Source organism: Mirounga leonina, unplaced genomic scaffold, assembly GCF_011800145.1.
Source record: "Mirounga leonina isolate KUSES-001 unplaced genomic scaffold, KU_Mleo_1.0 Mir_129, whole genome shotgun sequence".
Taxonomy (NCBI): Eukaryota; Metazoa; Chordata; class Mammalia; order Carnivora; family Phocidae; genus Mirounga; species Mirounga leonina.
The window spans coordinates 21391630-21463718 of record NW_023270323.1 but is presented as its reverse complement, the minus strand read 5'-3'; the positions used below and the strand labels follow the sequence as shown (position 1 = coordinate 21463718).

Here is a 72089-nt window from a genome sequence, read left to right as displayed (position 1 = left end):
AAACAACACATTTTCTTTAACAAATAAATTACAAAGGAATAAAATGAGGCAACTCTTTCTGCCCACGGATCCTGTCCCCATGCTTTAATAAAATCACCTTTTTGCATACACACACACATACACACACACACACACAAAACACAAAGGAGTAAAATGAATAGGGAGGTAGGGGGAAGGCTCTTATAGATTAAAAGTAACATAAGAGACATATCAACCAATCACAGTAAATAGATCTCCACTGTCCAATTTGATAGTCACTAGCCATTTGTGGCTAGTCCAAATTGAGGTAACTCCCTGATTTCAGACTACATTACAAAGCTATAGTAATCAAAGCAGTATGGTACTGGCAAAAAAAAACAGAAACATAGATCAATGGAATAGAAAACTCAGAAATAAGCCCATGTATGCAGGCGTGGTCAATATTCACGAATCAATCAACATGATACACCACATTAATAAAAGAAAGGATAAGAGCCATATGATCCTGTCAATAGATGTAGAAAAAGCATTTAATACAGAATCTATTCCTTTTTTAAAAAAGATTTATTTATTTATTTTAGAGAGAAAGAAAGAGAGGGGGAGAGGGGCAGAGAGAGAGGGAGAGAATCTCAAGCAGACTCTCACTGAGCACAGAATACAGCATCCATTCTTTTTTTTTTTAAAGATTTTATTTTATTTATTTGACAGAGAGATAGAGAGCACAAGTAGGCAGAGTGGCAGGCAGAGGGAGAGGGAGAAGCAGACTCCTCACTGAGCAGGGAGCACGACACGGGGCTCGATCCCAGGACCCTGGAATCATGACTGGAGCTGAAGGCAGACGCTCAACCGACTGAGCCACTCAGGCGCCCCTACAGCATCCATTCTTGACCAAAAAAAAACTCAACAAAGTAGGGGTAGATGGAACATACTTCAATATCATAATGGCCATATACGAAAACCCACAACTAATATCATCCTCACTGGGGAAAAATTGAAAGCCTTTCTCCTACAGTCAGGAACAAGACAAGGATGTCCACTCTCACTATTACTATTTAACATAGTTCTAGAAGTCCTAGCCTCAGCAATCAGACAACAAAAAGAAATAAAAGGCATCCAAATCGGCAAGGAAAAAGTCAAATTTTCACTATATGCAGACATGATACTCTATGTAGAAAACCCAAAAGACTCTACCAAAAAATCACTAGAACTCATATATGAATTCAGCAAAGTTGCAGGATATAAAATCAATGTGCAGAAATCTGTTGCATTTTTAAAAAGATTTATTTATTTGTTTGTTTTAGAAAGAAAGAGCACACATGGGGAGAGGGGTAGAGGGAGAGAGAGAGAGAGAGTTTCAAGCAGACTCCATGCTCAGTGTGAAGCCCAACACAGGGCTCAATCTCACAACCCTGAGATCATGACCTGAGCTGAACCAAGAGTTGGACACTTAACCAACTACACCACCCAGGTACCAGTCAGTTACATTTCTATACACCAATAACGAAGCAGCAGAAAAAGAAATCAAGGAATCAATCCCATTTGCAATTGCACCAAAAACAATAAGATACCTAGTAATAAGCCTAACCAAAGATGTAAAAGATCTGTACTCTGAAAACTATAGAACACTTATGAAAGAAATTGGAAAGGACACAAAGAAATGGAAAAGCATTCCATGCTCATGGATTGGAAGAACAAACATCATTAACATATCTAAACTACACAAAGCAATCTATACATTTAATGCAATCCCTATCAAAATACCAGCAGCATTTTTCACAGAACTAGAACAAACAATCCTAAAATTTGTATGGAACTACAAAAGACCCTGAATGGCCAAAGCAATCCTGAAGAAGCAAAACAAAACTAGAGGCATCACAATTCCGGATTTCAAGCTATATTACAAAGCTGTAGTCATCAAGAGAGTATGGTACTAGCACAAAAATAGACACATAGATCAATGGAACAGAATAGAAACCCCAGAAATGGACCCACAACTATATGGTCAACTAATCTTTGACAAAGCAGAAAAGAATATCCAGTGGAAAAAAAGACAGTCTCTTCAACAAATGGTGTTGGGAAAACTGGACAGCAACATGCAGAATGAAACTGGACCACCTTCTTACATCACACACAAAAATAAATTCAAAATGGATGAAAGACCTAAATCTGAGACAGGAAATCATTAAAATCCTTGAGGAGAACACAGGCAGCAACCTCTTTGACCTCGGCCGCAGCAACTTCTTCCTAGACACATCGCTGGAGGCAAGGGAAACAAAAACAGAAATGAACTATTGGGACTTCATCAAGATAAAAAGCATCTGCACAGCAAAGGAAACAATCAACAAATCTAAAAAGCAGCCTAGAGAATGTGAGTAGATATTTGCAAATGACATATCTGATAAAGGGTTAGTGTCCAAAATCTTTAAAGAACTTATCAAACTCAACACCCAAAAAACAAATAATGCAGTTAAACAAATGGGCAGAAGACATGAATATACATTTTTCCAAAGAAGACATCCAGATGGCTAACAGACACATGAAAAGATGCTCAACATCACTCATCATCAGGGAAATACAATCAAAACCACAATGAGGTATCACCTCACACCTGTCAGAATGGCTAATATTAACAACACAAGAAACAACAGGTGTTGGTGAAGATGTGGAACTTCCCACAAAAGGGGACTTTTCTTGCACTGTTGGTGGGAATGCAAACTGGTACAGCTACTCTGGAGAACAGAATGGAGGAGGTTCCTCAAAAAGTTAAAAGTAGAACTACCCTACAATCCAGCAATTGCACTACTGGGTATTTACCCAAAGGATACAAAAATAGAGATTTGAAGGAATACACACACCTGATGTTTATAGCAGCATTACCAATAGCCAAACTATGGAGAGAGCCCAAATGTCCATCGACTGATGAATGGATAAATATGTGGTGTACACACACACACACACACACACACACACACACACACACAGGAATATTACTTAGCCGTTAAAAAGAATGAAATCTTGGGGCGCCTGGGTGCCTCAGTTGGTTAAGCATCTGCCTTAGGCTCAGATCGTGATCCCAGGGTCCTGGTATTGAGTCCTGAGTCAGGCTCCCTGCTCAGCGGGGTGTCTGCTTCTCCCTCTCTCTCTGCCCCTCCCCCTTGCTCGTGCTCTCTCTCTCTCAAAATAAATAAATAAAATTTTAAAAAATGAAATCTTGGGGCGCCTGGGTGGCTCAGTCGTTAAGCATCTGCCTTCAGCTCATGTCATGATCCCGGGGTCCTGGGATTGAGCCCCGCGTTGGGCTCCCTGCTCTGCGGGAAGCCTGCTTCTCCCTCTCCCACTCCCCCTGCTTGTATTCCCTCTCTCACTGTGTCTCTCTCTGTCAAATACATAAATAAAATCTTTTTAAAATAAATTAATTAATTAATTAATTAAATAAAATAAATGAAATCTTGCCATTTGCAACGACATGGATAGAGCTAGAGTATATTATGCTAAGTGAAATAAGTCAGTCACAGAAAGACAAATACCATATGCGCTCACTCATATGTGGAATTTAAGAAACAAAACAAATGAACATATGGGGAGGGTGGGGAGAGAGAGAAACAAACCATAAGAGACTCTTAAAGATAGAGAACAAACTGAGGATTGATGGAGGGAGGTGGGTGGGGTATGGGCTAGAAGGGTGATGGGTATTAAGGTGGGCACTTGTGATGAGCACTGGGTGTTGAATGTAAGTAATGAATCACTGAATTCTACTCCAGAAACCAATATTGCACTGTATGTTAACTAAGTAAAATTTAAATTAAAAAATAAAATAATAAAAAAAAGAAAAGAAAAGAAATAAGCCCATATTTTTGGTCAGTTAATCTATGACAAAGGAGGCAAGTATATGCAATGGGGAAAAGACAGTCTCTTCAATACATGATATTGGGATAACTAGATTGTTACATGTAAAAAAATGAAACTGGACCGCTATTTTCCATCATATACAAAAACGAATTCATAATGGATTAAAGACATGAATGTAAGATCGGAAACCATAAAACATCTAGAAGAAAACATGAGCAGTAAGCACTTTAACATCAGTCTTAACAATATTTTTTTGGACAGATCTCCTCAAGTAAAAGCAACAAAAACTAAAATAAATAAATGAGATTACATCAAACTAAAAAGACCTTGCACAGCCATCAACAAGAACAAAGGAAGCCATCAACAAAACAAAAGGGCAACCTACTGAATGGAAGAAGATATTTGAAAACCATATATCCAGTAAGAGATTAACATCTAAAATATTAACTTACACAATTAATATTTTTTAAGCCCAATTAAAAAATGGGCAGAGTACTTGAATAGACATTTTTCCAAAGAAGACATGCAGATTGGCAATAGACACATGAAAAGATGTTCAACATCAGGAAATGCAAATCAAAACCCCAATGCAATACCACCTCACACTGGTCAGATTGGCTATTATCAAAAAGACCAAAAATCCCGTATGATTTCATTTATATGTGGAATCTAAAAAACAAAACGAACAAACAAAACAGACTCAGATACAGGAAACCAACTGTTAGTTACCAGAGAGGAGAGGGCTTAGGGGAATGAGCAAAATAGGTGAAAGGGCATTATGAAGTACAAACTTCCAGTTATAAAATAAATAAGTCATGAGGATATAATTTAGAGCATATGGAATATAGTCAATAATATTGTAATTACTGTATGGTGACACATAGTCACTATGGGGATCACCATATATCATAATAATATAAAAATATCAAATCACTATGTACACCTGAAACTAATAGGATATTGTATGTCAATTACACTTCAACAACAAAAAATTGAAGTGTGTAAAATATATGCCAGATTTCAAATACTTAATATGAAAAGAATGTATATCTGATTAAAATAGTTTATACTGATAAATATGAAATAATAATGGTAATATTTTTGATAGATTAAATAAAATATTTAATTTCTTTTGCTTTTTAAATTATCATTAGAAATTCGTATATAGATTGCATTATATTTCTATGGTGGTCTGGCTTTTTTTTTTTTTTTAAGATTTTATTTATTTATTTGACAGAGAGAGACACAGTGAGAGAGGGAACACAAGCAGGGGGAGAGGCAGAGGGAGAAGCAGGCTTCCCGCCAAGCAGGGAGCCCGACGTGGGGCTCGATCCCAGAACCCTGGGATCACAACCTGAGCCGAAGGCAGACGCTTAACGACTGAGCCACCCAGGTTCCCCGGCATTATTGATATTATTCAGATTCTGATTTAAACATAAAAGTTGTTACATAAATATATAATTGTTCATTTGGTCATTGCTTTAGGTATGATAATAATATTGTGGTTATGGGTGGGTTTTTTTTAATAGTCCTTATCTGTTAGAGCTGTTTCTGAAATATGTAGGGACAGTATGATATTATGACTGGGATTTGCTTTAAAGTAATGTGAAGGGGGAAAGTGAGTAAGGGTATAGATATATAAGGCTGGCCATGAGTTGATCATGTTGAAACTGGGCAGTGAATTTGGAGTTCAGTGCATTAGACTCACCACTTTTGCATATATTTGACATTGTCCATGATACAAAAAGTTAGAAGGGGCCAGCGTCGGGGTGGAGCTACGACTGTGTGCTTACTTTTAAGAAGAGCAAGATAAGGTGGTGGGGGCATGGGGTAACTGGGTGGTGGACATTAAGGAGGGCACGTGCTGTGATGAGCACTGGGTGTTATACACAACTGATGATGAATCATTGTACACTACATCTAAAAGTAATGATGTACTATTATGTTGGCTAATTGAATTTTAAATAGATAGATAAAAAGAAGAGCAAGATAGTAAATAGTGTGCCATGTCACAGAACCCCGACCAGTCATGCTTCGTTAGAGACTCCCTTCATGGCTACCCCATGCTTGATCTCGAGTCCTCCTTCTGTACTCAAACTCCTTTCTGCTCTTAGCTCTTACTTTGGAAATGCATCCTTGACTTAACTCTCTTATCCCAGATCCTCATGCTGATGGACCTTAATTTTGTATTTCAGTTGCTATTGCTGGGTACAAATCACCCCAAAACTTGGTGGATTAAAACAACAACAACAATCATTTTCTCATTATCTCTCATGGATTGAGCGGGTTGAGCCAGGAAGTTCTCAGCCTATCGTGTGGTTACAGTTAGGAGGTGATGGAGGCTAAAGCCATCTGAAGGCTTCCTCACTCTTGAGTCTGGCAGTCAATGCTGGCCGAGGCTGTCAGCCAGCACACCCACATGCGGGCTCTCCATGTGACCTCGTTTCCTAATAGCATGGTGGCTCCAGCATCCCAGTAGTATCCCAGGTAGGAAGTCTATATGCTTTATGACCAAGTGTAGGAAACGACTTCAACCATAGTCACCAGCCACCCACATTCAAGGGGAGAAAAAGTAGGTCCCACCTCTTGCTGGTAAAAGTGTCAATGTCACATGTAAAATGGACATCTTGTTGCAGCCATCTTAGAAAATTCAGTCAGCCATATTTCGGATTTCCCTTGGTATATACATTTTTTTTTCCTCTGGCGTGACCAGCTTCCAATTATCAGCAAGCCAAAGAGCACTTCTCCGCTTAGAACTATCATCCATCTTGTCCTGCTCAGCTTGCAGAGTCCCCATAGCAAATCATTCCAGCACCAGTGCTGCCTGCTCCCGGACTTCTGGCTCTACCCTTTACCCCTCACCATGCCTCCCTGGTCTTTAGCCCATTCCAAAATGCATAAGGACATAACACTGGCATTTAATACTGCTCACATGGAACACAGCTCACATACTCTGGAAAATACTCCACCTTTACAAACCTGATCCAAGAAATACAAACAGGCAGATATGAAATATGGTGGTGACAGGCACGTTTAATTAAGTTTTAAAACTATTCAATGACATGTTTGTGTCATCATTATATAATGGACAATAAGAGCCCTCAATGTCAGTAATCCCACAAAAGCTCTTACTTTTAAGTACCAGGTTGGAAAAAAAAAATCATTCTGCACAGAAGAATCCTATTACCAGCAACATTGTGGCGCCCTCTGCTGTCAGGAAACAAAGTTTAAAGGTACCAGCATCCTTTAACTATAGACTGTCAATCATCTTATCCAGATGTAAAAGCAGAAATCAGAGGCGGTGGGAAATTATGGGGCTTAATTCAGGCAACAAAGTAAAGAATGAAAATCCAATCAGTGTAAGTAGCTTAATGGTAATAAGTAGGAAAGGAGCTAGGTAGAGAATCTCGAGAGGTAGCAGATATCAGAGACATCACAATATAGCTCTCTTTGTCTAAACCTTTTACATAAGTTAATCTTGACAAATTACCTATGAAACACAGAAAGGTTAAATAAGTTGCCCAAGGTCACAGCAAGTGAATGGCAGAGCCAAGATACAAACCCCAGCAAGCTGTCTCCAGAGCCTGTGACTTTAACCACTCTTCTCTACTGCCTAATAAACAATGATGATTATTAATGGGGAGGGACTTCTTCAAATGTATCAAGAATTATTATTAGGTATTATTGCTCTTACCTAAAAGAAAACGGACTACCAGGAAAATTACTTGCTCCATACTAAGCAGAGAAATTAGGCAGTAATCCAAGTCTCCCATTCACAATTAAGCCATTCTGAAGTTTGGAAGGTTCTTTTCCCTTCTAAATTTAGGAACATATTTGTTCTTTTGTGAAATCAAAATGTATTACCATGACCCCCAAGGTAATGTCCCTCATCCCAAACTCACGGAAGTCTGTCAGCTGATTTACAAAGAGAATGGATTCCTCCTACAACAAGCTCAAGTCTTACACAACTGGACTGATTCATCCACCACCCAACCAGTCAGCTGAGCAGATAGTCACTCAGATCCAAAGACTGGTTCACTTGCCAAGTGAAACCTGTATGGAGGAAGGAGAGAAAAAGCCTTTCTTCATAAAGGACAGAACAATGGGTTCCTATCCTCCTTCAGGAAAAAGTGAGTCAAACAGATCTGGGCCAGGATGAAAAGTATGTCCAGGGGGTTGGAGAGCTCTGGGCTGCAGGTTAAATAGGACGGGACCAAATTCCTGGTATGGTGCTGGAAGAACCTCACAATCCAAGGCCCTCTAGGCAGAGCAAGGAGCAAGGCCTAATCTGCTTGAGGCCATGTGTCCCTGGGCGGACTCCCAAGCCCCCTTCAGTCAGCACCAAGGTGATAATGGTAGAACCTAGACCCTGTTCCAGTCTTGGAGACTTGGGGACACTGGTACCATTCGCTGGGAGCACATGCTGCATATCACCTAAATGCTGCAAACAGGAAGATTATGAGCCTAATGTCCACTGAGCACTCAGTGTTTATCTTATTTAAACTTCACAACACAAACCCTATGCGATTATCACTATCCTTATTTTACAGAGTAAAATGTCTGGGTAGTGAAGAACTGACCCAAGGTCACATGCCAGTATGTGTTAGACTGAAAGAATCTGAACTTCCATCTCTGCTTCCAAAGTCCCAAGCTATTTCTATTGTATCAAGCAGTTCATGCGACAAACAATTCATAACATTGAGTAACTCTGAGTGGCCCTTCCCTGACATTTTAGACTAGACTAGAAGCCCAAATATTTGGATCTACAAATACACCTAGATTGCAATGCCCAACTATGACACTGGGAAGTACAGTTTGGAGGAGATGCCTCTATAATTCCATTATTTTAAACAAATCCATTAATCTTCACAATGAAATGGCCCTAAAGAAATACATCAACTTACAAAGAAAAAGGTCAAAAGAAAGGGATAGATTAATTCTAACAAATATTGCACTTTGCCTAGGACAACATGATTTGATTAAAAAAAAAAAAAATACACAGACTTACACCAGCCAGCACTGCTTCCCTCTTAAAATGACAGATGGGAAGGGGGTCTTGCTGGTGCCACAGTTCACACCATCCCTGAAGGTCAGGCCAATTTTACAGTCTGTACCAGAAAGAGGTTATTCATCTCATCCTCTGCAAATTACATTCAGCCCACAGGGGTTCACCGGATCCAGATTATCTTCCATCCAAAGAATGCCAGGAACTAGGGCTGCCTCAGGGTCTCTGAAGGAGGATTTCTCTGTATTCTTGCCTCAGCTACACAATTCTGCCCCCTTTGGAAATATTAGGAAGAAAGCCTCCATCCCTCCCTCCACGGCTTCCCCATTCACCCCACCCCACCAGAGGAGAGTCACCTGATAATGTTAAGATCTGAGAAAAAGCCATTGCACCTGCGTGGTCTAAGCCCTTTCTAGGGCTCTAGCCTTGCCCCAGGCAGCTGCAATATTTAGAACTCACTGCTCCTCTCCCTAGGACAGAGCCTCCTCTGGAGAGGGACGCCTGTAGCCTGTGACCTTATGGGTAAACTCAACTGAGAACAAGGAAGAGCAAGCTCAGTTCGGCCTGGTTCCAAGCCACAATCCCCTTTCCAGCTTTAGCAGCAATATCTGACTCCCATATTTACTTCTCAATTGATTTAAAACTTGATTCAGAACTCTGGAGGAATATAACCCTTTAAAACTTTAAGAGAAAGCACAGATCATATGAAGTTCAATGTCAGACACTGTACGAGACGCTCTAAAGGAAACGAATTCGACAAGGGACATTAACATGTAAATAATCTAAGCAAGGCAGACTGGAACAAATGCCAACCAGAGATTTCAAGCAAATGTTGTTGTGATGCCAAGTGGGAGGTGCGGAGAAGGGGGTAGGGACAGCAGCCCAGGGCATTCAGGGCTGGGTTTCTAAAAGTCCTTTGATGGATGTTGTAACCAGGCCCTGGAAGAAGACCCAGAACCATCCCTGCCTTTCAAGGTTCTTCACGTGCCAGCAGGCAGGCTTAATTCCTCAAGGTCCCCACACACTTGAGGATGAGGAGCCAATGGCCAAGCCCCACCTAAACCCACTCTACCAGCAATGGTTGCAGTTCCAGGAGCCTCTAGACAGGCTAAAGAGCAGTTTACCATACTTAGCTCTTTCTGAATTCTGACTCCAGAAAAACAGAACATGTGCACATGAGACGAGGAAAAGGACAAAGGGTGAAAATAGGACAGAAGTTGGAAGCAGTTTGCTGATTAAGTTTTGACTCCAATTTGAATATATGTTGTGTCTAGGGGGAAAAAGTGCAACCAGCCTGAAGCTTTGATCTTGATCAGAGGTTTACAAGAGTAGATGGTTGGCATGCCTAAGCAACATCATCTGGGCAGGGGCAATCCTTAATGAACTGAGGAGTGACAGGCGTCCCACCAGGGACCCACCATACCACGTACCACAGACTGAGCCTCTGTTAATTGACATCCATAGGAATCAAAGTTTAAATGCCTATTCTTAAAATAGAAGGCATACAAGTCACAAGTTTATGCGCACCTCCCAAAGATCCTATTTTTGTGGTCCCTGTGTGGCAGAACCAAGCCAAAAAGTTGTCCTGAAAAGGTTGGTTCTCAGGACTCCCTCCTTATTAAGCCACTGAACAGTCAGGTTAGAATTCAGCCAAGGCACTCCTGAAGCGCGTTCTGTCGGTCACACATTGGCCTCCCCCAGGCGAGGAACAATTCAAGGTCATTTACTGTCTTGCTCATTCTTTTTATAATCCAGCTCTACATACTGTGTCTGGCACAAAACCAGTGCAAAATAATTTTTGTTAAATGAGATAAATGAACAGATGGACCTAACAACCAGATTCCAACATGACTTGATTTCTGTCTTCTAGTTTGAGAAAGGTATACCAGCACACTTCAATCAGTATGTTCCAGTGTTAAATACTTGGGGGATAGGGAAGTCTCAACCAATTTTTGTATATTTGTGTACACACACTTCTATCAGATTCTTATGTATGATGAAAACTTAGGAAAAAGATTTTAACCTCACTAGAAATTCAACAAATTCTTCTGAGCAAGATATGAGATGAAAACCCTATCACTGTCCTCAGAATGTAATACTCTTTCTCTCACCCTGACCCTGATCAGTTCATTGCTTCCTGTTTTGTCTTGCACGAATCAACTGCTAGAAAGCTTTCAGTAGCTTTAGTTGTACCCCCACCCAACTTTATAAACTGTTTTATAAACTGAAGCTTTATAAACTGTTTCATAAACAATGTTGAAATGAGGGGAAAAGAAAAAACTGAACTATAATAAAGGAAATGCTAAGTACTTTAAAACTGGTAAAAAGTGCTTATTGTTTAGAAGAGAGAGAGATTACAAAAGAATTTTGGACATTAATTAGCATTCATGGAAAAAGTAAACTTTGAGCTGGACTATGAAGCAGCAACAGGCCTTTGACAACTACATTTTTCGAAGAATGATTGTTCCGTGAAGGAACCATATGCACAAAGGAGCAAAAATTCAGAGGCTGTGTATTTTAAAAATATATGTAAATGAATAATGAAAAATAAAACTGAAAAGATAAAATTGGAACAATATTGTAAAGATTTCAAAGTAAAGAATCTGGGCTTAATCAAATGAACATTAGGAAACTTGTACATTACTTTGGCCTAGACTGTAACGAGTCTAAGTTTAGGAAAAGTAATCTGGCAGGATGGATAAATAAGGGGAGACAAAGTGAAATTCGGATGTAAGATAACCAGGTAGGTGTAAGACTATTAAGGGACTGAAAAGGGTGTGTGAGAACAAATGAAAAAAGTAGACCTGCCCAAAGGTGGCATATAATCTAAAGGATTAATTGGACAAACAGAAGGAAAAAAATACACATGAAAATGACAGTAAGAAACAAGTCCACTTAGTAAGACATAGATTCAGTGACTATAAGGCAAACAGCAAAAAGTTTTAAGAGAATTTAAGCAGAGATGATTAAAGAAATGGAATAAAGAATGAACATCATTTCAAATTAATTGATTTCAAATTAATTTATTCACTACTGACCACCTATTAAGTGCCAGGCACTTATAAAATAGGATCTTGGCTCCACAGTACTCACATTCATTTTGATTCATGACCGAAACTTGAAAAAAATTAAATGAAAATTAAACATGCATACATTATAAAAATGTTTTAGTGGAAAAAAGCTTGGTTTTAAAATCTATGATGCCATAAGCATTCTTCAAACACGAGCACAAGTTAGTATCATACAGAGCTCCCTGTACTAGTTAAGATTCTAAAAGCTACAAGAGATAAAAACAACTTCATACATATTCTTGAGTGATAAAAGGAACCAAATGAGTTTCTGTGCACCAAGAAATTCATAAACGTATTGAATTATGGGCTTTTAAAATAAGTACACACTATATATAAATTCTGTGGCAGGGCAACCTTATTTCAGGGATGAGTCTGCTATACCTTATTTCATGGACAATTCTAACATACTTAAAATCAGACTAAGGGTTTAACATTTCTCTAAGCTTTTCTAGTTTCTAAACAGAAAAAGAAAAAACAATGAAGTTATCTGTTAAAATGTTAACATGGAAAATGTTAACCTCTGGAAGATGAGATTTTGAGTTTTTCACCTTTTCTTACATATTTCCTACAATAGGTATTTTTGAAATCAGAAAAAGCCAAAAAAAATTGATTACCCATTTTAAGTATTACATACTGAATGCTAAGGAGCTTCGAATTGTGAATGAAAACTGTAGGATTTTAAACATGAATTAACATGCCATGGACAAATCTTTGAAGAAATCCTGAGTACTACAGCCTAGAGACTTCATGGGCATCTGAAAACTGCTTCACGCACATGACTGGATGTAAACAAGCGGTTACATATAAATCCTGCATTATTTTGGACAAATATGGATCCTGAGTTGAAGATTCATGTAATCAGATTTTGAATTAAAGTATCTAAAAATGGACAGTCTATCAAATCATGAGCTCCTCCATGTAGAGGACTTAGCTATTACACAAGTAGTTGAACAAAATGGAAGTCTGAGTGAAAGGCAGGGTGCTACAGGGTGTTTGGGGTCACAGACCTAATCTGATTCCCAGCTCCCAACATTTAATAACGATCATTTACTCAAGCAGGTCATTTAACCTCTGAACCTCAGCTTTCTCATCTATAAATTGAAGACAACACTTACCCTACAGAATTATGATGATCAATACTAATGCATAAGCCTGGCACATAGCAGATGCTCAAAACATGAAGCTTGGTTACTTTTATACACTCACTCCTACTCAAGATCCAATGATTCTGTGATTAAAAGCAACAGGATTTAAATTAGTTTAACATGGTGAGATAACAGAATTAAAAAGTAGTACGTCTGGAAAATTAGTCTTTCCTTATCTGTATACTGACCGCTAACACCTGGCACGAGAACACATCAGCATTGCTGCTCTGCCTGGGCCAAGGAAACCGACACAGGGAGAGAACACAAGAAGAGCAGAAGACAGAAGACAGGAAGGCAGAAGAGAATAAAGATCTGGGCCCAAAACTGGAAATCAATACTACTGCCTTTATCCAGGTAAACAGATTTCAACAGAAGAAATAAATGTACCAGAAATGTTAGGATTTCTAGTTTTAAGACAAACTTTATTTGCAGGGGACTCAACTAGCTCAAAATTACAAAACTGGTGTTCAATAAATACCCATCAACTGATATGTACACATTTTACTTCCTAACCTAAAGCTCTTTATAAAACAGGCTAAGTTGGAGACTGGAATACTACTGTAAAAGCTGTACGATCATCAAAGCATTTTTGTGTATTTTGTTCCTGAATTAAGAGGTATATTTAATTCCATTACATGAGCCCAAAAAAGTATTATAAAATCAGAGATCTTACCAGGAATATTCCATGCCCCTTTCACTCATCCATACCTACTCTCAAGCACTTCGGAAAGAAAGAATCCACCCATTTACACCAAAGACAACCACTTCATGCATAAAAAAGGCAAGGAAAAGGCTAGTCATGAGGCAAATGAGGAATGAGGCAACACCATGAGGGCAGGGACTTTTGTCTATATTGTTCACTGTTGTCTCCATAGCCATCTAGAACCTTACCCAGCACATAGTAGTTGCTCACTAAATACTTGCTGACCGAATGAATGAATTATTCCTTGAAGAAATAACTTTGGGAAACCAAACCAAAATTATTTTCAGTGTTGTTTTTCTTAAGGCTTGGAAGAGTTCTATTTTTTTTTTTCCCCAACTACACTAACGGAAGAATACTTCAAAAGAAAAAAAAAAAGAGGTTTTCTATAGAAATATATATGCACACATATACATGCATGCTTATTCGTATTTATAGAGAAATACATATGACTATATTGCCCAAGTTGAGCCAAAAATAGATAACCCTGAAAAAAACTTCCCATAAAACACTGTTTCAATATAATTTTATTAACAGTTATTACATCAAAATTCACATTTACAGGATCCAAAGGACTGTCTTAGAAAATTCTAAAGTATGCGCAGTAAGATTTCAACAGTAAGACAGAACATATTCTCATTATAGCACAGCCCTTAAAAAGTCAAGAATAATACTGAGAAATAAGTGCAGTTCTATCAAGAACTTTAGAAATGAACTCTTCGTGCATAGTGTCACTTAAAGCAAAGTCCCAAGGAAGTATAATATACTTCTATGGATGTGAATTTCAGTGGCAAACATCATTGGCTTCCAAACAACTGACACTAAAGGAATTTCCAATCAAAACACAAGCACAGTGGCTTTCGTCCAATATAAAGCTATGATAATTCTATAAAGAGACCCTGAATCCTTAAGTACATGTAATATGATTTTATGTTGTGACACTAGTACAAAACACATCAACTCTAATGCATAGTTTCGGACACATTATGACAACAGAATACTAAAGATAGCCTTTTTCTAGATCAGAAAATGCTGTTTTCCAGTGTAGTATACACTGGTCATTGCTGATCTAGTGAAATTCTACATCCTCCAGCTTGAGCAGTATTGTAGGATTCACAAATATTACATTTCATGCCTAATATATGGAACTGGACTGTAGATCGCCCATTGCAATCATTGCAGAGAATCTGAAAAGTGAAGAGATGAATTCAAATTAAGTATATTAAACCTTATAGATGGAAAATGGCATTGTCTGCTCAAAACAATTCCTCAAAAATCATACCGAAGAACTGAAACACATATAGCTAAGTCTAAACATTTCCCTAAATAGAAATGCCTTTTATTTGTTTTCTGAAAACTCTCAGAGACTATTAAGGTAACTTTGAATTTAGAAGATGAAAGTGTAGATTTGAGTCAAGAAGTCTTATTTTAAGACTGTTCCCAAATAGTATAAATAGTACTGAGCACAAAATCTAACATAGGCATAATCTGATTGACACCTATACTTAGAATTCAAAATAACATACATGATTTATTTTTCCTTGACACCTGCAAATTATCTTAGTTAATAAAACAAATCTTTACATAATTTTAATATTTTTGCTCATTCTTTAAGTTTAATATACTAAGTTCTTAATGCCTCAGGAATGAATCAAAGTCCAAAAAAGTATTTCCTAATTTAATAAAAAGAACCTTTTGGCATATCCCCAAAATGACAATTAGATGTCACTTGGGAATTAATCTCTTCTAGTACTGAGATCCCGAAAAATAAAAAAGGGGTTAACCTGAAAATAAATCAATGCATTACTATGTGAGAAAAGCATTAGCTTTAGAAGTCATACCCATAATAAATAGAAAACTTCCAAATTTGCTCAAAATTATAATCTGGAAAATTAAAAATACAATCTGAATGTAGAAAGATTAGTGATTGCCTAGAGCTAGGGGATTGGGGAATGGCTGCTAATGCGTATGGGATTTCTTTTGGGGCCAATAAAAATATCCTAAAACTGATGGTGGTGATGTCTGCACAACTCCAAGAATATACTAAATAGCACTAAACTGTACACTTTAAATAGACAAGTTACATGGCATATAAATTTTATCTCAATAAAGCTGTTATTTGAAAAAATTATCTACACGGAACATAGCACACTGAAGCCTATAGTAAAACATCACATAATTATCAATTAGTATTCTAAAAGTGATCCTTCATTGACCTTACTAGCAATTCAATTATCCACATGAATAAAAAGGGTAATGAACATTAAAAAAACAAATGTTTTTTTAATCATCAAATCAACAAATATGTATGCCTGAAATAAAATTTAAAATAATTACAAATAAAACATAATTAAAATAAAACATCAGACCAGTAATTCACCTCCACTCAGTTCCATTACTGACTGGCTCTGACGAGAAAGGTGTAAATAATTCAGAATAAAGTTTTTGCCTGCCATCTAGTGTTGGGAAGAATTGCATAAAGGTATTCTTAGTATTTTTTTGGTCTGGTCCTGAATTCAAAGTAACTAAAATCAATTTTTGGTCCTTTCCATTAATCATCACATTGGTGTCTATGCCAAAGCAGTATTTTTTAGACAGATTTGAGCAAAAAGGCAAAAATAAACAAGAACATCAACCAGGAACCTAAAAAGTTCTAAGCACGAATTATACTCACATCCACAGTCATGTTCTGATACTCTGATGGCATAGGAGTCTGTGCTACCTCATCATCCAGCTGTCTCCAGTACCGAGTCATATCTAAAGCAGAGTGCATACATAATGGACACCTGTAGCCTCTAGAAGAGATAGAAAGGTTATTTTCCAAACATTAAACAAGGAGTGGATCAACTCAGGTATACAAGATGATGCATGCTAACTGGTACATAAACCATCCAAAACAGAGCATTATTCTGTATTTCAAGATGACCTGTTACAAACCTGGGAACTTTTACACTATAGTTTCTAATTAAATCCTGTAACCTATGGTATTTTTTACACCTTCTTCTTTTTCCTCAGTTCTCTAAAGTGGGAAGGAATTCGCATTCTTCGTAGAATTTATTTAATATATTTTTTATATGAAGTTTTTTTTTAAAGATTTTATTTATTTATTTGACAGAGAGAGATAGCAAGAGCAGGAACACAAGCAGGGGAAGTGGGAGAAGGAGAAGCAGGCTTTCCGGCAAGCCAGGAGCCCAATGTGGGACTTGATCCCAGGACCCTGGGATCATGACCTGAGCTGAAGGCAGATGCTTAACGACTGAGCCACCCAGGCACCCCTTATATGAAGTTTTTTATTTTAAGTAATCTCACACCCAACATGCGGCTCAAACTCACAACCCAAGGCCAAGAGTCATATGTTCTTCCAACTGAGTGAGCCAGGCACCCCTATATTTAATATATTTTAAAAACCTGTTCATCATGGAACACTACATCAAAAACTAATGACGTAATATATGGTGACTAACATAATAAAATAAAATTAATTAAAAAAAAAACACCTGTTCAGCTCCTTTTTTTAGCTAAATAACCTCAATTTCTTAATATATTCAGGCAATTCAGATTGTATCATTTTCTTTCTAAAAATTCTGAAGAATTCCCTTCTATCTGGCTCTTAAATTAAAAGTTCTACTTACGAATTTGCAGGACCAAAATACATTTACACAGTCTCTTATCTCCTATTTTCATTTCATTTTAACATCCTTCCCCCACAATAAAGTCTCTGCTTTAGATAATCTTGTTACCAGCTTTCTTTGCAGATGATTATCCGGGCCAATATAATGCTTTAACAGAATTTTGAGCAACATGCCTCAGCATTTTTACAGTGCTATGGATTGCCTTTGGCAGAGCCTGCACCCCTGGTAAGCACAGCCAGAAAAGAAGAGGTAGCTCTTGTGAGTTGTGGGATGAAATTAGGCATAATATAAGCATGGGGACAAAGATGCAGTCCTATATCCACAAGACGCTCTGCCCAATTTAACACTATTCATTCACCCTACCCATCTCAAGATAAATATCTGCCATGCCAGTAAGATGTATCAGCAATGTTAGCCCACTTCCACACCCCACACCAAAAAAAAAAAAAAAAAAAAAAATCAGACATCTTACAATTATAACTTCTAAAAATCCCATCAAACACTCACTCTTTCAACATTTCTTCATAACACGTTCTGAAAAAAATATATGACACTATTTTAGTAAAGCAAAAAGCATCTCCACTATTTTCAAACACTTCTGAGGAAAAAAGAATTACTTTACCTATGTAAAAGATGTCCACATGGCAAGACATGAGCAACAACACGGGATGTGTGAATGTCCTATAAAGGAAATAAATGTTAGTGTTTGCATGAAGACAATATAAATATCCAAGTACTTTAAATTCAAGAGGGAATATTTCCAAAAAAATGAAATCTTGCCATTTGCAACGATGTGGATGGAACTAGAGGGTATTATGCTAAGTGAAATAATCAATCAGAGAAAGACAATTATCATATGATCTCACAGATATGTGGAATTTGAGAAACAAGGCAGAGGATCATAGGGGAAGAGAAGAAAAAATGAAACAAGACGAAACCAGAGAGGGAGACAAACCATAAGAGACTCTTCAATCACAGGAAACAAACTGGAGGGGAGAAGGGTGGAGGGACGGGGTAACTGGGTGATGGACATTGGAGAGGGTATGTGATGTAATGAGCACTGGGTATTATATAAGATGAATCACAGACCTGTACCCCTGAAACAAATAATACATTATATGTTAATTAATTGAATTTAAATTTTTAAAAAATTTAATCTCAAAAGATGGAATGTTTTAAAGTTAGTAACGCCTCACAAATTTGCTACTCCCGAATTTATTTTAATATTTTAAGTAGCCTCCACGCCCAACATGGGGCTTAAACTCACGACCCTGATATCAAGACTTGCATCTCCACAGACTGAGCCAGCCAGGCACCCCTTTATTGCAATTTCAACATGACTTTTGCTAAGAAAATATTAGTTCTCTCTCTTTAGATGTCCTCAGGTTTTCTGGAGAATAAATGGATTGTAACTAAAAAAAAAAAAAAGAGAGAGAGAGGGAATATTTCCAAAGCAAATAACATTTTAAGCTTACCTCCAAACATATTGGACAATTCTGCCGGGAAACATTTTCAATACACTGTTTAAAAGAGAAACTCAAGTTACTAAAAGCTTAACTAGATGGAAATGACAGTACATATTAATAAAAACCAGTGATAACGAAAACAATGATGCTAACTTACGAAAGATAATAATTAACATTAACACATGTCTCTTATATGTCAGATAGGAACTGAACAGTTAACTCACACAACTATTTCAGGCTTTGCACATTACTTGAAACAATGAAATTACTCAAGAAATTATCTGCATTTTACAAGTAAGGAAAATCAGTGAATCGAGATTTACCAAAGATGCAGAGGTAATAACGTTTGGAATCTTTTCAGCTTGTATGTGTTTTGTTCCAAAGCTACTTAAGGATATCGACAATGATAACGGTTCATGTTACTGAAGTTTACTACATGCCATATATTAAGTACATTACCTGCATTAGCTCAATCAGGTCCCACAACTATAAATGCAGGTACAATTATTACCCCATTTTACAGATGAGGTATTTGAGGCCTAGAAAAGCTCAGTAACTTCAAATGCAGTGGAACTGCATTTGAGCTCCAATAGGCTGCCTCCAGTGCCAGAGCTCTTAACTTGGTAAGACAGGGTGATTAAATGCGGGAAGGTAAGGGGAAGCACCAAGCCATAAATGATGCCCAGGTTTTTTAAGTGAGCACCTGAGTATATGATAGGACCATTTACTAAAATACAGACAATAAAAAAATAACTGACAAAGATACCGTAAGAGAAAATGTGCATATAGTTTTTGAAAGACCACACAGCTATCACCCTCCAAACTCAAGCCTATAAAACCAAACTCAATCTTTTAATTCCAGCAAATTCACTGTCCATTAATCAATTACTTAAAGCAAGGGCTAAAAACCTTAAGAGTCATCTTTACTCAGCCCCATTCTTTTTCCCTTCTACCTTGTCACCATATCCCAAATGCTCATTATTCAATTTCTCTTAACACTTGACTATTTTAGGCCAGCATCTATTTAAAAATCCTCATTAATGTTACCTGTATCAAATTAAAATAAAAAATTTAACTGAAAAAAATCCTCATTACTCTCTCTAATCTCTGATGTTTTTTAGATTTTTTCTAAATAATGAAAAATAATTTTAAAGGGCCTGGTATCATGTTATAATTAATAGATCCAAAATTTAAAATATTTCTAACTATGAAAGGAAATATAAAAATATTTTCTGAATTTTCTTGAAGTGCTGTTACATTGCTATTGCTTCTTTATTATGCTATTTTAGTTATTCTTTTTTTTTATGACTTCTTATTTATTTATTTGACAGAGAGCGAGAAAGCACAAGCAGGGGGAGTGGCAGGAGAGGGAGAAGCAGGCTCCCCAATGAGCAAGGAGCCCCATGCGGGGCTCGATCCCAGGATCCTGGGATCATGACCTGAGCCAAAGGCAGATGCTTAACTGACTGAGCCACCCAGGCACCCCTCATTTTTAGTTATTCTTAAAACCAGTACCAATGAGATGAATCCATAAACCTACTTAGAAGTTGTCAACATTATGCTAATAACTGATATAAGGATTCTTAGACCCTATGGGGCACCTGGGTGGCTCAGTCAGTTAAGCAGCCAACTCGTGATTTCGGCTCAGGTCATGATCTCAGGGTCCTGGCATCAAGCCCCACATCGAGCCCCATGTCAAGCCCTGTGCTCAGCATAGAGTCTACTTGAAATTCTCCGCCTCCTTTTACCCCTCCCCCTGCTTGTGTGCTCTTTAAATCTTAAAAAAAAAAAAAAAAGTGTTCATATACACTATACAGAAGAAAAAGAATTGTAGATCAGATATTCTGAGGCATAGGTCTTAGAACACCTACTTAATAATGCTCAAAAATAAAAAGCAACATAGTTGTACTTGGTAATATCTGAAAATTAGCATGCTTCCAAACATATTAGGATTTAAGCTGGTTTTCAAACACAGTATTAATACTTCTTAAATTATGCAAAATTAATTATATACCTTGTGCTTTCCTTGGAGATTCATAGCTAGGCATAAGTTACATTTCAAACAATGGAAAAAGTCTTCCTTTGGACCAATCCTAAAAATATATGTGAAAGCCAAAAAATTAGGTTCATTTTTACTACAATGGCAATTTACTCATTTTTATGTTAAGTTTAGTTTCACTGTAAAGTTAGTTCAAATCACAATGACTAACATGGGGTAAACCCCCACCTCCCCAATATCCACTCCCCAAATGTAAGCACTATGAACAGAATGGTATCTATCCACGTTTTTTCTATAAAAGTATATACACAACACATATACACACACACACACCCTTTGGGTTTTATTTTTTACATAAATGGATTCTTTCTATATATCCTGTTCTGTGACTTTTTTTCACTGAACAACATATCCTGAAGATTATTCTGTCTATATAGAACCACTTCATTCTTCTTCATAATTACATAATATTACATGGTATGGACAGATCATAATTTTTAAAAGTATTCCCATATATAATTTACTACCTTGAGTTAATACAATGATATAAAAAAATATGCTTATACAGGGATGCCTGGGTGGTTCAGTCAGTTAAGCGTCTGCCTTCAGCTCAGGTCATGATCCCAGGGTCCTGGGACTGAGTCCTGCATCAGGCTCCCTGCTCAGTGGGGAGCCTGCTTCTCCCTCTCCCTCTGCCCCTGCTTGTGCGCACTCTCTCTCTCTGACAAATAAAAATAAAATCAATCAGTCAATATGCTTATACAGACATCACTTAGCCCATCTGTTGATAATTTTTATAAGATGCCTAAAACTGAAACTATGGGATCAGAGGGTATTACACATCACTGGTTTTGATACTGACAAACTGACCTCCAAAAAGACAATACTAAATTATGCTCCCGCTAACAATGTGTGACAACACCTATGTTCCCCACACCGTAGTGAACACTGGTTACCTAGATGATAGACAAATAAAAGGCGTCATTTTAATTTGCATTTCTCAGGTTATGAGACAGGAAATATATTTTAATGTTTATGAACTATATGGATTTCTACTGTGGATTGTTCATGTATGCTCTGTTCATTCTAGGGTATCTTTTACCATTTTAAAACAACTGTTTATATATCCTGAATATTAATCTTTTTCATTTGTATATTTACCATATCCTGGTATGTCACATCTTTCTTGATTTATATATTTTGTCATACAGCCATTTTAATTCCTATGTACTAAAAGCCACTGATATTTTCTTTTATGGCTTATGCTTCTGCCTCTTGTTTAGGAAAGACTTTTGAAACCTATAGGTTATAAATATATGTATACCTCTAATACTTATGATTTTTAATTTTTATATTTTTCTTTCATCCATTTCAAATGTATTATGCATAATAAAGACAAGATAGCTAGTTGTTCCCAAATTTTTATTATTCCTTTCTTTCACCACAACAAAACACTTAGCTAGGCACAAGGGTGTCCTGAATAAAGACTATTTGCAACTTCTCTGGAAGTTGTGAACAAAAAAGATAGTGAAAATTTTGTGTCATGCCCTTAAAAAGGAAAGCTCAACAAACCCTAAACACAAGCAATATGAAAAAAACCCTATCATGGAACATCATAATCAAACTGCTCAAAACCAAAGATAAAATCTTAAAAGCAGCCAGAAAAAAAAAAAAGGCCTGTACAGAGGAACAAAGATAAGGATGACACCAGACTCCTTACTGCAAACAATGCATAATATATTGTACAGAATACAGTAGAGGAACATCTTTAAAGTATTGAAAGAAAAAACTGTCAGCTTAGAATTCTGTATCCAACAAAATATCTTTCAAAAATGAAAGCAAAATAAAGATGTTTCTAACATACAAAAGCTAGAACAATTCATTACCAGGAGATGCTGTTTAAACAAATCAGTCAATTTGGCATCAGTACTTGGAAGTCACAGTTAGAGGTGATCTGGCAGGCTCTGCAGCTCTCAAACTTCACCCCAACGCACAGTAAATCCTTTTACATCCTAACCCAGTTCTCCCTTCCCCTCTCACACATATATACACATACTCAAAATGCTAATAAAAGTTCCACATAACAATACTTATCCTTACCATGTATTTATCTATTTTTTAGTATTTTTTTAATGGTGGCAGGACTCACTAGATTCGCTTCAATTTAAAATTCACTACTCTATATAATACATCCTCTTTACTTCCATCCTCAATTCCAGTCTCTACCTCCACCTCCACTGTCCCTCACTCCGTTCTTTTACTGCCTTCTCTCAGGCTTGGTTATTTATTTACACCCGGGACCATTCTGATCTATTCAGCCTTGGCCTATCTCTGTTAAAACTTTACTCAAACTTTCCTAAAATTAAGACCACTCTAATCCGTATAATCTGACAAACACTATAGTAATGACTGCTTTTTAAGCCTATTCTTTCACAAACAGAATATAAATTTAAGAACCAGAATCATGCCTTCTATCCAGTCGTGCTCAATACATAACAAAGATTTGTCTGATGCTTATTTAATAACCTGCAGAAATGTGAAAACACACACTTCCTTAAAGTATCATTTTATCAGATGTTTTATTTCCCCACTGTAGTTACAAATTTATATAACTTTTTCAATTTTAAAAGTAATACTCATTCATTATTTAAAATGTGTAAAACCAGGGCACCAGGGTGACTCAGTTAAGTGTCTGCCTTCAGCTCAGGCGATGATCCCAGAATCCTGGGATCAAGCCCCACATGGGGCTCCCTGCTCAGAGAAGCGTCTGCTTCTCCCTTCCCACCACTCGTGCGGCATGCCTGCTCTCTCTCTCTCTCTCTCAAATAAGACCTTAAAAAAAAAAAAAAAGTGTAAAACCCAGAAGAACATGAACCAACAAATATACCAACAAATACCAAATTTAATCATGATCCCACCACTCATTGGTAACTACTGCTACTATTTTGGTATGTATGATATCCTGACAGACATTTTGTACCAATCATTCTCTCAATCCCTAAATATTATTTAAGAACTTACTTTTAATATGGGTTTGTAAATTTAACAATTTTCCAAGATACAGGCTGGTTCTCATTTTTCATTATTATATTTTTGTTATATCGGTACAAGACATAACACGATATATTCTACACATAATTCTTGGTACATATCTCAACTTCCTTGGGATAATCTAAAAATGGAATTATACAAAGGGCTGAAACATTTCTTAAGATCAGAAATCAGAACACCAAAACCACATCTGCCATATCATACTCTCATAAGTATCCTGGTGCTTATTTTATAACAATAAGAAATTATATTTCCCCATTTAAAAAAAAAAGAAAAAAGCTCATTCCAGTACATTTCAGGAAGGATGTATGCACCCACTGCCAAAAAATTCAGTGTCTGCCTGAACACTGTCTGCCTCTAATTAAAGAAAAACTGAAACCCTATCTTTAGGGCACATCACACTTGGAGAGACTTACTATCATAGTCAAAAGATTATCTAACTATCATGGAGCTATTTTAAAATATAAAATCAGGAATAACATATTACTAAACTCTGTTAAGAAGCACTGACTTCCTTATAGTGATTATTGCCTAAAGATAACAATTTTCAAGCCCAGAGACCAGAGTCAAGCTTAGAGGTGTTTTAAGTACCAAGCACCAGTAGGAGAAATCTGATCACCTTTACCTTGCAGATGTTTAATGGACTAAAAGCAATAACTAGCAATAACTAACTATATTTCATAATATAGTTAAGACAAAAAACCTGTCTTTAATATCCAAAAAAGGACTCACTGTAAAAGAGTATCAAAGAAGATTCAACTACAAAATAAGAAGACTGATATTTTAGCAAAAATATAATAATTCATGCATTCAAATGATTTTTTTAAATGTCATCATGACAGGGTAGTTTCCAACAACACTGCTATTGCAAAAACATTTTTTAACTTTAACTCTTTTGATATTTTTATTGTTTAAAAAAATTGTCATTATCTGATGGCCATGTCATTTCTTTTTTTTTTTTTTTTAAGATTTTATTTGACAGAGAGAGAGAACACAAGTAGGCAGAGTGGCAGGCAGAGGGAAAGGGAGAAGCAGGCTCTCTGCTGAGCAGGAAGCCGGATGTGGGGCTCGATCCCAAGACCCCAGGATCATGCCCTGAGCCAAAGGCAGCGGCTTAACCGACTGAGCCACCCAGGTGCCCCTGGCCATGTCACTTCTGACTAAACACAGTATTTGCCAATCTTATTTAATGAAAGATTTTGCTCCCAATGTCTTTTTCTTTTTTGGAGTGGGAGGGGGAACTGGAGAGTGGCAGAGGGAGAAAGAGAATCTTAAGACAGCTCCACACCCAGCATGGAGACTGACTCAAGGCTTGATCTCACAGCCCTGAGCTGAAATCAAGAGGTGGATGCCTGGGGTGCCTGGGTGGCTCAGATGGTTGAGCGTCTGCCTTCGGCTCAGGTCATGATCCCAGGGTCCTGAAATCGAGCCCCACATCGGGCTCCCTGCTTGGCAGGGAGCCTGCTTCTCCCTCTCCCTCTACTGCTCCCCCTGCTTGTGCTCCCTCGCTGTCAAATAAATAAAATCTTAAAAAAAAAAAAAAAAAAAAGAGGTGGATGCTTAACCAAATGAGCCACCCAGGCACCCCTACTCCCAACATCTCTTAGCAAGTTTTAAAAAAATAAAAATGAATACCTCTGAAAATCCCCAAGGGGAGTGAATTTTCAGTGTGCCATAGACACTCTGAAGAACTGTAAAAAGACATTCCAAAGATTTTTGAACAATGACAATAGACATAATGCTACCTAAAATACCTACCTGAAGTGATCATAATCATGTCTATAACACATACCCTAGATGAATGGCCCCACAAGAAAATGAATGAACAATGTATTTTTTTTAAGATTTACTTATTTTTATTTGAGAGAGAGCGAGAGAGCAAGCGAGTGTGGGGGGAGGTGCAGAGGAAGAGGGAGAGAGAGAATAACCAGCAGACTCCCGCTAAGCATGGAGCCTGACGCAGGACTCGATCTCCTGACCCTGAGATCATGACCTGAGCCAAAATCAAGAGTTGGATGTTCAACCAACTGAGCCACCCAGGTGCCCCTGAACAATGTATTTCTAAGGAAAAAAAAAAATGGATTCCTCACCTAGTTATTTAATAGGAGGGACTTCAATTCACAGTATTTTATTACATGAAACCAGACCATCCCATTTTGCTCAAAGGATCTAACAGCATTCTTCCATCTTCTATGATGTTTACACACCAAAATTTACTTGGTATGGCTCCTAAATGGAGAAATGTTGAAAGGGAAGTATGTGTATAAACTATGTGGAAGAGGGGCATGTGGGTGGCTCAGTCCATTAAGCGCCTGCCTTCAGCTCAGGTCATGGTACCGGGGTCCTGCGATCAAGCCCCTCATCAGGCTCCCAGCTCAGCAAGGAATCTGCTTCTCCCTCTCCCTTTGCCCCTCCTCCCACTTGTGCTCTCTCTCTTGCTCACTCTCTCAAATAAATAAAAATCTTAAAAAAAAAAAAAAAGTATCTTGAAGAAAACAGATGATGTAAAAATTGAAAAAATTTACAGGATTGACCATCCTAAATAAGGTGTTTATAAATCTAAAAATAAAAAATATTTTGTTATATTGAAACTAAAAAGTCACCTTTAAATACAATTACGAGCTCTCAAAGGTTTCAAAAACATTGAATTTGACAATGCATAGACAGAAGTAATGATAAGCCAGAATCTATTAGTGATGTATTTGAGATCTGGAATCAATATTATATTTTGATGGTATGAGTGCAGGAACTGAATAAATTTACAGGACTGTAAATTAATTACAAGCTAGAACCTACTAGAATTGTATCTAAAACCTGGAATCAGTTATTAACAAGATGGACATGTGCCAGACATTCAAAGGATATTGTCAAATGTCGTACATATCCCTTTAGAACTAGAAAAATGTGGAATCAAAATTTAGATTTGCAACATTTAAATTCTTATTAAAATTTCTAATGAAGTTGTTTTTCACTGCCTTTATTCTTCTGTCATTCACAATAAATATATAAATTATATAAATAAAAAATATTGTTATTTGTAAAAGGATTTAAAAATAGATGTTAAATGTTGATGACAAATTTTCTTCATATACAGACAGAAATCATAACACCAAAAACATTGTGCTAAAGATACACAACCTACACATTACTAAGTACCTACTGTATACATGGCACTCCCAGGTATACAAATTTAAAGTCTGAAAATACCTTGATCTCACGAAGCTTAATATTTACCAGGTAGAGGAATTTAAAAATTTGAAAACATCTTAATTTCATGAAGCTTAATATATACAGGGTAAGATGAAATGTCTATTCTGCAGTCTCAACAACTTGAAAGTCAATAAATTAAACATAAAATGTATTGATTCCTTTGTTATAATAGTGGTAATTAAAAACTGTGTGCAGATCTGACATAAAAAATAACTCAGTACAAAGTGAAAATGAATTGGAGCTCATGAATCAAATAGGATGAACCCTAGAAACGAAGTTCTGTTAAAAAAAAATAGACAAATATATAGAACATGAGTTTAAAAATAAGCAAACCTAAACATGTATTGTAAACTTCCACTCCACAAAGATAAAGTAGCTTGTATAGGATCAAAGCTCCCACTGACAACTACAGAGGCTAGATTCAAAAAAAAACAAACAAGCTACTTAATAGCAGTAAAGAACAACTAAGGGCTTAAAGGGTCAATACCCTAGAGAGAAGGGAAATACCCTGAGGCAAAGCCAACATTCCCTGCTTCTTCCTCCTTAGGGAACTTGCAGTCCCTACACTATTCTATAAGAAGCTAAGCAGTAAGCAGTAGGTAAGAGGATAGGAAACCAAGTAAACCCTCTGGCAATTTCTCTGCTAGGAAGGCAAAAAACTGAAGGCCAGGTCCCACCACAAGAGATGCCCTGGTAAACACCCCTGGCTTTAAGTCAAGCCCCCTGAGGAACCATGTACTAGGAGCCTGAGTGTTAGGGAAAACAAAATAGAAGAGGACTTAATAAATGAAACTTGGCCTCTAATCATCTCAATCTTTAATTGGATCAATGGGATCTGTCTCTAATTAACTGCCTGCCAAAAGAAAATCTCTTTGGAAAAAATTAGCATCCAGAGCTTATACAATTTTGTCCAACAACCAACTAAAAAAAAATACGAAGCATGCCAAAAGGCAAGACTAAAGAACCAAACACCAAAGGAAAAAATATATAGAAATCAGAACTGACCCACAGATAATGAAGATAGTGGATTTCTCAGACACTGCCTTTAAATTACCAGTGATTAATATGTTGAAGGAAAAAAAAAAAAAGGTGAAGAATTTCACCTAAAAAATGGAAGGTACAGAGAGTGGGGGAGGATTAAATGTAAACTCTATAATTTTAAGAAGAAAAAAAAAAAAAAACCTAAAATGAAAAACTCAATAGATTAAATAGAAGATTCAACACAGTACGAGAGACCTGGAAGATAAATCAGTAGGAACTATGCAATTTAAGCATGAAGGGGTGGGGGGGAAGATAAATACAGAAAAAAAAAAACTTAAGAGACATATGGGACACAGTGAAAAGGTCTATACCTAAAGTCTCAGAAGAGGCAAAAGCCAGGGGCAGAAATACTGTCTGAAGAGATATTGGCCAAGAATATTTCAAAACTGACAGAAAACATCAAGCCACGGATTCAAGAAATTCTACAAACTGCAAGCTGGATAAGTATTTCACAAACCTGTACACATCATGGAAAAACTGCTAAAAACCAATGACTTGAAAACATCGAGAGAGGGATAAAAGACAGAATATCTTCAAAGAAGCAGTAATAATCCTGTTAGGTGACTCTAAAACAGAAACCATGGCACCAGAGTATCTTTAAAATGCTAAAAGTATTTCTATACCTAAAAAAAGATAAAAATCTTAAAAATGAAGGCAAATAAAGACATTTTCAAAAGAGACCAAAAAACTGACAGAATTTGTCACCAGCAGAGCCTCACTAAAATAATGAAAATAATTCTTTAATTATGTTATGTTAATCACCATACATCATTAGTTTTTGATGTAGTGTTCCATGATTCATTGTTTGTGCATAACATCTAGTGCTCCATGCAGAACATGCCCTCTTTAATACCCATCACCAGGCTAACCCAACCCCCCACTCTCCTCCCCTCTAGAACCCTCAGTTTGTTTTTCAGAGTCCATCGTCTCTCATGGTTCATCTCCCCCTCCGATTTCCCCCCCTTCATTCTTCCCCTCCTGCCATCTTCTTAATGGAAAGAATTCTTGAAACTGAAGGAAAATAATCCTGAAGACAAAGGAAATGCAGAAAGGCAAGAGGAACAGAAATGGTAAATATGTAGGTAAATCTAAGAGAATATTGGCTGTTCAAAACAATGTCTGTAGAGTTTAAAATATACAGATTAAAAAACATGACAACAATTGCATGTAAATCCTCTTAGATAAGGTTCTTGCACTGCCCAGAAATAATAAATACATTACTTCAGTAAACCAAGGATGTATGTTATAATTTCCAAGATAACTGCTAAGAGAATAATAGAATGTATCTCTAACAAGTTTATAGAGAATAAAAACAAAATAGAAAAATTGCTGATTAATCCAAAAGAAGGCAAGCAAGGAGAAAAAAGGACAAATAGACAAATACTAAGGGAAAAGAAAATACTAAAATTGTAGATTGAGTTGGAAAATTGTACACTGTAGAGTTATATATGTATATTTATACAATTATATTAATAAGTAGACTAAATATGCTAATTAAAAGACAAGAGTTTTCATCAAACTCCATTAAAAAAAATCAACTATATTCTACTTACAAGATAAATGCCTTAAATATAAGTATACAGAATGTTTGGAATAAAAAAAGGGATAGATACACATGCAAAAACTAATCAAATGAAAGCTGATCTAGATATAGTAGCTCTTAAGACAGGAAATATTGCTAAAGATAAAAAGAGACATTTTATAATGATAAATGGGTCAGTCATAAAGGAATATAGAACAATTCTATGTAAACACCTAATGATATTGCCTTAAAATATATAAAAACACAAAATATAGAAAAACACAAAAAAGCATATACTATATGATCCCATTTACAAAAGCTCAGGAGAGTGGTTACCTTTGGACTAGTGTATTGACTTGAAGGGGGCATAAGAGAGGCTACTACATTGATATAAACATTCCACTCTTTGATCTGGGTGGTGATTAAAAGAATGTTTTCCTAAGTAAATTCATAAGATACTTTATGATTTCTGCATCTTTTGGAATGTTTGTTATCCTTCCTTAAAAACAAATTACAGAAAAGCTAGAAAGTGATTTAAAATATTCAAGACTGGTTATCTCCAATGGGAAAGAGGAGAAATGACTAACGTGGAACACTTGGAGCTTCAACAGTATTGGTAACATTCTATTTCTTGAACTGAATGACTTATTGTATTAGTATACTTTATAACATGTTACATATGTGCTTTTGAATATATATTACTTCAGAATTTTTAGAAAAAAAAAATTCCTATATATGGCATGTCGAGAACAGCTTATCAGTGAGAGACTGGACTGTAGGTTATTTTTATTCTTTCTTTTTCCAATTTTTACAAAATCAGCCTATACTTTGAGAATTTTTTTTAAAAACTAATTTTTAAAAAAGAAAAGTCCACCTTAATTTTCCACTTCAGTTGCCAACAAAACACTTCAAAAGCATATTTTATATCCAAACGTTAGAATTTTAAATAGCTACACAATAACTGATGGGCTAATTAAATTATTACTACAAAAGAGGCATGAAAATTTTTTTTAGAGTAACGGAAATGTTTATCTTGATCAGGTTGGTAGTAACACAGTTATATATATTCGTCACACTAAACTGGACACTTAAAATGAATGCATTTTATTAGATACAAATTATATCCCAACAAAGTTGATTTTAAAAACTATTATTGCCCAGGTAAATTAAAAGTAATTAGAAAAGAACATTTTACATACAGTACCTACAAATTCCACAGTTTTCACAATGATACTGCTTCTTGTCTTTGTCAAAGAGATGGCATATACTGCAATAATATTCCCCAAACAATGTGCTACATTCTTCGCAAGTCTGTTGGGCCTAAAACAGACACATGTAATTAAAAATTAGATTAAATTTACCAAAACATTTTGTATTATTATTTGAATATCCACAATTTATGTTACAATATATGCAGATTTTTACAAGGTTTTAAACATTTAAATCAAAGATATTGCTTAGAGTTAAAGAAGTCTTACTTGCAATACTCGATTAAATTTTGTAAACCACCTTAACATTTTTTAAAAAGAAAATAGAAATGTGATAAAATCTTACGTGTTGAATTTTTTCACAGTTTATGCACTGCACTTCCTTTACTTTAAAGCGATCTAGCTGATGATCTTCATTGTTATCATGACACAACCGACAAGTATAAAGTTTGTCACAGCAAGGTGCCTAATGCCCAGGGGGAAAAAGAGGTATAAGAAGAGAAAAACAAGTTTACAAGTTTACAATGCAAAAAAAAATTTTCTTCCTCCTCCTTCTGGAACAAAGTCAAAGAATACAACCAATGGATGAGTTTGTAAACTGATCCTAAACATAACTTTTCACTGTTTCTTAGCATATTTTAATTATTCCCCCACAATATCTATGTCTTTATCAAGCTAAACATAATCTAGTCCTTAAAGACTAAAGAATTATGAAAAATGGACATCCTCAGACAGAAGAACTAATCCCACAACACCCTAAACTCATCCTCAGCCTAAATGGCAGGCAGGCAACTTCTTCTGAGACATTTCCAGATAAATTCATTTACCTACTTCAACACTTAAACATTAACTATAATAAAGATTATATTTTAATTCACTTGTAATTATTAATCATCAACTATATCCTTGATATTTTAGAGGATACAATAAGTGTAAGAAGAGATAGTCTTTGTTTTGAAGAGTGGCAGACTACCAAAATCTTTTCTCTCCTTCCTGGACACATGATTGCCCAGCTATACTACAGTTCCCAGCCTTCTTTGATTTCAGCTGTGGCCAAATGACTAAGTTCTTACCAAAATTACCTCAATTGTGACTAAGTTCGGAAGAAATCAGTGCCACTCCTGGGCCTGAGTATTAAGAAACTGGGCATGCCTCCTCCTCCACGCTCCCTTTCCCCTTTCCATCAGACGAAACCTGGACATGGCAGCAACCCAGCTGATGACTGAATTCCCTAAAACATGGCAAAATAATACAATGGGAAAAACTTGTCCCTGGAGTGATCATGTGGGTCAGCCTCATCACCAAACTGGGTAATTCACCTTGAAATTGTTAGGTGGGAAAAAATAAACTCTTAATTCTTTAACCCACATTACTGTTGGCTTTTCTGTTACCCTTAGTAACTTAGCCTTATCCTACCTAGTACATCAAGAAGTTTCCAAGCCAGTAAGTTAACCCAGTACTTTCCAGTATACTGTGACCTTCCAGATCCACTCATTTTTGAAAATTTCTGATGATTTACTACAACACAGCTCATTCCTTAAAGATTTTAATGCTCAACTGGTACCCTTTCTCTCCCAATACTACTCTTGTCCTAAATCTTAGTGATCTGCACATCCATCATGATGGATACTCTGAACTCTGAACTCTCAATTCCTTGACTTTCTTTCTTCCAATGGTCTTGTCCTCCAACCCTCCTCAGCCACATATTCTCACAGTCATACCACAGAACAGTAGTTCTCAAATGTTTTGGTCTCAGGACCCCTTTACACTCTTAAAAATTGTTGAGGATCTCAAAGAGCTTTTGATTATGTGAATTATCTCTACTGACACCATACTATAAAATAAAACTGTAAGTTTTTAAAAATATTACTTCTTTTAAAAATAACAGTAACGAACCCATTACATGTTAACGTAAATGACATATTTTAATGAAAAATAACTAGTTTCCCCCAAAATAGCTGGATTCTCATTTCTGCTTCAAATTCTGTATTCAATCAGTTTAGTTGAAGTATATGAAGAAACTCTGTACTCCCACAAATATATAGTTGGAAAAAGGAGGAGTATTTTAATAGACTTTACAGAGAATTATGGATACTCTTCTCTGATACTACACCAAAACTCAACAACTCTAGTTGTAACATGGGCTCTGAAATTGTATCGGTGAACTTTTCTCCCTCTGTTACATCAAAATCCATTGCTCTATCTTGTACTTTGAATCAATCTTTTACCCACACATTAGTCATTTGGAAAATACCAGTTCACTGAGTTCTATACCTCTTCCAAATGTTCACACATTTTACAAGCAATATAAAAAAATCCTATTTGTTAACATCACTACCGATCTCATCAGCAAAGTCTTTAGGTACTGGGACCCTTTTAAGCTCACAGAGGCTTATATAAGTGTTTCAAAATTCTAATTTTTTTTTTAAAGATTTTATTTATTTGACAGAGAGAGACACAGCGAGAGGGAACACAAGCAGAGGGGAGTGGGAGAGGGAGAAGCAGGCCTCCTGTCGAGCAGGGAGCCCGATGTGGGGCTCGATCCCAGGACCGAGTTCATGACCTGAGCCTAAGGCAGACGCTTAATGACTGAGCCACTCAGGCGCCCCTCAAAATTCTAATTTTTATGTGAAAGCTTGAATTTACCACTGTCGATTGTTTTCCTTGTAATGACAGTTTCTTTTCAACAGTTCACTTTTCAAGAAAGTGTCCACCAAATACACAAGTCTGAATAATCAGATTTCAAGTAAAAACTGTTATACGAGAAACTAGTTCAGTTCACAATCCAACTGCATAAGAACTTTCCTCACAATGACCGTTTAATTTTAGTATGCAAAAGTGCTTGACGAAAACATCCCATTTCATCAAACATGTAAAAAGACACGTATTCAAGAGTTGAGATTTTATAAAATTAGTATTTTATTGCTTTAATTTTATCAATGACATTCTTAAGTGAGACTTTTTTTTAAAAAAACTATAGGTGTAGTACAGGTCAGATGCCAGCAGTTTTAATAACTGCTTTTGCACACACTGAAAAAGACAACATCTTAGTATCAGAAAGTAGTTTTGACTCCAAGGATCCCCCGAAAGGGCCTCAGGAATCACCAAGGGGGTCCATTCACCACATTTTGAGAACCACTGCTCTAAAACAAGAACTGAATCCTGTTTATATCATAATTTCAAGCATGAAATTCTCTAACCACTACCTCCTCTTTCCAACTCACTTCAATGTTTCCCTTGCACATACTCTAGTTCCTTCCTTCTCTCTCCCTCTACATACTCTCCTAACCAAAACCCCAAATCTGGTTAAATCCAATTTTCTCCTATATAAGGAATATCCAGATATAGCTGAAGAAAAACACACTGTTCTCACTTCTAAGTCATGATTACTAATAAAAAGTGGGTTTTTATTCATTTCCCTAGTCGATTCCCTCACTCTTCTACAGTCTAGGACCTAAAATCTAGATGATTATTTCACATTACTTCACATATTCTCTCTTTAAACCTTTAAACCTTTTCCTCCACCCTTACACTCCGCTCATAATCTTGATTATTAAAATAGAAATAATCAAAGAGGGGCGCCTGCGTGGCTCAGTCATTAAGCGTCTGCCTTCGGCTCAGATCAAGATCCCTGGGTCCTAGGATCGAGCCCCACATCAGGCTCCCTGCTCAGCGGGAGCAGGGAGCCTGCTTCTCCCTCTCCCACTCCCCCTGCTTGTGTTCCTTCTCTCACTGTCTGTCAAATAAATAAAATTTAAAAAAAAAATAGAAATAATCAAATAAAACATTTTCTCACAAACTCTATCAACCTACTTGCAAATGTACCTAATACTTGGTCTTCCCTTCTGTTATGTTTTTCTCTAAGGCCAACTGCCCCACTTGTGCACTGGATCCCATCTTTGATTATTCAAGAGCAGTAAATGCTCCTGCAGTTTTTCCTTTCCCTCCTGCATTATAAAAAATGTTATCATTTCATGGGATGCCTGGGTGGCTCAGTCAGTTAAGCATCTGCCTTCAGCTCAGGTCATGATCCCAGAGTCCTGGGATCAAGCCCCACATCCGGCTCCTTGCTGAGCAGGGAGCCTGCTTCTCCCTCTGCCTGCAGCTCCCGCTGCTTGTGCACTCACACTCTCTCTCTGACAAATAAATAAGTAAAATGTTTTCACTTCACTGGGTCATTTCCAATATGCAAACATGCTGCAATACCTCCCATTTTAAAGGGAAAAAAATCTCATGATCCCACATCGCTCAGCAACCACAGACTCTTTTTTTTTGCTCTCTTTCACAACATAACTCCAAGAATTGTCTATGAAGGCTATTTCCAGTTTCACTATTCTCATTCTCTCAAATCCACTCCAATCAGGCTCTGTCCCAATCTCTCCACTGAAACTTCTCTTGTCAAGATCACAAGTGACCTCCTCACCAAATTTCAAAGTCAATTTTCAGTTCTTATCTTACTCAAACAGCAGCATTTGATTTAGTTGATTACTTCCTCCTCAAAATTCTTCACTTGGCTTCTGGTATTTAAGGAAGAAGGAGGGGGAAGGCAAAAAAGTATTTGATACTCAGGGTCAAGCATCTCAGCGCTATGAAACACAGACATATTTATGTGGTTTCTTGGGGGAAAGGGCCAACATGCTGAATTCAGTTCTAGTCATCAAGTTACAAAGAGTAACAGTACATATCCGTGGAAATGGAATCAGAAGGATAGCATTCGATTTGCTTACACAACACTTGGTGAACAACTAACTTTGAAAGAGCTTCACCCAGTGCACTGAAGGAATGTTCACCAAGCCTGGCCTACAAGAAGGCTCTAAATTGTCCTTTCAAGCCTCATACTTTTTTTTTTTTTTTTAATGAAACAGGAACTTCTATCACCTCTATTTTACAAATGGAGCACTTGCTCAAAAGCACGGATCTATCAAGGGTCAGAGCTAGATTTGGGGGCAGGGCTGTGGGACGCCAAAGCTCAAACTTTCTAAGTAAAATCTTTAAACTGCTTTTTGCAGCAGCAACAACAAAAATCAGGCAACTTTAATTGAATGGGTGCCAATTTTAAAAGTTCTAGATTGACTAGCAATTTTCCTCAAAGTAAACAACAAAAATAACATATGCATAGTGGGCACTTTCCTACACATAATCTATTTAATGGCAATTACACGGCTGTCTTTCTATTTCACAGAAACATTTTCTTGGCAGGCTTAGGCATATCCACTGACTCTAAAATGAAGCTGGCAAGCTGTAAAAGTTACTACAGGAGCTGAATTCGTATTCCGATTCTCCACTTACTTATCCCTCTTCCATTATTTCACCACACACCTGGAAGTCACCCTGGCGAAAAGCCAGCTCAGGCCCGGGGCTGCCTCAGTCTACTTATAGTAGCAAAAGACTTAAATAAACCCATTGATGAAGTGACTGATGTGCACGCCCAGACCCTTCCCAAGCAGAGAGCTTTGCTTACAAAGTGTTAAACAGGAGAAAAGGTGGGGCCTGTGGTGGCCTTGCCAAAACGTTCTCCACGGCAGGAACCCAATTCGAGATGGAGAAGGTACCCTGACAAACGGCTTAGCCTCTAACTTAAGCCCAAACCTAACCGCCTTGCCCACTCCGCCCCCGCCCGGCCCGGCGGAAGCCTGTAAAGGAAGAGCCCATTGAAGTCACCTTCAGGAGACATCCTCTGTCATAGTGCTCGCAGCCCCGCCGCCCTTGCTTTTGGCCGCGGGCGCCATCTTCCCACGCCGAAGCCGCCATCTCCTCCACCTCCCCACAAACTCCACAGACCCTTCCCCCAGAATGAAAACCTCGCCCAGAGTAGCGTCACTAGCACACCCCCTCCCGGCCACAGCAGCCAGCCGAGCTGATATGGCGGCTGAGCACGTGACCCGGGGCAGCCGGATTTCCGGTTCCCGGGGCTACGGGGCGGAAGTGAAGGGAAATGCAATCTCTGTGTTCGACGTTAGTCGCTGACTTCGCTGCTAACGGTAATAACTCTTAGGTTGCTTCTCCTCCCCCCACCCACCCCCATCGCTACTCGCCCAAACTCTGGGCGTGGTTCGGGGCGAGGTGGACCTTAGCGGCGCGGAGACGCCCGGTGGGCCCCCTCACCCCGAGGAAGGGACGCTCTCCGGCCGCATCCGCACCTGTGACAGGGCGGCCCCTCCTTTTCTCCCTGCGGCGGCCCGGAGCCTCGAGAAAGGGGCGGAGCTCCGCGGGACCCTGGGCTCTGAGCCGGCTACCTGCGCGCGCTGCTCCTGCAGCTGCTAGGCGCCAGGGTCCTCGCCGACCGTTCGAGCTGCTGCTTTTACTCGTTCTTCATTCCTTCCAAATATGCATTGACGTTTACTATGTGCCAGTCACCAGTTAAGCATGGGGACAAAAAGCGAGAAAAAACACAAGCCCCACCATGCCCTCTTGGAACTCCCACACTAGTAAGGGAGAAAGACATTAATCAGAGAATCACTGAAATAAGATTACAACTTTGAGAAGTGCTAGGTAGAAGTGTGTGTTCTATGAGAGCTAATGCTAGATGCGATCTGATTGAATCTGAGTGTCAAGGAAGGTTTCCCTGGGAAGCAACACGTAGCTAAAAGATGAGAAGAAGTTAGTATGCAAAGGCCTTGTGGCACGGTGCCTGTAAGAAGCCGCGGAAGGGAAATGTACAAGACTGCAGGATTGACTCAGACACCTCAGAATGCGTAGTGAAATACGACTTGCCTTATAAAGAGCCAAGCCCCTGGAAAATTTTTAAAGCTGCCGGTGTTGGAAGAAAATATTTGCCTTTGGCTTTCTAGCATGGTTTCACAGTACCTAAAAACATGCTGGGAAAAGTAAATATGTTGCCCTTAGCTTTGAAGTTACTAACTCTTACCGTTTTAATTTTCTTTCAGTTCTGTTATGAGTTGCTAAAATCATGGTGAAATGTTGCTCGGCCATTGGATGTGCTTCCCGCTGTTTGCCAAATTCCAAGTTAAAAGGACTGACATTTCATGTGTAAGATTTTGCTGTAGTTAAGCCAAGTACTTCTGACTGTTATAAAAAGCCAAAGACAGTTCCACTTAAATCTTCAGTTTTGATCTTTAGTTCCCAAATCTGTAAATAGCTTTTTTAGCTCAATTTGAAGTGACAGTGGTAATTTACATTTTTATAATTTAGTTTAAAAGTTTAAGATACCTGCCAAGGTATCAGAGGCTAGTAAACAAAAATATCAAGCTCATTTTTGCTAATATTATTACTTTGCATTTTAACATACCTTCAAAGAAATTCAGTTTTGTTTACATGGAGTTTACAACCTGAAGCAAGAAAGGATCTTTGCCCAAATATGTCCTGTCCTTTCTATTTAGAAATAGATCAAACTTATGTTGTAGAGAAAAAAATATAAATTACAAGCTCAGACCAAGGGTTCTTTAGCAGTATTACCAATAAATCAAGATGTTCCAAATTTTCTATTTTAGCCATTCTTCTGACAGCAAAGGAAAGGAGTAATAAGATTTAATAATTATTCATTTGCTAAAGGTTTATTTTGCTGCTTTTGCGCCAGGCACTGTGCTACGTGCTAGAGAAAGATCTGTTAACTACTTTGCTACGTATGAGGAAACAAAAAATGAGTACATGTACCCTACCTTTTCCAAAAAAGATTTGAATCAGTTTGGAAAATTGAAAAGATACGGTTATTGGTTTCCAGATCTCTCAAAATAGTTCTTATCTCTAGAACTTCAAACTCTGCAGCAGTTCTTTGCCTCATTCACTCAGCATTTATAGGCCTGTTGTGTATTAAATGCTCTACTAAACAACTTTCTGATGCTGACAGAAGAATGAAAGTACAAGGTACTCTATTCATCTGGGATAAATTCTGGATATCGCTTCATGTAGGCAAAGGCCGAAGTGATATTATCACGTATAGATGAAGAAAAATCTCCAGTTGTGGGTCTTCCTATAATATCCATTGAAACTTTTCTTCTTTATAATATGAAGAAAATTGAAATGAGGGCTGTATTTCTGCAGCATGATTGGTAGAAAAATCTATTAAAACTGAAAGTTCTGAAAGCATGCTTCATGATGGCTTCCTGAATATTCCATTTCCCAAGAGTAATAACAAACTCATCAATGAACCAGTTTAGTCCAGCCTTAATTCAAGTATCTATCAATAGTGTTCAATTTTAAAATACTTTTTGTATTTTTTTTCTAGATTCCCCACAGATGAAAACGTCAAAAGAAAATGGGTATTAGCAATGAAAAGACTTGATGTGAATGCTGCAGGCATTTGGGAGCCTAAAAAAGGAGACGTGTTGTGTTCAAGGCACTTTAAGAAGACAGATTTTGACAGAAGTGCTCCAAATATTAAACTGAAACCTGGAGTCATACCTTCTATCTTTGATTCCCCATCTCACTTACAGGTTTGTGTATGAGACACTGCTTACCATCATTACTCATTTTTTATGGTACTGTTGAAGAACCTTTACCACTCAGGCTAACATTTTATTGTTTGCTTATTCCTCTGAAATCCATTTTTTGAGTTTTTGTATTTGTAAGCTACTGCTTCAGCTTTCGTAATATGTAGTAGGAGTATTTTACCAGTAACCACTCAGAAATATTTGTATGTTACTAAGATTTGTTGAAGGAGACTGACTTTAGGAGTTAACATAACTCAGGATTTGTATCTAAACAATGGAGGAAAATAAGAGGGTTGAACTGAAGTTCCAAGTTGCCAGTCCTCCTCATACTGGAGCAAAAGTCAAGAGCAGAGCCACTAACAGGACCAAAGCATACTTTAGAGCTACATACATTCAAGCTTAAAGCCTAGGTAGAACTAAAAGGAAGAAAAACAAAACAGATGAGAACAGGAGAATGAAAGGAGAGAAAAGGTGAGAAAAAGAAAAGGATTGTATAAGTAAAATCTAATTGAATTTTGTGTTTTTTCTCAGTGGTATTAGTGTTATAGATTGACTGCCTTGCCTTTAGTATCTCTCTTAATATACGGTAAAGTGTTTCTAGTAACCATAGAGTAACTGATTCCAGTGTAGAAAATTCAGGGAGAGCCTGTGGGTTCCCAGACAGTAATGAACCTCCACTGAAAGGTACCTCCTTCCCAACAGCTGAAAATAAGGGAAGTATAGAAGGTCTTTGACTTACAACTTTTCAACTTTATGATAGTGCAAAAGCAATATGCATTCAACAGAAACCATACTTTGAATTTTTAATTTTCATCTTTTTCTGGGCTAGTGATATGCAGGATGCAATACCATACTCCTATGGTGCTAGGCAGTGGGAATGAGCTGCAGCCACGTGGTCACAAGGATAAACAACCAATACACTAACAACTATTCTGTACCCATACAACCAGTCTGTTTTTCAGTTTCAGTACAATATTCAATAAATCACATGAGACATCAATACTTCATTATAAAATAGGCTTGGGGCACCTAGGGGCTCAGTTGGTTAAGCATCCAACTCTTGATTTCTTTTTTTTTCTTTTTTTTTTAATGTGTTAACTAAGTTTATTGTGGTAATCATTTATAGTATAAACATGTCAAATCATCACACTGTACACCTTAAACTTATACGTTTCATGTCAATTATATACATATTTTTAAATTTTATTTTATTTTATGATGCTATGTTAGTCACCATATAGTACATCATTAGTTTATGATTAGTAGTGTTCCATGATTCATTGTTTGCATATAACACCCAGTTCTCCATGCAATACGTGCCCTCCTTAATACCCATCACTGGGCTAACCCATCCCCCCACCCCCTCCCCTCTAAAACCCTCAGTTTGTTTCTTGGAGTCCATAGTCTCATGGTTCATCTCCCCCCTCTGATTCCCCCCTGCCCAACTCCTGATTTATGCTCAGGTCATGATCTCAGGGTTGTGAGATCGAGCCATGTGTTGGACTCCATGCTGGGTGTGGAGCCTGCTTAAGATTCCCCCCCTCCCTCTCCCTCTGCCCCTCCCCTCCTTGCTCTCACTCTTGCTCCCTCTCTCTCTAAAAAAATAAAAACATAAAATAAAAAATAAAAGAGGCTTTGTGTGAGATAACTTTGCTCAACTGTAGGCTAATGTAAGTGTTCTGAGCATGTTTACAGTAGGCTAGGCTAACTATTCTGTTCAGTAGGTTAGGTATATCAAATGCTTTTTCAACTTAGAGTATTTTACATTTACATAACCCCATCATAAGTCAAGGAAGATCTGTAATCCACAAGTGTACCTGCTCCTATGTGGTCTTGGCCACTATACCACTGTCTTTACTTGGTCATATTCCAGTGCCTGAGTGATCAAGTAGAGACTGCCTCACTCTCTCCCATATTAATAAATGTACAATATCTTGTGCAATTTGTTGTGAAGGTTTTTTTTTCCCTTATAGCAAGTGTCATCTAGCTTTAATGTTGAGAACCTTAAGAAATGTGGGCATAATTAAATAAACCATAAGTTACTGACTTTCAAAAACTATTTATATCCTTGTAACAAAAGAAGTTTTTCATTATAGGAAATTAGATGATGGAAGCAAAAAGAAAATAAAAATTAACAATCATCAGGGGCGCCTGGCTGGCTTAGTTGGTAGAGCATGCGACTCTTAAATCTCAGGGTCCTGTGTTCAAGCCCCATATTGGGCATGGAGCCTACTGTTAAAAAAAAAAAAAAAAGTGGGCGCCTGGGTGGCTCAGTCATTAAGCATCTGCCGTTGGCTCAGGTCATGATCCCAGGGTCCTGGGATCGAGCCCCATATCGAGCAGGAAGCCTGCTTCTCCCTCTCCCACTCCCCCTGCTTGTATTCCCTCTCTCACTATGTATCTCTGTCAAATAAATAAGTAAAATCTTTTAAAATATATATATTAAAAAAATTAACAATAATCACATCCAAAGATAATATTTTTAACACTTCAGTGTGTATCTTTCCAGTCATTTGTGTATGTATATAAATTCATCTATAAATATTCTTACAAAAATATAAGTACACTGTAGATTTGAACCTTCAGCAACAGAGTTTGAATGCATGGGTCCCTTTATACACAGATTTTTTTCAATAAATAACAGTATAGTACTATAAACATTTTTTCTTCCTTAGGATTTTAATAACATTTTCTCTAGTTTACTTTATTGTAAGAATACAGTATAGAATACATATACAAAATATGTGTTAATCAACTATTTGTGTTGTCAGTAAAGCTTCCAGTCTACAAACAATAGATAGTTAAGTTTTGGGAGAGTCAAAAGTTATACACGGATTTTCAACTGTGCAGGGGAGTTGGTGCCTTTAACCGTGCATTGTTCAAGGATTAACTGTATATCCTTTCTTAATTTGCTTCCATATCTCTCCCCCCACCTCGCTCTCATCTCAACATTTATATAGTGTTTATTATGTGCCAGGCACTATTCTAAGCACCTTATATGTAAACTCATTTAGTCTTCTTAACAACCATGTGAAATAAATACTATTATTACTCTCATTTTACTACTTGAGGAAACTTAGGTCCAGAGAGCTGGAATACCTTCCCCAGGGTGGCACAGCTATTAAATGGTGGAGGCTGAATTTGAACCCAGTCATTTTGGCTCCAGAGTCCACTGTTAACTACTACTTTCCAGGATGTTAAATGTTTTTCCATAACAATGGCTTTCAAACTTTAGTCTATATAAGAATTATCCAAGGAGCTTGTTTAAAATGGAGAATCCAGGACACCTGGGTGGCTCAGTCGGTTGAGCAACCTACTCCTGGTTTGGCTCAGGTCATGATCTCTAGGTCATGAGATGAAGCCCTGCATAGGGCTCCATGCTCAGCAGGGAGTTTACTTGAAGATTCTCTCCCTCTGCCCCTCCCCCTGCTCACACTCTCTCTCTCTCTCTCTAAAATAAATAAATCTTTTTTAAAAATAAAATAAAATGGAGAATCCTGTGCCCCAGATAATGTGATTCACTAAGTTTGGGCTAGAGTCCAGAAAGCTGCACATTTTAACAAGCATCCCACACAATTGTGTTGCAGATCTACAGATAATATTTTTAAGAGAAACCTATATAGACATCAATTTTTATTGATTATTATTTTAGTATAAAGTTTATATTAAAATATACATATGGGAAAGTGCACACATCATAAATGTACCTAGCAATAGTCATAAAGTGAATTAACTCCCTTTAAACCAAGATATAAAATATTACCAGCACCCCAGAAGCCTCCTTCATGCTCTTTTCTAGTCACTCTACCCCCAAAGGTAAATACTATCCTGACTTTTATCACTGTCTCTCATATAAATCGAGTCAGTATGTACTCTTCTTTAGCTCAACATTTTGTATGTGTGATTCGCCCATGTTTGTTTTTTTTTTTCCAAGATTTTATTTATTTGAGAGAGCACGAGAGGGGGCAGGGTCAGAGGGAGAAGCAGACTCCCCACTGAGCAGGGAGCCCAATGCGGGACTCGATCCTGGGACTCCAGGATTATGACCTGAGTGGAAGGCAGACGCTTAACCAACTGAGCCACCCAGGCACCCAGTGTTGTAGTATGTGATAATAGTCCATTTACTTTCTTTGCAATATAGTATTCTATTATCTAAATAAACTATAATTTTGCTTTTCTACTGTTGATAAACATTTGGGTTTTCACTTCAGGTCTATTATGAATGATGCAACTCTGAGTGTTTTTGTCCATGTGCCTTTGGGTGCACATAGGTTCACATTTCTGCTGAAATGAAACCTCTTCTGAAGTGGAACTGCTGGGTCCTAGGGTTGTGTATGTCCAGCTCAAGCAGTATTGCCATCATTTTCCAAAGTGGTTTTGCCAATTTGTAGTCTCACCATCCACATATAAATGTTCCTCTGGTTCCATATCCTTGTCAGTACCTGGTGGTATCAGTTTTACAAAACATATTTAGTGACCATGTAGCAATTGATTTGATGTAGGAACAACAGTTTATGTAACCAATTACTATTGTATATAGGTTATCATCACTTACTATTTTAAACAGTGCTGTGATGAACATTATTCTAGCTGAATCTTTGTACATATCCTTATTGTCTCAAACTAAATTCCTGGAAATAAAATTGTTGCATCAAAGATTACACACATTTTTAAAGCCTTTGCTTTTGATACAGATCCCCAAAGGCCCACCAGAAAGCTTATACCAATCTACTCCCCTATTACCTTTGCATGAAAGTATCCATCCACCCTAGTCCTCAGAGTAAGTTGTGTTTTTAACCTTTGTTAAAATTGATAGGCAAAAATGGCATTTTAATTTATTTTTAATTTATTTTTGAATATTGGTCTCTACATTTTTTATGCATTTATTAGACATTTATATTTTTTCTTCTGTGGGTTACTTATTGAGGTCCTTTTCTCTCTTCATCTTTTTCTAAACTACATGTAAAAACACTACATATTGAAGATACGGATTATTTAACTGGCATCTGTGTTGCAATTACTTTTTGCTGTTTTTAGTACTAATTATCAGGTTGGTTTCAGTTTTCTGTTTTGTTTGAAATTCAGATGTCTCTTTTAAATAGTCAGTTCTATATTTTCTATTGAATTATCTGCCTTTAGCCTTCCCCACCTTAAGATAATATAAATATTCCCTATTTTTTTCTACTTTCTAAGGATTTTCATTTTTACATACATTTTCAGTGCTAGAATTTCAACATGATTTATTACATATTAAGGATATAACTTTTTCTTAATTCATTTTTACATGATTTATAGCCTTTCTCTTTTTTTAAGTATTTTTTTTAAGATTTTATTTATTTATTCGAGAGAGAGCAAGAGGGAGAGCACAGAGAGACTGAGAGGGAGAAGCGGACTCCCTGCCAAGCAGAGAGCCTGATGCAGGACTCAATCCCAGGACCCCGAGATCATGACCTGAGCCAAGGCAGACGCTTAACCGACTGAGCTACCCAGGCGCCCCTATAGCCTTTCTTCACTTATTTTTTTTAAAGATTTTATTTGAGAGAGAGAGAGAATGGGTGCATGCGCATGTGCGTCTGAGGTGGGGGGAGGGGCAGAGAGACAGAAGCAGGCTACCCACTGAGCGCAGAGCCAGAGGCAGGGCTTGATCTCAAAACCCTGAGATCATGACCTGAGCTGAAACCAAAAGTCAGATGCTTAACCAACTGAGCCACCCAGGCACCCCAGCCTTTGTCCACTTATTTAGACTGCAATTTTTTTTCCTAAAGCCTTTTATCCACTTGATCTATTTCTAGATTTTCCTGTCTCATCTTTAAGAGGGTAGCACATTCTATTAACTATTGTTACTGAGTAATGTATCTTTAATAAGTGGTAGGACATATTCTTTCTCAATAGCACTCTTATTTTTTTTAGGAAAATTTGTGTTTCTAGATGAACTTTAGAGTTATTTTCAGGAAGTTCCTTTAAACTAATCGCAGAGACTAAACTCGTACTGTTGTTGCTATGTTATATGTGGACCAATATTGCCTGTAAAAAGATTTTATATATAAAAAAGGGCAATATTGGTCTATACACTACAGAATACCATATAATACATACTAGTTCATATGCTAGAACATCAGCTCTAGTCTCCTAGCGGCCAATAAAAAGAATAGAATACATTGGGTTACCTGGTTTGCACAGTCAATACATTTTCTTAAAACTCATGCTCTCTGTTAAGGAGAAGCAAAACATTTTTCAGCAATAGCTATGAAAAGAATGTTTCTCTTGAGGCCTCTTAAAGGAGACATTGCCTAATGTAGTGGACAAGACCTCAGTAACATCCTTAAAGTAAACATGACAGCCAATTTCGTATTAAAAATGCTGTCTCTTTTACAAGCTGAGTGCATACCACCAGAAAACAATTTAAAATAAAATTTGAGAGTGGATGTAAGCACTTCAGACCAAATCTGCCTCTCTATGGTGGCCTCTCTTGACCTGGGGCGGGGGATGGGGAAAGGGGATCTCTAGGTTATTTGGAGGATTGTATGAATGGCAAATTATTTTTTAATAAATACTAGTTTGTATTAAAAAAATAATAATCTCAAAGGAATTTAAAATTTACTGAGTTTTTCAAGCAGTGTCCATAAAAATAAATACTGTATTCCACTACACAAATTTAAGAAGGAATAAAAATTTTAAAAAGGACAGAAGTATCTACAATAATTGTTATTAACTCTTCTTAACAGGGGAAAAGAGAAAAACTTCATTGTAGAAAAAACTTCACCCTCAAAACCCTTCCAGTCACAAACCACAATCATCAGCTTGTTGGTGCTTCCTCATGTACTGAAGAATTCCAATCCCAGTTCATTTTTGTAAGTAAAATTACTTACTGACCTAATGCTGATGTTTTTAAGATAATATGTCTTCTCCATTAGGATTAGAGTAGAGGTTTAGGTGTTTGAGATAGAGATAGAGATATAGATATAGATATAGATATAGATATAGATATAGATATAGATATAGATATAGATACAGATACCATGTCCAAAAATAATATTGCTTCCCAGGGCCATTATAATTTTTATATATGCAGTAATAATATAGAAGTAGTTAATCCTTTGGTTACATATTTAGTTGAAAGAATGCTTTCACACAGATATATTTACCAAGAAAAATGCAATAATTAATTCCTCCCTTTAGGTACTGTATCTTCTACATGAAAATATCTAATAAAAAATATAGTTACCTCTTTAGGTTTTCTTAAAGAACAGTCATACACATACAGAGTTTTCAAGCTTGCATTATTATTCATCTCATTGTGTATTCCTGTTAGAGCCATACCTGGAATCCAGATCTGTTTTACTTTCTTGATTACTATAGCTTTATAATAATTCTTGAAATCAGGCAGTGTTTGTCTTCCAACTTTGTTACTTTTCAAAGTTGTTTTGAATATTCTAGATCTTTTGCATTTTCATGGGAATTTTAGAATCACTTTATAAGGATTTCTACAAACATTCCTGCTGGAATTTTAACTGGGATTGTGTTGAATCTACAGATTCCATTTGGGAAGAATTGACATCTTAATGAAACTATTTTAAGTCTTTGAACCTGTGAACTCAATTGTATCTCTACATTTATTTATGTTTTGAACTTCTCTCAGCAACATTTTGTAGTTTTCAATGTACCAGTCTTTCGCTTTGTCAGATTTATCCCTAAGTATTGTATGTGGTTGGATGCTATTATAAATGGTGTTGTTTTGTTTTTACTGATAGTATATGGAAGTTGATTTTTGTATGCTGATCTTGTATTTGGCAAACTTGCTAAAATCACATATTAATTATAAAAGCTTTTTATAGAGGCTAATAGATTTTCCACATAATCATATTGTCTGTCTTTAAAGACAGTTTTAATTCTTCCCTTCCAATACGAGGCCTTTTATTTCTTTTTCTTGCTTTATTGTACTGCTTTGAACTTCCAGGGCTATGCTGAATAGAAATATTTAGAGCTGATCTCCAGGCTTTCTCCTAAAATCAGGCTTTGCTCCTGATTTTAGAAAGCAGGCATTCAGTCTTTCACCACTAAATATGTTAACTGTAGGTTTTTCATAAATGCCTTTTATCAGATTAAGGAAGTGCCTTTCTGTTCTAGTTTGGTGAGAGTTTTTATCAGAAGTGAATGTTAGTTTTGTCAAATGCTTTTTCTGTATCGAGATCATGTGGTTTTCTTTTGTAGTTTGTTAATATGATTAGTTATATCAATTGATGTTTGAATATTAAACCAGCCTCATAATAAACTCTACCTCATGCTGTGTTATCATTTTTATATATTGTTGGATTAGATTTGCTAAAATTTTGTTTAGAATCTTTCCTTGTATGTTCAGTCAGGATATTGGGCTGTAGTTTTCTTTCCTTGTAATGTCTTTGTCTGGTTTTAGAATCAAAATAATGCTGACCTCAATGAATAAGTTAGAAAATATTGCCTCCTTTTTTGATTTTCTGGAAGAGTTTGTATAGATTCGTTATTATTTCTTCCATAAGTATTTGATAGAATACCCCAGTAAAACTATCTGAGCATGTGGTGGGAAAAGTTTTTTTGGTAGCTTGTATCCTCCAAGGGATTTGTCCATTTTATCTCAGTTGTCAAGTTCATTAGTTTAAAATTTGTTCATAATATTTGCTTATTATCCTTTTAACATATATAGAATCTGTAGGGATATTATCCCTCCCATTTCTGATATTGGCAGTTTGTTTCTGTTCTCTTTTATTGCTGATCAGTCTGCCTAGAGATTTCTCAATTTTATTGATCTTGTCAAAGAACTAGCTCTCATTGATTTTCTTGCTTTTTTGTTTTTGTTTTCTACTTGACTGATTTCCATTCATCTTTATTATTTTATTTTTTCTACTTCAGTAAAATTTGCTCATCTTTTTCTAGTTTCTTAAAATGAAAGCTAAGGTCATTGACTTGAGGCTTCTTCCTTTCGAATATAGGCATTTAGTGACATTAATTGCTTCCTAAGTATTGCTTTAACAACCCTCCATAAATGTCTTCATTTTCATTTAGTTCAGGATATTTCCAAATTCCATTTGGATTTGTTCTTTGAATTATTTAGAAGTGTGTGCCATATAGTTTCCAAATATTGGGGAATTTTCCAGTTACCTTTCTATTAATTTCTAATTTAATTATATTGTAGTCAGAGAATATAGGTTGTATGGCTTGAAATATTTTTAAATTTATTGAGACTTGTAGTCTAGAATATGGTCTATCTTGGCAAATGTTCTGTGTGCATTTGCAAAGAATGTACATTCTGCTGATGTTGGCTAGAATGTCTTAGAAATATCCATTAAGTCAAATTGTTTATAGTGTTGTTCACTTTTCATCCTTACTAAACTTCTGTCTGCTTGCTCTATTATTGAGAGAGGAATTTAATCTTCTGGTAATCTTCTAATTCTCCTTGAAGTTGTCAGTTTTTACTTGTTATGTTTTACAGCACTGTTATTGGGTACTAAATATTTAGGATTGTTATGCCTTGATAATTTAACCCTATTATTATTAGGAAATGGCCTTCTTTTTTTTTTTAATTTAATTTTATTATGTTATGTTAATCACCATACATTACATCATTAGTTTCTGATATAGGGTTCCCTGATTCATTGTTTGCGTATAACACCCAGTGCTCCATTCAATACGTGCCCTCTTTAATACCCATCATCGGGCTAACCCATCCCCCCACCCCCTCCCCTCTAGAACCCTCAGTTTGTTTCTCAGAGTCCATAGTCTCTCATGGTTCGTCTCCCCCTCCGATTTCTCCCCTCTTCATTTTTCCCTTCCTACTATCTTCTTTTTTTTTTTTTTTAACACATAATGTATTATTTGTTTCAGAGGTACAGGTCTGTGATTAATCAGTCTTACACAATTCACAGCACTCACCATAGCACATACCCTCCCCCATGTCTATCACCCAGCCACCCCATCCCTCCCACCCCCCACCACTCCAGCAACCCTCAGTTTGTGTCCTGAGATTAAGAATGCCTCATATCAGTGAGATCGTATGATACTTGTCTTTTTCTGATTGACTTATTTCGCTTAGCGTAATACCCTCTAGTTCTATCCACATCATTGCAAATGGCAAGATTTTGGTTTTTTTGATAGCTGCGTAATATTCCATTGTGTGTATGTATGTGTGTGTGTATGTGTGTGTATACCACATCTTCTTTGTCCATTCATCTGTTGATGGACAGCTTGGCTCTTTCCATAGTTTGGCTATTGTGGACATTGCTGCTATAAACATTGGTGGCATGTACCCCTTCGGATCACTATACTTGTATCTTTGGGGTAAATACCCAGTAGTGCAATTGCTGGGTCGTAGGGTAGCTCTATTTTCAACTTTTTGAGGAAGCTCCATACTGTTTTCCGGAGTGGCTGCACCAGCTTGCATTCCCACCAACAGTGTAGGAGGGTTCCCCTTTCTCCACATTCTCGCCAACATCTGTCGTTTCCTGACTTGTTAATTTTAGCCATTCTGACTGGTGTGAAGTGGTATCTCATTGAGGTTTTGATTTGGATTTCCCTGATGCCGAGCGATGTTGAGCACTTTTTCATGATTCTGTTGGCCATTTGGATGTCTTCTTCGCAGAAATGTCTGTTCATGTCTTCTGCCCGTTTCTTGATTGGATGGATCATTTGTTCTTTGGGTGTTGAGTTTAATAAGTTCTTTATAGATTTTGGATACTAGCCCTTTATCTGATATGTCATTTGCAAATATCTTCTCCCATTCTGTCGGTTGTCTTTTGGTTTCGTTGACTGTTACCTTTGCTGTGCAAAAGCTTTTTATCTTAATGAAGTCCCAATAGTTCATTTTTGCCTTTGTTTCCTCTGCCTTTCGCGATGTTTCTAGGAAGAAGTTGCTGCGGCTGAGGTCGAAGAGGTGCTGCCTGTGTTCTTCTCCAGGATTTTGATGAACTCCTGTCTCACATTTAGGTCTTTCATCCATTTTGAATCTATTTTTGTATAAGGTGTAAGGAAATGGTCCAGTTTCATTCTGCATGTGGCTATCCACTTTTGCCAACACCATTTGTTGCAGAGACTGTCTTTTTTCCATTGGACATTCTTTCCTGCTTTGTTGAAGATTAGTTGACCATAGAGTTGAGAGTCCATTTCTGGGCTCTCCATTCTGTTCCATTGATTTTTGTGTCTGTTTTTGTGCCAGTCCCATACTGTCTTGATGATTACAGCTTTGTAATAGAGCTTGAAGTCCCAAATTGTGATGCCACTGGCTTTGCTTTTCTTTTTCAACATCCCTCTGGCTATTTGGGGTCTTTTCTGGTTCCATACAAATTTTAGGATTATTTGTTCCATTTCTTTGAAAAAAGTGGATGGTATTTTGATGGGGATTGCATTAAATGTGTAGATTGCTCTAGGTAGCATTGACATCTTCACAATATTAGTTCTTCCAATCCATGAGCATGGAGCGTTTTTCCATTTCTTTGTGTCTTCCTCAATTTCTTTCATGAGTATTTTATAGTTTTCTGAGTACAGATTCTTTGCCTCTTTAGTTAGATTTATTCCTAGGTATCTTATGGTTTGGGGTGAAATTGTAAATGGGATCGACTCCTTAATTTCTCTTTCTTCTGTTTTGTTGTTGGTGTAGAGAAATGCAACTGATTTCTGTGCATTGATTTTATATCCTGCCACTTTACTGAATTCCTGTATGAGTTCTAGCAGTTTTGGGGTGGAGTCTTTTGGGTTTTCCACATAAAGTATCATACCATCTGCAAAGAGTGAGAGTTTGACTTCTTCTTTGCTGATTCGGATGCCTTTTCTTTTTGTTATCTGATTGCTGTGGCTAGGACTTCTAGTACTATGTTGAATAGCAGTGGTGATAGTGGACATCCCTGCCGTGTTCCAGACCTTAGGGGAAAAGCTCTCAGTCTTTCCCCATTGAGAATGATATTCGCTGTGGGTTTTTCATAGATGGCTTTTATGATATTGAGGTATGTACCCTCTATCCCTACACTCTGAAGAGTTTTAATCAAGAAAGGATGCTGTACTTTGTCAAATGCTTTTTCTGCATCTATTGAGAGGATCATATGGTTCTTGTTCTTTCTTTTATTAATGCATTGTATCACGTTGATTGATTTGCAGATGTTGAACCAACCTTGCAGCCCAGGAATAAATCCCACTTGGTCGTGGTGAATAATCCTTTTAATGTACTGTTGGATCCTATTGGCTAGTATTTTGGTGAGAATTTTTGCATCCATGTTCATTAGGGATATTAGTCTGTAGTTCTCCTTTTTGATGGGGTCTTTGTCTGGTTTTGGGATCAAGGTAATGCTGGCCTCAGAAAATGAGTTTGGAAGTTTTCCTTCCATTTCTGTTCTTTGAAACAGCTTCAGAAGAATAGGTATTAATTCTTCTTTAAATGTTTGTAGAATTCCCCTGGGAAGCCATCTGGCCCTGGGCTTTTGTTTGTTGGGAGATTTTTGATGACTGCTTCAATTTCCTTAGTGGTTATGGGTCTGTTCAGGTTTTCTATTTCTTCCTGGTTCAGTTTTGGTAGTTGATACATCTCTAGGAATGCATCCATTTCTTCCAGATTATCTAATTTGCTGTCATATAGTTGCTCATAATATGTTCTTGTTGTGATCGCTCCTCTTTCATTCATGATTTTATTTATTTGGGTCCATTCTCTTTTCTTTTTGATAAGTCTGGCCAGGGGTTTATCAATCTTGTTAATTCTTTCAAAGAACCAGCTCCTAGTTTCGCTGATCTGTTCTACTGTTCTTTTGGTTTCTATTCATTGATTTCTGCTCTGATCTTTACTATTTCTTCTCCTGTTGGGTTTAGGCTTTATTTGCTGTTCTTTCTCCAGCTCCTTTAGGTGTAGGGTTAGGTTGTGTGTTTGAGACCTTTCTTGTTCCTTGAGAAAGGCTTGTATTGCTATATACTTTCCTCTTAGGACTGCCTTTGCTGCATCCCAAAGATTTTGAACAGTTGTGTTTTCATTTTCATTTGTTTCCATGAATTTTTAGAATTTTTCTTTAATTTTCTGGTTGACCCATTCATTCTTTAGTAGGATGCTCTTTAGCCTCCATGTATTTGAGTTCTTTCCAACTTTCCTCTTGTGATCGAGTTTTAGTTTCAAAGCATTGTGGTCCAAAAATAGGCAGGGAATGATCCCAGTCTTTTGGTACTGGTTGAGACCTGATTTGTGACCTAGGTTGTGATCTGTTCTGCAGAATGTTCCATGGGCACTAGAGAAGAGTGTGTATTCTGTTGTTTTGGGATGGAATGTTCTGAATATATCTGTGAAGTCCATTTGGTCCAATGTGTCATTTAAAGCCTTTATTTCCTTATTGATCTTTTGCTTAGATGATCTGTCCATTTCAGTGAAGGGGGGTGTTAAAGTCCCCTATTATTATTGTATTGTTGTCGATGTGTTTCTTTGATTTTGTTATTAATTGGCTTATATAATTGGCTCCTCCCATGTTAGGGGCATAAACATTTACAATTATTAGATCTTCTTGTTGGATAGACCCTTTAAGTAGGATATAGTGTCCTTCCTCATCTCTTATTATAGTCTTTGGTTTAAAATCTAATTTGTCTGATATAAGGATTGCCACCTCACCTTTCTTTTGATGTCCATTAGCATGGTAAATGGTTTTCCACCCCCTCACTTTGAATCTGGAGGTGACCTTGGGTCTAAAATGAGTCTCTTGTAGTCAGCATATCGATGGGTCTTGTTTTTTTATCCAATCTGATACCCGGTGTCTTTTGATTGGGGCATTTAGCCCATTTACATTCAGGGTAACTATTGAAAGACATGAATTTAGTGCCATTGTATTCCTGTAAGGTGGCTGTTTCTGTATATTGTCTGTGTTCCTTTCTGGTCTATGTTCCTTTTAGGCTCTCTCTTTGCTTAGAGGACTCCTTTAAATATTTCGTGTAGGGCTGGTTTGGTGTTCACAGATTCTTTTAGTTTTTGTTTGTCCTGGAAGCTTTTTATCTCTCCTTCTATTTTCAATGACAGCCTAGCTGGATATAGTATTCTTGGCTGCATATTTTTCTCGTTTAGTGCCCTGAATATATCATGCCAGTCCTTTCTGGCCTGCTAGGTCTCTGTGGATAGGTCTGTTGCTAATCTAATGTTCCTAGGTTACAGACCTCTTGTCCCGAGCTGCTTTCAGGATTTTCTCTTTGTCTCTGAGACTTGTAAGTTTTACTATTAGATGTCGGGGTGTGGACCTATTTTTATTGATTTTGAGGGGGGTTCTCTGTGCCTCCTGGATTTTGATGCCTGTTTCCTTCCCCAAATTAGGGAAGTTCTCTGCTATAATTTGCTCCAGTATACCTTCTACTCCTCTCACTCTTTCTTCTTCTTCTGGGATCCCAATTATTCTAATATTGTTTCATCTTATGGTATCACTTATCTCTTGAATTCTGCCTTCATGATCCAGTAGTTGTTTATCTCTCTTTTTCTCAGCTTCTTCATTCTCCATCATTTGGTCTTCTGTATCACTAATTCTCTCTTCTGCCTCATTTATCCTAGCAGTTAGAGCCTCCATTTTTGATTGCACCTCATTAATAGCCTTTTTGATTTCCACTTGATTAGATTTTAGTTCTTTTATTTCTCCAGAAAGGGTTTCTCTAGTATCTTCCATGCTTTTTTCAAGCCCAGCTAGTATCTTTATAATCGTCATTCTGAACTCTAGTTCAGACATCTTACTAATGTCCGTATTGATTAGGTCCCTGGCAGTCAGTACTGCCTCTTGTTCTTTTTTTTTGAGGTGAGTTTTTCCTTCTTGTCATTTTGTCCAGAGGAGAATAGATGAATAAGAGACAAAATGCTAACAGGGTAACAACGACCCCAGAAAAATATACACTAAACAAATCAGAAGTGACCTTCCAGAAAGTGGTCACTTTTCTGTTCAGAGAGTTGCTGCTATTCTTTTCTTCGATCTCCTGTTGAGTTTGTAGGTGTTCAGAATGGTTTGATACCTATCTAGCTGAATTCCTAGGACCAGATGAAATTTAGGTCTCCTACTCCCCTGCTCTCTTGCTCCTCCCCGGAAATGACCTTCTTTATCCCTGGTAATGTTCTTTTGCTCTGAAATCTATTTTCTCTGATAGCAGTATACCCACTTTTTTCTTTTTCATTAGTGTTATATATTGGTAATCGTTCCCAACTTATGGTGATTTGACTCATGATTTTTCAACTTTACGATGGTGCAAAATCAGTGGACTTTCAATAGAAACCGTATTTCTTGTTTTTAATTTTCATCTTTTCCTGGGCCAGTGATATGTGTCACTATACTCTTTTATGATGCTGGGCAGTGGCAGCAAGCCAGTCACCCACACGATCACAAGGGTGAACAGTCAGTACACTTAGAACCATTCTGTGGCCATACAACCATTGTGTTTTTCACTCCCAATAATAGTTTTCAATTAATTACATGAGATATTCAACACTTTATTATAAAATAGGCCTTGTGAAACCCATCATAGGTGGAGGAAGGTCTGTATCTTTTTTCGCTCTTTTACTTTCAACCTATTTGGTTTGAAGTGCGTTTTTTTAGGTAGCTTATACTTTTGGGTCTTGATTTTTTTAATCTAATCTGATAATTTCAGCCTTTTACTTGGGTTATTCAGACCATTTACACTTAATGTGTTTATTGATATTGTTTGGTTTAGTTAAATCTGTCATCATATTTGTCTCCTACTTGTTCCATTTGTTCTTTGTTCCCATTTTCTTCTTTTTCTGCCTTTTTTTGGATTAATTGAATTTTTTTGGTTCCATTTTACATCCTTTTTTTGACTCATTGGCTGTAACTTTTTGTTTCATTTTAGTGGTTGCTTTTGAGTCTATAGCATTCATCTTTAAATTATCAAAGGCTATATCCAAGTGATATTATTCCACTTAACACATATCATAAGAATCTTAAAATCGTCTACTTTCATTTCCCTTCTCCCAATTTTTGTGTTACTGCTATCATACATTTCACTTTTACATATGCTATAAACCCCACACTACATTGTTAGAATTTTTGTTTTAACAATAAATTATCTTTTAAAGAGATATAAATAATAAGAAAAAAAGTCTTATACCTTACCCATGTAGTGGCCATTGCCAGGGCTTTTCATTCCTTGGGGTAAGTCTGTATTTCCCTCTGGTTTCATTCTGTCTGAAGAACTTTAATTTCTTACAGTGCAGCTATGCTGGTGATGAATTCTTTCAGCTTTTATATTTCTGGAGAAAAATCATTACTTAGTCTGTTTTTGAAAGATTTTTTTCATTAGGTATCAAATCCTAGGTTGATAGTTTTGGAGATTGTTTTTAGTTCTTCAAAGATGTTGCTCCACTGTATCCTCACAGACATTGTTTCTAATGCAAAATCTGTCATCTTTATCCTCTATATATCTAATGTTTCTTGTTTTCCTTGCTTTTAAGAATTTTTCTTTCCCAGTGGCTTGAATAATTTGATTATGATTTACCTTAGTTTAGCTTTCTTCATATTTCTCATGCTTGGGATTTTTGAGCTTCTTTATCTGTGGGTTTATAGTTTTCATCAAACTTGGACAAATTTTGGCCAAGGTTTCTTCAGATATTTCATTCTACCTCAACATTTCTTTCCATTCCTTCAGGGATTCTGATTGCATATGTATTAGGCTATGTGAGTCACACTACCACTCACTGATGCTCTCCTAATTTTTTGGTTTTTTCTAGTTTTGTCTTTCAATATTCCATTTTCTCTCTGTAGTCTATTCTGGATAGTTCATATTGCTGAGCCTTCACCTTCACTAATCTGCCATTAATTCCCTCCAATGTATTTTTCACCTCACACACTGTAGATTTTATCTCTAGATGTTCTATTTGTTTCTTTTTTATATCTTTCATGTCTCTGCCTAACTTTTTGAATATATAGAATACAATTTTAATAACTTTCTTAATTCCCTTATCTGCTAATTCCAACATTTGTGGCAGTTCTGGGTTAGTTTTCATTGACTGATTTATTTCTTATTATGGCTCACATTGTCCTATTTCTTTGCATACCTGATAAATGTTGTGTGCTGCACATTGTGGATTTTACTTTGCTGGATGCTGGATATTTTTGTACCCTGTATTCTTGAGCTTTGTTCTGGGATACCACAAAATTATTTGGAAACAGTTTGATCCTTTCAGGTTTTGTTTGTTAGGCAGGACTAGAAGAGTGTTCTGTCTAGGGCTATTTGTTCTCCACCACTGTGGCAAGACCGTTCTGTATACTCTACTCAATGCCCCATGAATCCTGGAATTTTCTAATCTGGCAGGAGTGGGAATAGTGGCCACGCCCTCTGAACACAGAGCACTGCTGGTCCTTTCTGGTCATTCTTTCCTCAGACTTGAGCAGTTCCCTACCTGTGTGCACTGAATACTAGAAGGGGAGCCTGTCAGGATCTTCAGAGTTCTCTCTCCTCTCTAGTACTCTCTCCTGTGAATGGTAGCCACTTTGGTCTTCCTGGACGCTCTGCACAATCTTCTCAGTCTCCCGAGCTCTGCAGCATACGCACTCTCCCAAGGCAATAAGCTGGGGCAGTCGGCCATAGGGCTCACCTCTTAGTTTCCCATCCCTCCAGGATTGCTGCCTTCCTTGCCTGATATCGGTTATCTTCGTAACCTTTTTTTATGCCTTTTAGCCACGTGTTGGGTTTTTTAGAGAGGAATCCATCCAATCTCTGTTATTTCATGTTGGCTACAAGCAAAAGTCCTCTTTGCTAATTTTAATATTAAATAACAACTTTTCAAGATTATTTTATAGTGCCTTTTTAAGATATGTCACTGTTACTTTCCCTATATTCAAATGAAAAAAAAGTATACCCAGCAAACTTAAGCATAGCCATAGTAAATATCAAGAGAGCTTAAATTCTCTCTCTAAAAGCCCCAAACCAGAGTCCTCTCTAAATATATAACACTCAGCCTGAGGACCTGCTCAAGTGCTCCTTTTCTGTCATCTCCTTTAACATGAATATTCATCAATATAAAATAAAATAGTTGAAAGTGTAATGATTAAAGATTTGTTGGTAGGTAAAACATAAACTTAGTGGCCCTACACCTAGGGAATGAAAGCTGGATAGTCATTACAAGTGTCATGTTCATAGCAGATATTTACCCCCCAAGGAGCAGCGCCTCCCCTCTGTAGATTCTGTACCCCTCGTGTTACGCCTAGCCTTAGATAAAGGAGGGAGGCACTAGGCACCCAAAATACTGCTTTTACCTGCATCTTCTTCCTGTGTTCTTTAAACCTCTAAGTATCACCAACTTAAAGATATCTAAGCATTGTGAATGGAAGAACAGCCTAGCTATAAGCTTTTATGTTAACTACTTGTCTCTCTGGTTTAATAACTTGGTGTTTATGTTTTTAGGAACATAGCTACAGTGTAATGGACAGTCCAAAGAAACTTAAGCATAAATTAGATCATGTGATCAGCGAGCTAGAGGATACCAAGAAAAGTCTGCGGAATGTTTTAGACCGAGAAAAACGTTTCCAAAAATCATTGAGGAAGACAATCAGGGAATTAAAAGATGAATGTCTCATCAGCCAAGAAACAGCAAATAGACTGGAAGCTTTCTGTTGGGAGTGTTGTCAGGAGAGCATAGAAAGAGACTATATTTCATGAAATAATTCCATGTTATGTTCTACCTAAAATTAACATTGGTACAGCTTTTTAGAAAATAATTCTCATTTGCCATCATTAAATATTATCCATCATTTAGAGTGCTTCTTTGGATCTCCCAGAGCATTATGCATTTAGTTGTTACCCAAAGATTTTTTTTGAAGATGTACAGAAATGTGTGCTAGTTATCATGTTTTTGTGTGATTTGTGACAATTATGTTTTTATAGAGCTAAACTAGTGCCAGGTCACTATCGTAAGATGTTAAAAGATCAAGAAGATTCCACAGGACTTAGGAAATGATATCAAATTAGTCACATTCAGCAATGGTAGTAGGAACTGGACTCTGCTTCAGCAGCATCAGATTTTTGGCTTCAAAGGAGTACCTTTACTTATGTATGCTTTATGGTAAGTATGTTGAATTATACTTTAAATGTATTTTACTATAAAGCAGAATTCATTTATAACACATGTCTATCTTGGATCCAATCCAAGGTGCTTTTGTTACTTGTAATACCAAAATATTTTTTTTACATAGCATCCCATAGTCCTGACCCTGAGAATCGCATATGGTACAGATCTGTTGGCTTATAAAGTTGTTCAGAACCAGGTTGAGAAGACCTCTGACAAGGTCTCAGTTTTTCAGTACGGTACATCGTTCCTCCCCTCTAGGAACACTTTGATATAAGCCCACATTGGTTTAAAAAGCGAAAAAGAGTACTAAATCTGATTTTTAAAGGTTGGTTGTGGACAGTTGTTCTGAACATTTTGTTTCATTATAAAGGAACGTCTTCAAAATCTAGACGCTAGTACTAGCTGAATATTTTTAATGCTCCTTTTTATTTTACAGAAAGTAATATTGCTGACATTTCTAAAATACAAAATATAGGTGAAATCATTAAAAGATAATGATACGGCTCTTCCAATTGCGATAGGATTTGGAGAAAGGGTTAGAATATTTTCCTGTAATTAGGAAAGTATACTATCCAAAGACTTTTGTTTAAAGAAAGAAGGTAAAGCAGCAGCTTTAGAATAGCTTCTAACTGAATATACAAAAGAAGAACCCTTAGCTAATTTTTTATCTAAGTGTCAGAAATTTAGCTTTTCTTCTAATTTCTTATTAAGAACAACTGAAATTAAGAATCAAAAATACTGTGGATTAGAATAAAAATTACCAGCCCACAGCCAAATTCTACTTTGAAACGCATGTACGTATTCAAACCTTGTTCAGATGTCTATGCTATAGTAGTTAGAATTTGAGTATCAATTGTTTCATTGTGTCAACTAGAAATGAATTGCATTTTGTGCTAACATATTCATGGAAATTTTGTGTTATATTAATATCAGTAAGAATATGGTCACTTGAATTTTCTTTGTATTCAAGAATTTTCTACGTGTTAATGCATGTTATATTTTTATGTAGGATTCCAAACCTTCCCTCTAAATGGGAACCTTCCCACATTTCAGAGGTCAGAATTATATTAAGAAGAAACACTGAGGTCATATCTTTTCACTACCTAGAAAAAAATCTCATTAGCTACCCATTATTTATTTTAGTTATTTAATTTTGAATTAATAACGGACATTCGAAGGGGAAGTTTGGGTGTGATCTTAGGTTTTATAGAGATACTGTGATAGAGATGGAGACTTATTTTGAGTATAAAAATTAAAGTCAGTGGACAGTGAAGAAAAGTAGGATCGATCCAAACACAGTACATCCAAATTCTGGCTCTCTACTGGCTGCTTAGAATGACTCCAGCCTGAGAGACCTTTCCAAGAGTCAAAGCCCAGTTTGAGCCTTGGTCACAGTTGCCACAGTCACTTTTACCACTTGTGTTCACAGTGAACTCAGCCCTTGTCTTCTTTGTCATTGGGCTTAGTATCACTGAGAGATAGGTGACTGAGAACAAAATATTGGTATCATCAAAGACCCGGAGCTACCCATTTGCTCTTTATTCTTATGGAGAAATGATTACCAATAAAAATCGGACATAAGAAATAGGGTTCTCCTCACCCGCCACCCCAAACAAATGCCTAGCCTAGACACAGTAAATACCTCAGTCCTCTGTTCCAGATATTCCAGCCTAGCCCAGGGAGAAACGGTCCTGTGCAGGGCAAACCAGTCACCCCATCCAGAGATGCCTCAGGCAGCTGAGGCCAGCCTAAGGGTTTCACTTTGCTTTAAAGCTTAGAGTAGCCTCTGGATCCTGGAACAAACCAATACACCAGTTAAACCTCAGCACCAAATCAGGTACAAAGGACTTGACATGGCATTTTTCTCCATATCAAGTTTAAATCGCTAGAAATAGACTTTGGTTGCTAAAGATAATCAGAATTATACCACAGTCTTTGGGAAAAGGTGAAGTGTATTAAAATATATATTTAGTTTTTAAAAAGGGTAAAATATTACAGAAATAATTGAGGAGTGAAGAATGCATTATTCATTTGAAAAATAAATATTTTCTCCCGTAATGTATGTGGGTTTTATACAGTTACCCAATAAAATGAGCAGAGAAAAATAAAGAGTATATATACTGTGGTTTTGCTTTCATTTCTTCTGCACTTTTTCCCTCCACCAATACCTCTAATATCATAGGGTCTGCTACGTTAGATGACCCAAGTGGCAGACCTGCTTTTACCACAATATGGATGTGCCATATTAGAGCCCTTTCCTGCTTGGGCTTCACTCAAAACTGGCAGCCTTTCGTGTCACCCAGTGTGACAGCTGAGAGCAGTATTTTTAGGTGTGAAATGTGCTCCCTTCTTTATAGTGGGAGATGTAGGTCATAATAATTTGTCTGTTACTTCGGAGGGGATATTTTAGCATGCCCCTGCTCCCTGGACACTCCTCCCCCCAAATTTTACTGATATGGTAGGCTTTGGAATGCATGGGGTTTGGTTTTTTTTTTTTTAAGATTTTATTTATTTATTTGACAGAGAGATAGAGAGCACAGGTAGGCAGAGTGGCAGGCAGAGGGAGAGGGAGAAGCAGGCTCTGCGCTGAGCAGGAAGCTGGACATGGGGCTCGATCCCAGGACCCCAGGATCATGACCTGAGCTGAAGGCAGCCACTTAACCGACTGAGCCACCCAGGTGCCCCGAGTGCATGGTTTTTATCTTACCCTCTAGAGCACATGTACTTTATCAAAGCCTCAGATTTACAAGTCACATCTTGCTCGTGCCATTGGATTAATATAATCCATCAGTTTGGTGACCTCAGTGACTCTCTGTAGGATATCTACCTGGTCTGGGTCTCTTTCTGTTATATTAGTAGAAGCCAGAGAGTTACATGGCCTTGTTGTTCATTCCATGTGAGTGTGAACTGTTTGTGATTCTGTTTTACAGGGATGGAAAAACATGTGCCCACCAGATAGGTAGTTACGTACCACGTACCCATAGCCATGTTAACCTGCTCTAGCAGGATGTCACATCTGGCGCAGCATCTGTAGTCGGGGCTCCTCCTCCATTGAATTTGCCTTAGTCCACTGTTATCTTGCAGGCTCTGTCTAAATTTTGCAGAATAAATAGAGCTATGATGAAGACTACCACTCCTGCATCTGGTATGTAGGGCTGTCAAGGTGGCACCTTAGCCAACTCCACAGAAAAATCTGAAGCTGAGCTGGTGAGGAGAAGGAGTTGACATAGCAGACCCGAGACTGCTGTCCTTAGAAAGGCCTGCCTACAGGGTTGGCTCTTGGCCGGCATCTGGTGGCTTCAGTTTCGAGAGGATTCCCGCCCTTCCAAACTGAGAAGAAGCTCACTGTGCCTAAACTGTTTGTAGAAACAGTATGGTTTGTAGTGAACACCTGCTTTCCTTCTGGGAGTCTGGAATTCGGGAATGTGTCAAGCAGGGCCCCTGCCTGTATGACGAGCCACAAATAAAACCTTAGACACTGAATCTTTAATGAGCTTCCCTGGTGGACAACATGTCATACCTGTTGTCCAGTTCAGTGCTTGTTGAGGGCCTGAGTCTGCGTCCAAAGAAAGAACTGCTCTATCCGTAGGAAGATCAAAGGTGTAATTGGCTCCTCCATTGGAGCAATGGGGGGAATGTGCTAGGCAGTAGCTAAGCAGAGCCAGGTTCCAGCTCCTGGAGGCAAGCCTGGGTGGGGCGTGGGCTGTCTGCACCCATTGCCTGCCTTCTCATAGGCCTCATGGCCTTCCTTTCATATCGCTTCCTCACCCTTCAGCACAGTTCTAATCATTGTTGCAGCATCTCTCACCTTCCTCCCCGCTGTGCTTCTGGTCATGGAATTGGGCCTGACGCAAGACAGGAGCTGGCAGAGGCAGAAAAGGAAGAAAAAAATGTCAGATCAAGACCAGGAAATCCAGGAGCAGAAGAAGATACACTTTGTAATCAAAGAACCACATGGTAATTAGTAGCACGAGCAACAGCAGTTGAAGAGCAAGTGCTGAACTGAGCACATTCAGTAATTCTACGCATTTCTCAAGTGCCAGGAACTGTGTGTCAGGGAGTGTGCTGGGCACTGCAGAAACAACAAAGACCCAGTTCCTGTCCTCAAGGAGGTTACAGACTAGTAACGAGTTCCAGACCCCGTAATCCGGGGACAGCAAGGAGGGCGTGTCAGGAGAAGAATGGGCTGTCTGAGGCCTTTCTCCGAACCGCTGTGCACTACTTTGTAGGACCACACACATGCTCAGATTCACATCACAACTTCTTAAAGCATCAGTCTAGGAGTCTCATTCTCAATCGTCTAATATTTGTCTTTGGCACATAGAGAAGTTTATAGACTAATAACACTCAGTGCAAAAACCCATCACATGTATGCCTTTTAAAGCCCATACCCTATCATGAGGGATACAAAAATGATAAGATGAAGGTATTCACAACCTACAGGGACACACAAGTATCTAACGAATGCAGAGAAGTGGCCAGTGTGGCAGGACTGTGGCAATTAAGGTGCCAGGACTGGGAGACTAATGGAACCTCAGAGTTCCAAAATGGAACATTAGTGTGTCAATGTGGGCGTTTTTCAAGTTCTGTCCCAGGACCTGGATTCTCTCTCTCTCTTTTTTTTTTTATAGAGAGCGAGAGCACAAGCAGGGCAGCGGCAGGCAGAAGGAAAAGCAGGCCCCCCGCCGAGCAGGGAGCCCGATGCGGGGCTCAGTCCCAGGACCCAGGGATCATGACCTGAGCCGAAGGCAGATGCTTAACAGACTGAGCCACCTAGGTGTCCTGGACCTGGATTCTCTTTGTACCTCTTCGGATATGAGAGTAGACCAAACCACCTGGGAGAGAGCCAAACAGACCTAGGTTCAAGGCCCAAGCCTGCCACTTTATTACATGTAGGACCAAGTTACTGAAACCCTCTGAGCATTTACAAAGTAGTAATACACCCAGTTGTGGTGAGAATTGTATTTAATTGTGTGCAAAATATAAAACATACAATGAGCTTTCATATATTATTTTTCTTTCTTTAAATCCCATGCCAAACGCATGGAAAAAGAAGATTAGAACAAGGAGAAGGGCAGAAGCAAGAGGGGAAATGCATTTCGTAGTGAACTGATGATGGTACAGACGATGGTGGCCTTAAATAAGCTTCTCTCTGTAGGGTAGCTCAAAAGCAGTCCCTCTGAAAGAGAAAACTGTCATCGCCATTCTCCTCTCCATCCTCCCACCTCAGCCCTGGAAAAGCCATTCAATCCAGATTCAATGTCTCATTTGTTCATTTGTTCATATAGCATCTTAGTGCTGCTCAAAATGTGGTTCACGGACCAGTGTACAAAGTAAGGAGCGCGCTCCAGAATATAAATCAACTATGTCACGAAGCACAGTCAGTTCAGTTAACATTTGTTTTAAAGATTTTCATATATTTATTTGAAAGAGAGAGTACAGAGGGAGAAGCAGACTCCCCACTGAGCAGAGAGCCCAACACTGGGTTCGATCCCAGGACCCTGAGACCATGACCTGAGCCAAAGGCAGACGCTTAACCGACTGAGCCACCCAGGCGCCCCTTCAGCTAACATTTTCATACCAAGACCTTTTCCCATGAATGAAACAGTATAATGCTTTACATTCTGGACCAAGTGCATTAGCTCATTCTGGACCAGTAAAAAAGAGTTCACAGGCTAGCAGCTTGGAGTAGCACTGTGTCAGAGTATCAGGTCACCAAATAGTCTTTGAACTAACCGTAGCTCCTTTGTGGTAGTCAGCAGCAGAGGAGTCCCGACAGATTCGTGTCCGATAATAAACTTCCCAAATCCCTGTGGTGGAGCTTGTGCAGTTGAAGGATATCGCATCTGACTCAGCAGATCTGACCTGGTGTTTTTTAAAATAGAAATGTTTTATTAAACAACGCTAGTGAGGTGTCCAGGCGGTGCAGGACGCTAACCACAAATACAGATGATGAGCACCTTGTGGAGACGGGCATTCAGCTACAGACCTGCCAGCAAAGGGTACTCAACAGACAATTTAAAATGAATGGTCCTGGTGCTTATAAAAAAGGTTGATTTTATAATGGTCCAAAATGTTGCCAGGCTACACACAGTGAAGGAAATTACCTCTGAAATCCTGAGGATTTCAACAAACGTTTTGGTTGCCACTCTATCACGCACTTGTAGATGGGTCTTAAGAGTAGAGAATGTCTTACTGATATGTACATTTCACCTTTCTGTGGCCATCAACATGATCTGGCCATATTTTGTTGAAAAAATGGGAAACAGTTTTAACCAGCAGTAAAATAAGGCTATCCAAAGGCTCAAACCCACCAAGGCCCCCATAGCTACTGGGAAATTTTAGAGTGAAATGAAAATGCATTCTATAAATCTAAAAACAGTTTCAGCAAGTTATTTTTAAATGTGCCCTATGGCAAAAAAGCTCTGCGTGTGCCCAGAGACGGCTACTGAAGGACTGCAAGAGCAAAAAATGGAAAGCAGCTCAAATTCTATCAAGTGATGATAAACTATGGTGCACCCAGATAATGCAATAATAAGCAATAATTGAAAAGAGAGATCAATCTGTATGTATTGGCATGGAATGAAAAGGCATTTTAAGTGGAAAGAAATAATTTAGGGGGACCTGAATGACTCAGTCGGTTGAGTGTCCACCTCTTGGTTTCAGCTCAGGTCATGGTCTCAGGGTCCTGGGATGGAGCCCCACATTGGGCTCTGCGCTCAGCGTGGAGCCTGCTTGTCCCTCACCCTCCCTCTCTGCTCCTCCTTGTGCACTCTCTCTCTCACTCTCACTCTCTCTCTCAGATAAATAATCTTTAAAGAGAAATAATTTAGATGGCAACTCAAAATAGCCCATTTATAAAAATTTTTTAAAAACCCTTTACAAAACAGTTTCTAAGTGTGTGTGCAAACATACAGAAAAAGGAATCAATATATGTCAAACTGGTAAAAGTGGTTATTTCTGGAGAGGGGAGCATATACTTCCTGGGACACACAGAGAGAAAGGGAGAAGACGAAGGAAAAAAGGGAGGGGAAAAAATTCTAACAGCATTCTACAAATGTAAATCAAAACCTTTTCATCTCTGAAACCCTAAGGGTTGCTTGCTATCAGCCCTCATCATCTCCTTGAGACATTGGCTAATGTTGGATCCAAGTCTTGAATTACTACCACTTCCTGTGCCACCTGGATATTTCAAAGAACTCTCTCAAACCCCTACCAGCTTAACTATTGAGATGTACAGAAACCACTGTCTGGGTAGGTGTGGTTACAAGATTGTAGTTAGCTTGCCTGTGATTGGTCACCTAGCAGAACCCTAGGGGAAAAAAACAAAAAACAAAAACAATGTCTTCATCCCCTGTTAAGAAACTTCCAATGAAGGGGCGCCTGGGTGGCTCAGTCAGTTAAGCGTCTGTCCTCCGCTCAGGTCATGATCTCCCTGCTAAGCAGAGAGCCTGCTTCTCCATCTTGTTCTCCCTCTGTGCTCGCTCTCTGTCTTTTCAAATAAATAAAATCTTTTTTAAAAAAAGAAACTTCCAGTCAAGCTTTCCAACTGACTGAATACCTCAGAAAGCTAAAACACATGACTTCAAAGTCTTATACCTGAGAAGTGTTGCACACTCTCACAGAGTATTTCACAATTTTCATAAATCCTCATATTTTTGCCTTTTCTTTGTCTTGTTTCAGATATCCAGGTTCTAGAGGAAATATCTGTCTGAGGCAGAAAATTATTATTTTTCAGTAATAATGATAGTTAACATTTACAAGGTGCCAATTTCTATTCAAAGTCCTTAAAGGTAATAACTTATTTAACCTCACAACAACCCTATGAGGTAGGTACTATTATTATTCTCATTTTATAAAAGGGTGAGGGAATTAAACAGAAAAGTTCAGTAACTTGCCCAAGGTCTCACAGTATAATGGTATAATGATACATATTCTCATCATTATACAAAGAGACACATTGTCAACCCTGATCTATAACACCAAGCCCAGAGATTTGGATTCACTAAATGTGAATTACTGTTGAACATTCCTAGGACCCACAGGCTAGGCTTCAATCATTCCATTCAGATGCTCTGTTTGGGGCATTTAGAGTCTGAAAGATAAAATGTGACCTCATCCTGTGTCTGAAGCTGGGGAAAGCCCAGAGTTACTCATCACCACAATCTGGATCTGTCTGATGCCACCACCAAGCATAAGCCAGGCAGCCGAGCACTTAGGGTGAAGTCACCTTCCCACACACAGGGGCAAGACATTCAAGCATCCTTGGGTTTCACCTGCTCGGGAGTCTGTCTAGTCACCTGGTTGCCCTCAGTGCTTGGGAAGAATGCATGGAATGATAAATACATTGATCCTCATCTCTGTCAGTGCCTTATCTAACCACTGGAATGGAGACAATCTTCTACTCTGTCTACACCTATCGTTTATAAATAAATACAAGAGAATAAAAGTTAATGGTTCTTTCCTAGCAACACTAGGCTTAAAATAGAATCTTCATTCCGTATGTGCTTTGCTACTATGAGATTGTGTAGGTTATATTTCAGAGTTTTAGCAAACCACATGCAGTCCACTGTATGGCTTCAGGTACAGCTGGACCCAGGGGTTCAAATTGCTGTCCTCATAATCTGATATCTCTCCACTCTGCTTTATCAGGGAGGCCCTCCCTTCAGGTAGGCATATCTCTTCCCAACTTCAAGTTCAAAGGCAAGGTATGTGTCTCTTTTCCAGTCACTCATAACGAAAGTCCCAGGATTCATTTTTACTGGGGCTGATTGACTTGGCGTCAAATGCCCATCCTGAAACAATTGCTGTGGCCATAGGAATGCTATGTTAGGACTGGCAGGCACAGGTTACAAATAATCCCGGAGCCAGGCGAGTAATGATGTTGGTTCCTCACAGGGAACTCAAGGTTAGATAATCAAAAGACTTGGGATGATTCTGGGATGGCACTAGAGCTCAGAGCAGAGCATGGGCTCTGAGAGGTGTGGTGATGGGGACATCACTCCAGAGTGAAGATTTTTGTGTTAGTAAATCTCTTCGTGTGTGTTTGTCTACCAGAATAAAGGGGAATGGTGGAGGAGTATTTTTAGTCCTTATTATGATTGTAGTAGATAAAGCTGCCCTTAAGTACACAATTTCATTAAATGGGAAGCATACAGAATCATTTTATCATTATATTTGGCCCCGAAGTTAGATCCTCTTCCTGATCTCAGGACAGAATCATCCTCTAACTCACTGTACACCAGTCATTCCCATTCACTCATTCATATGCTCATGCATTCATGCAGTCTGGAAGAATCTACTAAGTTATCTGCCACATGAACAGCACTGGGGGTCATCTTCAAATAAATGACACTCTTCTAAGCAGCGTTCCACCCATTCTCTCCCTATGGACTGTTATTCTTCCCACTAGTCCTGTGAAGTAGGTGCTTTCAACATTTCTGAGAGAATATAATAAACATTCAAACAGGGTGATTGTTTTAACTTTTTATAATGGGAAGTTCCAAACAAAAGTAGAGAGTATAATGAGCTCAAATGCAGTCGTCATCCAGCTTCAACTATTATTAAACATGGGTGATCTTGTTCTATTTATATCCCCACTCACTTCCCATCCTCTTGATTATTTTGAACAAATCTCAGACAGCATATAATCTGTAAATATATCAGCATCTATCTCTGAAAGGTAAGCATTCTATTTTTTTTTTCTTTTGGACAAGGCCATGTATCATTATTACACCTAAAATAACTGCTTAATATTAGAAAAAAATGCAGTTCACATTCCCCTAATTGTCTTTTTTTTAGTTTATTTGAAATAGGACTCAAAGTCCAAACATTATAATTGACTTAAATCTTTTAACCTGTTGATTCTCCTCTTCCTCTTTATTTATTTTGCCTTGAAAAACAGTTGTTTTAAAGAGGGGCAAACCAGAAATCAGACTCTTAACTACAGAGAACAAACTGATGGTTACCAGAGGGGAGGTAGGTTAAATGGGTGATGGGGATTAAGGAAGGCACTTGTGATCAGCACCGGGTGTTGTATGGAAGTGATGAATCACAAAATTCTACACCTGAAACTATATTACACTAGATGTTAACTAACTGGAATTTAAATAAAAACTTGAAAAAGAAAAAAAAAAAAACAATTGTTTTAACAAATAAGTCTTTTGTCCTACACCACCTGGATGAATTTTAAGGATACTGTCACACAGCTTTCCCATCAATAAATTGACAACCAGGGTCTCAGGGCACACCTAGCCCAGTGATTAAGAATAAGAGTTCTGGAGCTGAACTGCCTGGGTTTCTATCTTGGCTCTACCACTTATTAGCCACAGGACCACCTCTCTATGCCTCAGTTTTCTCATCTTTAAAATGGGGGTGAGAGGCGCCTGGGTGGCTCAGTCAGTTAAGTGTCTGACTCTTGATTTCAGCTCAGGTCATGGTCTCAGGGTCGTGAGATCAAGCCCCACATCAGGCTCCACGCTGGGCATGGAGTCTGCTTAGGATTCTCTCTCTCCCTCTCCCTCTGCTCCTTCCCACCCTCCCACCCACTCATGCCCTCTCTCTCTCTCTAAAAAATAAAATGGGGGGGGCGCCTGGGTGGCTCAGTTGGTTAAGCGACTGCCTTCGGCTCAGGTCATGATCCTGGAGTCCCTGGATCGAGTCCCGCATCGGGCTCCCTGCTCGGCAGGAAGCCTGCTTCTCCCTCTGACCCTCCCCCCTCTCATGTGCTCTCTCTCTCTCATTCTCTCTCTCAAATAAATAAAATCTTTAAAAATATACATATATGAGGGGCGCCTGGGTGGCTCAGTTGGTTAAGTGTCTGCCTTCGGCTCAGGTCATGATCCCAGGGTCCTGGGATCGAGTCCCGCATTGGGCTCCTTGCTCGGCAGGGAGCCTGCTTCTCCCTCTGACCCTCCCCCCTCTCATGTGCTCTCTGTCTCTCTCATTCTCTCTGTCTCAAATAAATAAATAAATAAAATCTTTAAAAAATAAATAAAATAAAAAAAATAAAATGGGGGGATAAATTGTTTTGAAGATTCAATGGCTTGATGTATGTGCAATGATTAGAACAGTGATGCTTAGAATATGGCAAATGATAGATGAGGAAATTGAGGGTCCGTGAGGCAGAGTGGTCCTAGCTGTGGCTGCTGCTAATTGGTGGCAGGGCAGGGACTAGAACACAGATTTATCCCACTGCTTTAACACTGTTTCAAACCATTGACGAATAGGCGCTCTCTGCCCTTGATCAGGATGTTACTGCTATTCTGTTGTCAAATCACTAGGATGACTTTAGGAACCTTCTCCAGGCCTCAGTCTCCTACTCTGCAAAAATGGAGGAACTGGAGATGTGCCTGAAACTCCTTTTAGGAGAAATCCCAGCAGAAGACACCCTAGGCAGGCGTGCAGGGCAGCCAGGCAGGCCCCACGGAGCAGCATCTTCAAATCAGTGCCAAGCACAGAAGCTTTCGATTCCCCGCAGGAGCATCTGCCCCGCTCCTGACAGAGAACCCTGAGCCACCCCCAGGCCTCCGGGAGATAGTCCTCACAGCTAGGCCCTCAGCCTGACTCCCCCAGCACCCCTCAGGCTGCCTGACACGCATGAGCCCGCGGCCCCGCACCCCTAATGGTGGCCTCCTGGACCCCTCACGGGCCGGGTGAGGGGAATGGCTCCCCACACAGCGTTGGCAGTTCCTGCTGCGGGAGACCAGCCTCCCTGGGCATAACTGTAGCTTGCCTTTGCTTCTCCCAGTCTGTGCAACAGACAGGGCCTTTAGGCCGACGGGACTGCAAAGAGGAGGGAGACCAGGGGCCGCTGGCCCATCCCGCAGGCAGGCATCCTGCTGGGTCCTTGGCAGTGTGAACGGGGGTCCGCAGAGCAGCCCAAAAAGCCACAGATGGACCAGAACAGTCCGGCCTTCTGAACATCGCTGGTCCAAACTGCTGCTGCTGGTGCTGGTGGTTTGGTTTTTTTCCCTCTCAGACTTCCATTTCAATTAATATAGAAGGCTGGTTTATATTGTCTCCGTTTGAACCCTAAAACCAAAAACCATTTTCGTTGTAGCCAAACCCAGTATCTTCAGAGTTTGAGCGCCTTGAAATTCTAAACACATTTTTAAACCACCAAGAAGGAGGGCAAAGGAGACCGCGGTCGGGGGGGTGGGGGGTGGCAAAGCAGGGAGGTCTCCACTATGAGAGTCTCCCCAAAATAAAGAGGTTCGACCTAAGTTAGAAGACAGCTGCCCTGAGCCCAGGAGGGGCTGCTCTCCTCATGGGCATCTTGCTGAAGGATACGCGTGAGAAGCAGTGCAATGCTCACAAACCAGCCAGAAATTCCTCAAGTCATCCCACACGTGTCTGGTCAAGGAGCACTTGGCCGTGCCTTTCATTATCCACCAACACTGAGGTTCTTCTTTAGAAGCATTTGGCTTCAGTCTCTTCACCTGTACTTGTCCCCTCAACCCTCAGGGCCGCAGGAATACATGTGAACGTGCGAGAGAGAGAGAATACGGTGGGTATTCATCAGGGTCCTCTGAAGAAACAGAATAGGATGTGTATGTAGAGAGGGGACGATTTATTTTGAGGAACCGGCTCAGGTAATTACAGAGGCAAGACCAGAATCTGCAGGCTGGGCGGGCAGGCTGGACCCCTAGGGAAGAGCCCATGTTGCCGCTCAAGTCCCCAGGCCATCTGCTGCAGGACCCCCTCTTGCTCCCACTCAGGGGAAGTCAGTCTTTTGTGCTATTCAGGCCTCCAGCCGATTGGAAGAGGCCCACTCCCAGTATGCCCGGCAACCTGCTTTACTCAACATCCACCAATTTAAGCGTTAATCTCATCCAAAAGACATCCTCACAGAATCATTATTTGACTAAACATCCAGGCACCACGTCCCGGCCAGGTTGGCAGGTAAAAGTAAGCCTCACAGGGTGCAAGTGGGAAGAAAAAGGAGATTAAACCCCCGCTGAGGTCAGATCCGAAAAGCAGGGCATGGCAGACAGCTGAGACCCTGGGCAAAGCCACCTTCCTGCCCTCACACCCCCTTCCCTGAGCAGGACTTGCCAGACAACGAGGTGCTCGAACACCTGTACACCAGCAGACCCCCTCGTCCCGCTCCCTCCCAGGCATCTGTCTATGGTTTATTCTGGAACAGTTTACTGAGTGCTCACTCTGTGCCAGGCACTGTGGCTCCAGTGTAATCACGGCTCAGGTCTTCTGTATCCCTAAAAATAGTTAAAATGGTAATCTTTATGTTGTCCATTTTATCATAATTAAAAAAAAAAAAAAAAAAAGACGGAGTCCTTGCCATCAAGGGTCTCAAAGTCCAGAGAGAGAGGACAGACAGAAAGCACAGTTTCAGCGTAGGCGTTACCCATGGTGAGAGAAAGCATCCAGAGAACCCAGACCCACCTCGGTACAGAAACTGCCCCTCCCTCGTCTGCTCATCCTGTCCTTTCCCTCCACTGTGGGCAGAGCTGCTCTGGACATAATTATCTCCTGGCCGCCACCACCAGTCGGGCTCCAAGCAGACCCTTCTTACTACCTACGTATGAAAAGCTCACTTCTCCAGTCCTGCAGCTTCGAGGTAGCACTCCACAGACTAATCACTTGGTACCAATTTTTACTGTCCCAATTTTTCTTTATGGAAGAAGCAATATTATAATAACTTTTTAAAACTCACTATAGGGGCGCCTGGGTGGCTCAGTCGTTAAGCGGCTGCCTTCGGCTCAGGTCATGATCCCAGGGTCCTGGGATCGAGCCCCGCATCGGGCTCCCTGCTCGGCGGAG

The 72089-nt window shown here is 38.4% G+C and overlaps 2 protein-coding genes across 4 annotated transcripts; one reads left to right on the top strand and one right to left on the bottom strand.

The window, feature by feature from the left end:
• Window positions 1–14258: 14258 nt before the first annotated feature.
• Window positions 14259–36754, bottom strand: RCHY1 (ring finger and CHY zinc finger domain containing 1). Its single transcript, XM_035004796.1, has 9 exons — window positions 36540–36754; window positions 31225–31344; window positions 30875–30990; window positions 20862–20940; window positions 18857–18901; window positions 18004–18062; window positions 17889–17915; window positions 16424–16544; window positions 14259–14936 (listed from the first exon to the last, which is right to left on the bottom strand). Exons 1-9 carry the CDS (start codon window positions 36627–36629, stop codon window positions 14808–14810), a joined length of 786 nt encoding a protein of 261 aa, XP_034860687.1. The 5' UTR covers window positions 36630–36754; the 3' UTR covers window positions 14259–14807.
• Window positions 36755–36777: 23 nt separating this feature from the next.
• THAP6 (THAP domain containing 6) lies at window positions 36778–62653 on the top strand. Of its 3 annotated transcripts, XR_004679205.1 has the most exons (6): window positions 36778–36859; window positions 37766–37868; window positions 39064–39271; window positions 45994–46119; window positions 57644–58301; window positions 62106–62653. XR_004679205.1 is itself a non-coding variant. In XM_035004793.1 (5 exons), the coding sequence occupies exons 2-5, from the start codon at window positions 37789–37791 to the stop codon at window positions 57896–57898; spliced, it is 669 nt and encodes a 222-aa protein (XP_034860684.1). In that variant the 5' UTR covers window positions 36778–36859; window positions 37766–37788; the 3' UTR covers window positions 57899–60432. The 3 variants fall into 3 exon arrangements, 2 of the variants coding, with proteins under 2 accessions (XP_034860684.1, XP_034860685.1); XM_035004793.1 differs by lacking the exon at window positions 62106–62653 and having other exon boundaries at window positions 57644–60432; XM_035004794.1 differs by lacking the exons at window positions 37766–37868; window positions 62106–62653 and having other exon boundaries at window positions 36786–36859; window positions 57644–60432.
• The last annotated feature ends 9436 nt before the right edge of the window (window positions 62654–72089 follow it).

Coding starts and splice junctions, on each gene's coding strand:
- RCHY1 (XM_035004796.1), bottom strand. CDS start 36,629: ATGGCGGCTTCGGCGTGGGAAGATGGCGCCCGCGGCCAAAAGCAAGGG. Junction 30,991..31,224: donor ACTGTGAAAAAATTCAACAC/GTAAGATTTTAT, acceptor TGTCTGTTTTAG/GCCCAACAGACTTGCGAAGA. Junction 18,063..18,856: donor ATTGTCCAATATGTTTGGAG/GTAAGCTTAAAA, acceptor TTTCCTTTATAG/GACATTCACACATCCCGTGT.
- THAP6 (XM_035004793.1), top strand. CDS start 37,789: ATGGTGAAATGTTGCTCGGCCATTGGATGTGCTTCCCGCTGTTTGCCA. Junction 37,869..39,063: donor AAAGGACTGACATTTCATGT/GTAAGATTTTGC, acceptor TTTTTTTTCTAG/ATTCCCCACAGATGAAAACG. Junction 39,272..45,993: donor ATTCCCCATCTCACTTACAG/GTTTGTGTATGA, acceptor TCTTCTTAACAG/GGGAAAAGAGAAAAACTTCA.